This window comes from Spermophilus citellus (genome assembly GCF_964194105.1).
Source record: "Spermophilus citellus genome assembly, chromosome: 15".
NCBI classification, from domain to species: Eukaryota; Metazoa; Chordata; class Mammalia; order Rodentia; family Sciuridae; genus Spermophilus; species Spermophilus citellus.
Genome location: NC_138195.1, coordinates 33,145,842 through 33,217,930, shown reverse-complemented (window position 1 = coordinate 33,217,930; position 72,089 = coordinate 33,145,842). Strand labels below are relative to the sequence as shown.

The window sequence follows — 72,089 nt, the reverse complement described above, 5'->3', positions numbered from 1 at the left end:
TTCATGTTGTGAAATAAAACAGACATCACGTCTTTACCCTCAGAACATAAAACATAGCTTTGAGCTTCCAGTGCTATGAAACAGATATACAATTTCAGAAAGTAGGATGAATAAGTCTCCAGTTCTGTTGAAAAATAATTATGCCTTCATTGTTGTTTTTTTTTTTTTCCAGGTTGACTTTATTGCCAGATAATTATCTCAAAGTGAATGTCTTTTCCAATTCTGTGGAAAAGAATGCTTGGTATGTTTTGATTGGTCTTGGTGTGCCATCATGCATTTTATGAGCTCTTTGCTGTATCTGATGTTAATGTTGTGTTTTCAGGCAAAGGAGAAAGACCATGCCTAGAGGTGAAATAGTGGCACCTGAGTTGTTGAATCGCTTGGTTTATACAGTCCTGTCCTATTTTTTGGTGATGTTCCTCCCTATGGCCTTCTCTGACTCATGAACTCCAGTAGTACTGTGTTGGTCAACTTTTCCTCTCTGTCACCAAAATACCTGACGGGAACAGCTTGGAGGAGGTAGCAAGCACCATGTTCTTCTCTCTCACAACTCTCATGCTCTCATTCAGTAATCATGCATTCGGCTTCCATCTTCCCTGTCATGGTGTCAACTCCAAGAGGGGAAGACCTTGTTGGTCTTATTCCCTGCCCTATTCCTAATGCCCCAAACTTTGCTGAGTCTATAGTAAGTTCTGTATAAATGTATTTCAAGTTAGGGAATTAACGAACAGGCCTTCCTTCTTGAAAGGCTAGGAAATTTAAATCCAAGGCAACTGGGTTCTTTTGAAATAGCTTTTTCTAGATAAATAAAAAGTGATAGAAACTTTCCTAATACATTATTCTTTTTTTTCTTTTATTTAAAATTGTCCTAATTAGTTACACATGAGAGTAAAATACATTTTGACACATTATACATAAATGGAGTATAATTTCTCATCCTTATGGTTGTACATGATGTAGAATCATACATTGCTGGTAGGACTGAAAATTGGTGCAATTATTATGAAAAGCAGTATGGAGATTCCTCAGAAAACTTGAAATGGAACCATCATTTGACTCATCTATCCTGCTCCTCGGTTTATACCCAAAGGACTCAAAATCAGCATACTGTAGTTATACAGCCACATCAATCTTTATAGCAGCTCAACTCACAATAGCTAAACCATGGAACCAACCTGGGTATCCTTCAACAGATGAATGGATAAAGAAAATGTGGTATAGATACACAATGGAATATTACTCAGCCTTAAAGAAGAATGAAATGATGGCATTTGCAGGTAAATGGATGAAGCTGGAAAATATCATGCTAAGTGAAATAAGCCAATCCCAAAAAAACCAAAGCCCCAAAGTTTTCTCTGATATGCAAGTGCTAATTCAAAATAAGAGGGGTTAGGGGAAAATAGAGTTACTGTGGATTAAATATATTATTCTTAAAGGAATTTTTCTTTATTTGTTCTATCACACTATGAAAAACTTCTCATTGGAAATCTCTTTAGCATGTCTACATTTAACATGCATTTAGTATTTTTTCTTTTTAACTTCTTGTTGTGCTGAACTTGGGTTGAATCATACTATGTATACGTTTATACTCTGAATGCTCTTAAACTCTGTTTCTGCCTGCTCTGAATTTTGGATGCTGCAAGTAAAGATTTTACCTGCCCCAGATTCAGGTTTCAGCATTAAGTGTTGGCATTGACACACACTAGCCCCTAGAAAGACAAAGAATAGATAGTGTTTGATTTTAGCAGAGAAATGGTATTCTAATAAAGATACTTTCAGGCATCTGACATGAACTAGCAGGGAAATGGCTGAATTTGATATTGAAGTTCAGTTTCCTCTCTGAGAGCTTTCTTTTTTATACCAATTAACTACCAAAAGATAGATCAATTTCTAAAGGACCAATTTATTGGTTTATGGTCTCAGTTTTCAAAAAACAGGGTTCCCAAGGAAAAGTGTGTGTGATGTCATCAGAGGAGCGGAGGGGGTGGGGCTAAGCAGAAAGTAATCTCTGCTCAAAGCCGATGCTCATCTTGGACTACAATTCACTTCTTTCCATTATCCCCTCCCCTAGTCTTCAAAATGTGGATTTTGCTAATTCTGTTGGCCTTGCCTCTCCTTGAAAAGTAAATTTTGCCATTTACTGACTGTTAAATAGTCCATTGTATGGATTATATTAAAAATTATTGCACAACTGGTACTGAAAGCATTGATATATAAGAGCTTACAATTTCCCCCTTTACGATGCGACATGGCTTCTACACCTTCCATGCAGCTCATCAGGACAGTGGGGAGAAAAAGCTGAGAATATAAGATAGACTGGCATTTTTCTCATCCTTAGGAAAAGTCAAAATTAATTTTCTTTCTTTCTTTATATGGGCAGGGGGAGAGGAAAGGAACTAGAACTCTTTTTTTTTTTTATAAAGAGAGAGTGAGAGAGGAGAGAGAGTGAGAGAAAGAATTTTTAATATTTATTTTTTAGTTCTCGGCGGACACAACATCTTTGTTGGTATGTGGTGCTGAGGATCCAACCAGGCCCGGACGCGTGCCAGGCGAGCGTGCTACCGCTTGAGCCACATCCCCAGCCCAGGAACTAGAACTCTTGAGTGCATTGCAAGGATGAGAAAAAGATTTGGTAACTGGGAGAGTCTAGAAAGAACATATTGGGTAAGAAATGGAAACAAAGATGAAAAAATTGTTTTTAGAACTTCAGTTTGATATTCTTTTGACATCCTTTAAGAGTCCCTGGTAAATAATTATATTCCTTGAAACGTAGTTTTGGTTGTCTGGGTTGTGTTTATTTGAATGTGACATATGAAATAGATGGGACAACAGAGGTCCCATATTTAAATGGATTCTTTCTCCCTTATTCTCTTTCTTTATCCACATATATATAAAGAAAAACTTACACTGCAAATAAGTGGAATCTGAATTCTCTTAACTAATGTAATTTTTGTCTTCCCAGAAGACTCTCAGGAGAAAAGAATAAATGAAATAGAGTTCTTATACAAGAAATTCTGTTAGAACACACACACACCATCGTTACAGTATGCATCCTAATCTTCAATAGTTCTGCATTTACAACTCTAATCAGCAAACACAAACACTCAGTTGAAGTTCAGAATGATGACCTTGAGATACTATTAAAATCTCATTTTCCGCAGATAGACAAAATACAAAAGGGATTTTTGGTAAAAGATTTAACAATCCCTTCTATCCTGGGACATTGTGGGTAATGGCAGTTTGCTGTACATTTATTGGTCACTTTAAAGACCCAGCACCAGGGACCAGTCAGTTGTGGACACGTGTGTGCAAAAGGAAACCTCCGCTTGAAACACCAGTCACTTTTGCTGTGTTCTTTTTATTTAAAAGACAGGACTTTACGAGCAATGCCTTAAAAAAAAAAGCACACAGCAAACTTTCCATACCCTGAGGAAATTCTAAAACACTAAAGGGCAAAACAACTAGATGTTTCTTTTTCCCACTGGAAACTTTTCCCCCAAATGACCCCTTCCTACCAGGCCTTTGGGACTTCGTCTCAGGTATGTTCGTATTTCTGTTTTAGAACAAAAAGGGCAGGCTCTCAACCCACAGAGGCCTTTTGCTTTCATTTGCCGCTGTTACCCAAACAATTCTTTAGACGTGACTTTCGAGTCTCTCCCTTGTTTGTTTGGGTTTTTTTCCTACTGACATATGTGTCCTGATTCTTCCCTTCTCTTCTGAGCCTTGGCTCCCAACATCTCTGCTAAAACTGATATCCACACTGTAGTCATGTTTACGTCTCCCGCCCCCCACCCCAGGGCCAGGCTCATTGATGTGGTGAGTGGAGCTCTGGGAAGTGGAGCCCAGGGTCTGAGTCATGACTCATCAAATCTTGTCTCCCTGTGTCTGACCAAAATGACAGGGGCTCCTCTCACTACAGTGTCACTGGGAGACCACAGCAGAAAGGAACCCAGGACTTCTCTCATTTGACCCTAACTACTTTAAGTAAGGTCCCATTTTCATCCTAGTGGTAGAGAGATGTGAGTGTAGAAATTTGAAGGCAGCTTCCTTTCCCTTTTGTCCTTCAGGCCACAGCTTAAATGTGACCCTTTCTAAGTGGGTAAGCCACTTTAAAAATCTACTGAAGCTTAATCTAGGCATACTCTGTGACCCAGCTTTTCTACCTCTGAATATATATGTATATCACATGTTATGTTAGGCAGCTTTTTGTCACTGCGACCAAAATACCTAACAAAAACAACTTAAGAAAAAGTTCTACTTCAGTTCATGGTTTTAGAAGTTTAGTCTGGAGTGGGTCAATTCAATTCCTGAGCCCAAGGTGAGGCAGAACATCATGGTGGAAGAGAGTGACAGAGAGAATTTGCTCCCTTCATGGCAGCCAGGAAGCAGAGAGAGGGAAGAGGAAGAGGCTGCAAGGAAGATGAACCCTTCTGAGCACACCCCCCAGTGATCCATCCTCTATAGCTATGCCCCACCTGCCTACCATAACCACCCAGCTGTGCCTTACAAATGAGGATGGACTGATTTGGTTTCAACTCTCACTTCATCATTTTTCTTCCAAACATTCCTACATTAACACAGGAGCTTTTGAGGGACACCTCATATCCAAACCATTACATTCTGTCCCAGTCCCCAAACATTCATGTCTATTTCACAATCAAATTACACAGTTTATCTCCAAAAGTCCCGTCATTGCCCCAAAAGTCCAAGTCAAAAAAAAAAAAAAAAAAAAAGTCTTACCTGGAACTCAAGGTAATTTCTTGACTGAGTCCTTTTAAAAGTCAAAAGCAAGTTACATAGATCCAATGTATAATGGCACAGAGTAGGCATTCTTGTTCCAAAACAGAGGAGTACAGGCAGAGAAAGAAGGAATGGAACCAAAACAAGACCAAAACCCAGTCAGATGAATAGGCCTTGTTACTCCATGTATAGATACATGGCAACAAGATGTGCTCTCTAAACAGCTTGGGCAGCCCTAACCCTTTGGCCTGGCTTGTTGCAGTGCACATGGACTCTCTTTTATTTTGGCTCCCTCCACAGCTAGCTGTCTTACTCAGCAGACAGTACACGTTACTGGCAACTGTTAATTCCTAGGGTCTTCATTCAGCTTTAACTTCACTTTCACAGTTTCATGTATCATTATCTCAAGGGCAGCCTGCAGGTACTCTTAACCTGCTACATTTTGCCTGGTCTTTCAGACCTTCCTCTGAATTTAGAGGCAGCCTCCATAACCCCCTAACTCCAGTATCCTATATTCCTGTAGAACTAACACCAAGTGAACAATGTCAAGTTCTGCCATCAGCTCAAGTGGTAACTGAGCCTCGTGGTATCACATCTGTAGGGGCCTCTGAGTGCTTGTTTGACTAAGCATGATAAAACAACTTCCTAGGCACCCCTGTATGAGTAGGGCACCCCCATTGTCTCTTTTTAAGGAACTTTTTTACTTTTCCACTCTTGAGCTTGCCAGAGGCCTGAGATGGCTTGAGGGCATCTCGGGAATTGGCAAGAAGTCTTTGGTGCTGGTTTGCAGATAGAATTTGGAAAAGTTTGGAGGTGCAAGCTAGAGAAGCCTTGTTATGGTCTTGTCAATTCCTGAGATGCCCTCAAGCCATCTTTCCTATTGGCTCTGTGTAAAGTATTTAGCATCCCCTTAGGGATTATAATCTCTTCAACAAGCTCTGTCTTCCTTGGCCCAGTTTTACATTCACTTCTCTGGTCAAGACTACAAGCTTTTAAAATTGTTTTGCTCTGTTTTCTGTTTAAAGTTCTAACAGTAAACCTGGCTAAAAGCTGCCAGCAATATTCATGCCAATGACTGAATGCTGTGCAGTCTTGAAATTTTCTCTACCAGATTAGTCTGTCACCTTTAAATTCAGCCTCACACAAAGTCTTAGCATGGAATAAATGTAGACAGGTTCTTTGCCAGAACGAATGACCCCTAGCCCAATTTCCAATAGAATCCTGATTTCCCTCTGAAACCTCCTAAGCACAGTCCTCCTTCCTGTCAGCAATCTGGATTTCTGAACTCCAACCAAAATTTCTAATTGAGCTCTGCTTACAAAATTCTAAGACTTCTCTAGCTTGCATATCCAAACCTTTGTAAATTCCTTTCACAAACCAGCTCCAAAGGATTTTTTTTCCCTTGGTACCAGGGATTGAACCTAGGGACACTTAACCACTGAGCCACATCCCCAGCCCTTTTTTATATTTTATCTAGAGACAGGGTCTCGCTGAGTTGCTTAGGGCCTCACTAAATTGTTGAGGCTAGATTTGAACTCAGATCCTCCTGCCTCACCGTCCCCAGCTGCCGGGATTACAGACATGTACCACTGCACTGGGGTCCAAAATCTTCTGAATCACATGATCAGGTTAGTCACATCAATGACCCACTTCCTAGTACCAATTTCTGTGTTAGTCAGTTTTGCTTTGCTGTGAACAAAATACTAAACAAGAGCAACTTAGTGGAGGAAAAGCTTATTTTGGCTCAGGGTATCAGAGGTTCAGTCCACGCAAGACCAAGTTCTTTGCTCTGGGGCCAAGGTGAGGCAGAACATCATGGAAAAAAAACTTGATTGAAGGAAGCTGCTCCATTCATGGCAGCCAGGAAGCCAAATGCAGGAAGGTCCACAAGGAATACAAACTCTTCAATGGCACACCCCCAGTGACCCACCTTCTCCAGCTACATCCCACCTACCTATAGTTACCACCCAGTCACTTCACTCAAACTAGCTAATACTGATTAAGTTATAGCTGTCATAATCCATTCATTTTAACTCTGAACATTCCTGCATTCATAGAGGAACTATACCATAACACTGTGGTATCTATGGTGATACTGGTATAAACAAACCTATGGTGTTGCCAGCTGTATAAAAGTATAGCACATACCATTATGTACAGTACAGAATACTAGATAATGATAATAAATGAATGCTATTCATTTAAATATTTACCATACACTACTTTTATCATTATACTGCCTCTATTTATATGAAAAAGAAAGTTTATATTTGAACAGTATGCCGTGTTATACTAGCAGCTGCTTCATACAGCTCATGTTTGCTGGGTACCTGATGGTATCAAGAGACCATATTGAGCAACTGATCTATATATACTATCTAGGAAGGTGTAAATACACTCTGATGATCACACAATGGTAAAAAATTACCTAATGATGCATTTCTCAGAACACCTCCCTGTTGTTAAGCAACATATAACTGAATATAAAATATCCATATTTTATCATATTCATATATTGCACATATGTGCATATAAATAAATATACTATATAATAGAAATCCATTCGTATCTTCACCTAGAGTCATGTATGACAATGTTCATGGCAGCAGTATTCATAATGACAAAAAGTATCCATCTGTAAGATAATGGATAAACGCATTGTAGTATATTCATGTGATACAACATTTTATAGCAAAGAAAATGAAGACTCTAACTATATACAACAATACAGATGAATATCCCAGATATAAAAAAAGAAAGCTGATAGAAAAATACTGTCACGTTTCATTTATATAAAGTTAAAAACTAGGCAAAATTAATCTATGCTGTTCAACATTAAGATAGAGGACACCACTGGGGTTCAACACAGGAAGAGAGAGAGAAAAATGTGGTGCTAGTCTTTCCATCCTTATCTAGGTGCTGCTTACTCTGATATGTTCAGGTTGTGAACAAGTCGTGCCCTTTTCTCTTGGTGTGTTATTCTTCAATTAACAGGATTTTTAAAAGTCCTCTCACACATGCTACACATGGATGGACATTAAAGACATTATGCTGAGTGAAATAAACCATACACAAAATGGTAAATATTGCATGTTTCCACCTCTGAAGTTCCTAGAGTAGTTAATTCAGAGAGACGGAAAGCAATATGGTGGTTGACAGGGTTGCAGGGAGAAGGAAATGGCAAATTTTTGTTAATGGGTTCAGAGCTCCACTTTGTGATGATGTAAAAGTTCTAGATATGAATAGTAGTGATAGTTGTGCAATTGCAATGTCATTAACTGTAAATTTAAATTTAACACCACCAACCTGTCATTTAAAATGGTTAAACTGATAAATTTTATGGTAAGTATATTTTGCCACAATAAAAAAAATGTTATGTCATTGAGACCTTCCTGATTATGTACATTAAAGGTATTTAGCATAATAGGTTCTCAATAAATGCTTGATAAACCAACACATTTTCTAGAAGATCTGAAGCAAGTTATGAAACATTCCTGCACATCTTTTATTTATTACTTACTTATTGAATGATTTGTTCATTCTATAGATCTTTATTTTTTTCTAAATATGTACATATTGTGATGGATTCAAAAGTGAAATGAAGTAGCTTGTTCTTCCACAAATGAAACTAGCTCTTGCAAGTAGCAATGCATTCCCAGTCTTTGTCTAGCTCTCCAAACAAAACATAAATTTCAACTCAGTGTGACAAATCAGATTGTTTAGTATTAGTTGCATACATACTTCATTGAACAATGTTTCATCTGGGCTTAAGTGAGAAAGGAAATATCACAAAAACTTAGTGATATCCATCATTAGACCTTGGAAGGAGACTGATGGCATGGGTATCATGGATATTGCCATCCTTGAGCTTGTTGATCTATCATCAACGTTATTGTAGATGTAAATCAGATCAGATAGAACTTGATCTAACTGATAGGACTTCTGAGTCTTTTTCAAAGTGGGAGTCTATGAGAATAACAATGAGCTCCAGTGCTTAATAGTTCTATGAAGCTGGATAATAGACTGAGTTTCTCTTTCTATACAATGAGAGGAATTGTTACCACTATTTTATTGCTGAGGTCACAAACATATCAGGAGATAAAATCCTTAAGATAAAGTCTGCAATTGAAACATATTTGGACATCATTCTTAACGTTGATGAGAGAAAACAAAATAAGTGAAACATAATTATTATTATTACAACTGACATTTCTTAAGAATTTATTATGTCCCATGCAATATGTTAAGTATCTAAAATATATAATAGTTTATCTTAACCAACTGATAAGGTAGGTATTTGTTTTTGTGGATAAAAACAGTAAGTCACAGAAAAACTTATAGACTTGCCATAAATCACACTGTCAGTAAAAAAATCAATCTGATGTTGAACCCACATCTTATTTCTGCAGTAAAGAGATGCTCTAGGGACTTTGCACTGCTTCTCAAACATTGTAATCTCTCACATAGGTAAAATCAGATTTACTGGTAAGTACAAATGCTTTAAGCATCTGTTCCACTGCTAGCTGTTGATGCTCTCTTCCGTTCTGTCAACTCCTATCTCACAGGTTACCAAGACCCTCACACCGTCCTCAGCCACCATTCACCCATACATCCTGCGAGTTCGAAGCTCCCACACCTGCCTTCCTATACATGGCTCTGCTAGACATCACCCTCAAGCACTTCTCTGAGGTCCTCTCTTCATTCCTGCTCCACCACCAAGCAAAGCAGCTGTGCTTTTTCTCTGCTTCACAGATTGGGTTATAAGGTTGAACTACATGAAAGTACTAATATCCAACCATTTTATTCCTCCAAAAATAGCAAGTTCATATAATTCAACATTATATGGAATCTTTCCTTTAAACAGAGCATACTTTAAGTAAATAACTTGAAAATTATTGCTCTAGGATTGTAATAAATCTGATATTATACTTATCCTGTTAAAAATGAACTCTTTCCCTTCTTGGACATCACTGGTGGGAGTGTAAATGAGTACAAGCTCTCCTTGGGGCAATTTGTCAATATATGTATTTTAAAAGCTTTTCAGTACTTCTTGTCCATTGAAGCAGCAGGGATTTATTATGAGGAAGTAGTCAAAGAACTAAAGATCATTTAGCTGCAAATATATTAAGAATGGAAAATGTAACACACACACACACACACACACACACACACTGAATTGGTTAATTAACTTACAGTATTTTTATATAAAGCAATACTATACATTCATGAAAATGATATATTTCCAACAAGAGAAAAAATTCAGTAAACCAACAAAATATAAATTTAATATGAAAACAAATAATGAATAGATTTCCTGTTCACAAATGTGAGCTAGTTAGAATATATCATGAAAAAGAAGATCCTGTTTATAATAACTACCAAAAACCATAAGATGCCTAGGGAAAAAAGTGTAATAAGACATGTACAAAAAAAGAAATGTACAAAAATCCATATAAAAGAAGGTTTAACACACTTAAATCAAAAAGTTAAGCCTGAACAATTGAAACTCACTCTATGTTCTTGGATAAAGAACTTAATCATTATAAAGATATCTGCTCTTTGTATCTGGATGCTCTCTTCCTACAGGTGTAGGACTTTTACCCATTTACCTGTAATCACAGCTACTTGGGAGGCTGAGGCATGAGGATTGCAAGTTCAAGGTCAGTCTGGGCAACTTAGTGAGAACTTGTCTCAAAATTAAAAAATAAAAAGTTCTGAGAATTGGCTCAGTGGTAGAACATCCCTGGGACCAGTCTCCAGTACTGAAAGAAATATATATCTGTATTCCTAAAGTGTGTGTGTGTGTGTGTGTGTGTGTGTGTGTGTGTGTGTATATATATATATATATATATATATATATATATATATATATATATATATAAAATAGATAGTATATAGATTATATATAATACTAATGATAAATTACATATTGTGGGGAGCCATTCTGACACGTGATTGGGTGACTCCCGTTAAGGGCCTGAGGCGCTCTGGCTGTGTCGGAGCTTTCCCGACCCTTTCCTGATGAGAGAGCCCATCCGTGTGGGGTGTGCCTGACCACTGACCCCGGAGACCCAATCACTGACCCTGACCTTGGAGTGCAGCCCCCCCTCAACCTTCATTGGATGGAATTCTCCCCTGAATCTCTTGTTCCCCAAATAAAAGGCTACTCCCAGGCGTGTTCGCTCTCTCTCTCTCTCCTGCTAGCCCAGAGTAATCCTCGCTGCCCTGCTGGGCGGCTGGAGGCGGGAACCAGGGAGGTGAGCCGTCTCGGACCTAGCAATGTAAAATAAGGTAATGGTTTGTGTGTTTTATTTCGATCTCTTCTAACTAACTTTATGCCTAGAACCTCATTAATGAAACCACTGCGCAGGCCGCGTGGTAGAACATATTATATTTAAATATTATATATAAAAATATAATCTGTGTATTATATGTAATTTAGAGAAAACAAAATTATTCTAAAGTTACATGGGAAAAAGTACAGACAAAAAGAGCCAAGAGATAAGAAAAGAAAGCAAAGGTGGGAAGGGTCACATGCTCATATCAGATATAAAAATATTATGAAGTCCTTATAGAATAGTATTAGTGCATGATTGGACAGACAGTTCAATAGAAACTTAAATATATTTTTAAGTCCTAAATTAGGTCCAAATATACACATAGATGAAATATATAGTAAAAGTAACACCTCAAATCACTAGTTTTTTTGTTTTGTTTTTGTTTTTGTTTTGGTGGGGGGACATGGGGACTTTTAAATATACTGTTTTGGATCAAACTGGCAAGTGTGGCACTCAGGAGATTGAGGCAGGAGGACAAAAAATGTTGAGGCCAGCCTAGGCAATATATCAAGGTCCTGTCTCAAGTTTTTTTTAAAAAATTAACAAAAAGTAAAAAAAATAAAAATAGAGTTGGGAATGTAGTTCAGTAGTAGAACACTTGCCTAATAGGTGCAGGCCATGGATTCAATCCTGAGTACTATAAAAAATAAAAATTAAAATCCATGCCTCAAGCTATGAACCAGTATATATTCTACTTTAGACAAGTACACTGTAAGAAAGAAACCATACAAGCACTAGTAGAAGAAATAGGTAAATTCTTTTATAATCTAAGACTAGGAAAAAACTTTCAAACCATGGTTCATAATACAGAAACAATACAAAATTGGGGAATTTTATTACTTAAAAAAATGTGGGGGCTGGAGCTATAACTCAGTGGCAGAGCACTTGTCTATCATTTGTGAAATACAGGGTTTGATCCTTAGCACCACATTAAAAAAATAATAAAATAAATACATTCTGTCCATCTATAACTACAAAAAACAAATTTTTTAAGTATAAAGTACTTTTGCAAGGCAACAATTACCCCCAAAAAAGTCAAAATGCAAATGCCCTATTAGCAGGAAAAAAAAATCACAACTGAAAATATAGAGGGCTCTTCTCCCTAACCTATAAAGATTTCTTCAAAGCTGAAAGGAAAAACAAAACTATTAGAAAAAGGCAAAAGAAGAAATGATTTATAGAAAAAAGAAATCAAATGATCCTTGAACATATATGAAAAGATAGTTACTCTTTTTCATAATATGAAAACTACAAAGGAAAAATCATGCTGAAATTAATACTCTTCACTCTTCCTATGTCCAAGTTTGATATAGGAATTTAGAATCTTTTGAATAAAATAATATCAGAAAATTTTCCAAACCTTAAGAATGAAATGGAAAATCAAATACAGGAGGCTTTATTTCATATACAAAATAAAAAATTACAACAGACCCACACCATTATTATGAAAAATCCTAACATGCAGAATAAGGGTAGAATTTTAAAGGTTGTCATAGAAAAGCAACAGTCATATTTAAAGGGAAACCAATCCATATTTCAGCTGATTTCTCAACCCAGACCCTAAACCTAGGTTATAGAATAAAATATACCAACCTCTAAAAGAAAATGGATTCTAGCCAAGAATACTATATCCAGTAAAATTAAGCTTCATGATTGACCATAAAACAAAAATCTTCCATGACAAACAAAAGCTAAAAGAATTCACATCTAAAAAGCTTGTACTATATAACACACTCAATAACATATTTCATGAGGAAGAAGTGAAAAATAAAAATGAAAACCATCAAAGGGAGGAACTACACAAAAAGAATAGTGAATCAAGGAAAAACTAATTCAAATTAAAAACCAAAAATAAATAAAAATGGCAGGAAATAAAATCATTTCTTAATAATAACATTAAATGTAAATGGCCTAAACTCATCAAAGACATAAACTGGAAGATTGGATTAAAAAACAAAATCCAACAAAAAGAAAATATCATGATGAACACCATTGAAATACAGACTATAATTAGAAACTATTTTGAAAATTTATACTCTAATAAAATAGGAAATCTTGAAGACATCAACAAATTTCTTGAGACATATGACCTATCCAAATTGAATCAGGAGGACATAGAAAATTTAATAGATCAAATTCAAGCAATGAAACTGATGATGCCATCAAAGACTACAAACAAAGAAAAGGCCAGGATAAGACAGATTCTCAGACCCGTTCTAGCAGACCTTCAAAAAAGAACTAATACCAATCCTCCTCAAATTATTCCATGAAATAGAAAAGCAGGAAACCCTTTCAAACTCATTCTATGAAGCTTCAAACCAATATCCCTGATGAATATAGATGCAAAAATTCTTAAGATTGTTTAGCAGTTCTTTTGTTTTTGTTTTTGTTTGTTTGTTTGGTGCTTGGGGATTTGAGGGCAAAAATTCTTAATAAAATACTGGTAAATTGCATACAGAAATGTATTAAAAAGGGCTGGGATTGTGGCTCAGCATTAGAATGCTCGCCTAGCATGGGCAGGACCCAGGTTTGATCCTCAGCACCACATAAAAATAAAGGCATTGTGTTGTGTCCATCTACACCTAAAAAATAAATATTTTTTAAAAAGAAATATATTAAAAATATAGAGCATATGATAAAGTGGGCTTCATCCCAGGGACGCAAGTTTAGTTCAACATACTTCCATATTAAATTAATATAATTCATCACATCAATGGACATAAAGACAATAATCTCATGATTTTCTCAATAGATGCAGAAAAAGTATTTGACAAAATGCAGCAGTCCTTCATGTTCAAAACACTAGAATAACTAGAGATTGTAGGAACATACCTCAACATTGTAAAAGTTATACATGTTAAAGCTGAGTCCAACATTATTCTAAATGGAGAAAAATTGAAAGCATTGCCTCTAAAAACTGGAACATGACAGAATTGCCATCTTTTACAACTTCTATTCAACATAGTCCTTGAAACTTTAGCCAGAGCAATTAGGCAAAATAAAGAAATTTAATATATACAAGTAGGAAAAGAAGAGTTCAAACTATCCCTATTTGACAACATGATTCTATATTTAGAAGACCCAAAAAGCTACTCTAGAAAAATTCTAGAACTTATAAACAAATTCAGTAAAGTGGCAGGATATAATATTAACACCCATAAATCAATTATGTTCCTATACATCAATGATAAATCAAATGAAAGAGAAATGAGGAAAACTATACCATTTATAATAGCCTCACAAAAATAAAATACTTGGGAATCAATCTAGCAAAAGAGGTGAAGCACCTCTACAATGAAAACTACCAAACACCAAAGAAAGAAATTGAAGACAACCTTACAAGACGGAAAAATCTCCCATGTTCTTGGATAATCAGAATTAATATTGTCAAAATGGCCATACTACCAAAAGTGCTCTTCAGATTCAATGCAATTCCCATCAAAATTCTAATGATATCCTTCATAGAAATAGAAAAATCAGTCCTGAAATTCATTTAGAAAATAAGAGGCCCAGAATAGCCAAAGCAACCTTAGCAAGAAAAGTTACGCAGGAGGCACCACAAAACCAGAATTTAAATTATACTCAGAGCTATAGTAACAAAAACAGTATGATATTGGCACCACAACAGACATGAAGACCAATGGAACAGAATAGAATACACAGAAACAAACCCACATAATGACACCATCAACATACATTGGAAAAATGATAGTCTCTTGAACAAGTTGTGCTGGGAAAACTAGAAATCCATATGTAGCAGAATGAAATTAAACCCCTATGTACCCTGCACAAAACTCATCTCAAAGTGGATCAAGGACCTAGGCATTAGAACAGAGACACTGCACCAACTAGTAGAAAATGTAGGCCCAACTCTCCATCATGTCAGCTTAGGAATCAAATTCCTCAACATGACTCCTAAAGCGCAAGAAATAAAATGAAGAATCAATAAATCAATAAAGCTAAAAATCTTCTTCACAACAAAGGAAACAATCAAGAACATAAAGAGAGAACATATAGAATGGGAGAAATAAATTTTAAAAAGGTAATAAAAAATGAGAGAGGTAGGAGATAAGCGGGAACAAGAAGAACCGCAGAGAACTAGTCATGATAGTGCACACATAATCCCAGCAGCTCGAAAGGCTGAGGCAGGAGAATAGCCAAGTTCAGAGCCAGCCTCAGCAATTTAGTGAGGCCCTAAGAAACTTAGTGAGACTCTGTCTCAAAATAAATAAAGAGGGTTAGAGATGTTGTTCAGTGGTTAAGTGTCTCTGGGTTCAATCCCTGCATGAAAAAAAAAAAAAAAAAGAGAGAGAGAGAGAGAGAATAGAAACAGAAATAAGACTTCTATGACTATCAATTTTGAGTTTAGAGCCATGTAAACATTTTATTTATTTTAACAATAGATTATGTCCAAGAAGAAAAGAAACAAAATTCAAATTTGAAAAAAAATTGAATTAATTTAATCTGATATCTCTCATTTTTGAAGTGTATATTGAAGTCTCTTGCCCACTTTTTAAAAATTGGGTTACCTTTTTCTTATTTGTAAGAGATTTTTTATATAAATGAGTATGAGTGTTTTCTTGAGCATGTGCCATTTCAAATATTTTCTCCCAGACTCTAACTTGTTTTTTTATATTCCATGTTTTTCCTATTTTTTGATAAATGTAAGTTCTGAATTTCAGTAAAGTCTAATTTATAAGTATTTGCCTTTTTTGGTATGTACTGTAATCTTTCTGAGAAATCTTTTTTTTTCTTTTTTTTTTTAATTTAATTTTTTTTATTGGTTGTTCACAACATTACAAAGCTCTTGACATATCATATTTCATACATTAGATTGAAGTGGGTTATGAACCCCCAATTTTACCCCAAATGCAGATTGCAGAATCACGTCGGTTACACATCCACAATTTTACATAATGCCCTATTAGTAATTGTTGTATTCTGCTACCTTTCCTATCCCCTACTATCCCCCCTCCCCTCCCCTCCCATCTTCTCTCTCTACCCCATCTACTGTAATTCATTTCTCTCCTTGTTTATTTTCCCATTCCCCTCACAACCTCTTATATGTAATTTTGTATAGCAATGAGGGTCTCCCTTCATTTCCATGCAATTTCCCTTTTCTCTCCCTTTCCCTCCCATCTCATGTCTCTGTTTAAAGATAATCTTTTCTTCCTGCTCTTCTTCCCTGCTATGTTCATAGTTGCTCGCATTATATCAAAGAAGACATTTGGTATTTGTTTTTTAGGGATTGGCTAGCTTCACTAAGCATAATCTGCTCTAGTGCCATCCATTTCCCTGCAAATTCTATGATTTGGTCATTTTTTATTGCTGCATAGTACTCCATTGTGTATAGATGCCATATTTTTTTTATCCATTCATCTATTGAAGGGCATCTGGTTTGGTTCCACAGTCTAGCTATTGTGAATTGTGCTGCTATGAACATCAATGTGGCAGTACCCCTGTAGCATGCTCTTTTAACGTCTTCAGGGACTAGTCCGAGAAGGGCAATAGCAGGGTCAAATGGTGGTTCCATTCCCATCTTTCCCAGGAATCTCCAAACTGCTTTCCAAATTGGAACTTGAGGAGAGTTTGTTTTATGAACGTTGCCGCACCATTGTTTGGTGCACACAAATTGATAATTGTTATATCTTGTTGGTGGATGGTTCCTTTTAACAGTATATAATGTCCTTCCTTATCCCTTTTGATTAACTTAGTCTTGAAGTCGATTTTATTCGATATGAGGATGGCCACCCCTGCTTGCTTACGAGGACCATGTGCATGGTATATTTTTTCCCATCCTTTCACCTTCAGCCTGTGTATGTCTTTTCCAATCAGATGTGTCTCCTGGAGGCAGCATATTGTTGGATTTGTTTTTTTAATCCATGATACCAGCCTATGTCGCTTTATTGGAGAGTTTAAGCCATTAACATTCAGAGTTACTATTGATATATGGTTTGTACTTCCATCCATGTTTGATTATTTATCCTTTTTTAAAAAAATTTAATTTGTTTCTCCATGATTATCTTTCCCCTCGCCCTCTGTCTTTACCAAGGCACTTCCCACTGATGGTTTTGGTTATTGTTTTTCATTTCTTCCTCGTGTAGTGTTTTGCTCAAAATGCTTTGCAATGCTGGTTTTCTGGCTGCAAATTCTTTTAACTTTTGTTTATCATGAAAGATTTTTATTTCGTTGTCATACCTGAAGCTTAATTTTGCTGGATACAGAATTCTTGGTTGGCATCCATTGTCTTTCAGTGTTTGAAATACATTGTTCCATGACCTTCTTGCTTTCAGTGTCTGTGATGAAAAATCCGTTGTTAACCTTATTGGTTTACCCCTGAATGTAATCTGTCTCCTTTCTCTTGTAGCTTTTAATATTTTCTCTTTGTTCTGTATATTGGATATCTTCATAACAATGTGTCTTGGCATTGGTCTACTGTGATTTTGTGTGCTCGGTGTCCTGTATGCATCTTCAATTTGTATATCTGTTTCCTTTTTTATTTCTGGAAAGTTTTCTGTAATTATTTCATTCAGCAGGTTACTCATTCCCTTGGTTTGAATCTCTGTACCTTCTTCTATCCCGATGACTTGTAAGTTTGGTTTTTTTATGTTATCCCATAACTCTTGGATGTTTTTCTCGTGATTTTTTACCAGCCTTTCTGAGTTGGCTAGACTCTTTTCAAGATGATATATTTTGTCTTCATTTTCTGACGTTCTGGCTTCTACTTGCTCCACTCTGTTAGTGATACTCTCAATTGAGTTTTTAATTTGGTTTAACGTTTCCTTCATTTCTAGAATTATTGTTTGATTATTTTTTATAATCTCTATCTCCTGCTAAAGATGCTTAACTTCTTCTTTTATCTGTTTATGTAATTCATTCGCAATGTGTTCTTTCGCTGCTTGAATTTGCTGTCTTGTATCCTCTTTAAGGTTCCATTCCATCTGTCTAAGGTGTTCCTTGAGTTCTTTATATGACCATTTTTCTGATGATTCTAGGTCCTCCTGAATATTTAGGATGTCCTGCATTGTTTGTACTCCTTTTCTTCCTTGCTTTTTCAAGTTGCTCATGTTACTTCTTGTTCTGTTTGACTGCTGAGTTACTGTTTACTCCTATAAATTTATTTGATGCTTGGGAGGAAAGATATTAGAAGGGAAGGGAAGAAGTCACTGTAGCCGCAGGTTTCAATGAAGTTATCTCCTCCGCCGCAGTCTGATCTCTGAGAAATCTTCATATACTCCAATGTATGAAAAAAAAATCTCTTATGCTTCCCCCTAAAGGTTTACTGTTTTGCCATTCCACATTTAAAGCAACAATCTGTCTGAATTTACACTTAATATAGTGTAAGGAAGGACTAAGGTATATTTTTCACATACAGATGTCAAATTGACTAGAATCATTTATTAATAGGTTTATCTATAAAACCCCCACTCTATTACAGTGTCACCTGTTTGTATATGTTTGTGACTGTCTTCGTACTGATCACATTTAAGTTGAATTTTTACAAGATCTACATGAATAAAATTAGTTGACTTTTTACTGCATCATTGGAAGATCACTAGATGGGATTTTGATCAGATTTAGAGGGTATAGCTATGGAGCACTTGATTCATAGTTACAGAATCCTGCACAAGACAGATATTCCTTGATTTACAATGAAGTTAGGACCTGATAAAGTCATCTTGAGTGGAAAATATCACAAATTGAAAAGGCACTTAACACAACAAATATTGTAGCTTAGCAACACAGTATGCTGCAGAGTATTGGTTGTTTGCCCTCTTGACTGAGTGGCTGGCTGTGAGCAGCACCTCACTAATACTGGCCAACATCTCAAGAGAATATTGCCAGCCCAGAAAAAGATCAAAATTCATATCTACTAAATGCATATTTCTGCCATAGCATTAGAAAATTGAAAAATAATATCAACCAAAGTTAGACTACAGCATCTGATCAGGGGATCCACTGAAGGCATTTTACAATATTCCCCTAATTTGTAAGTGATACTTTGCAAAGATGGATGCCATCCAATAGGATGCAGTACACACAGTGAATAAGACCAGAGTTTATATAGCACTGTCTCCAGTAGGATCAGTGTGTCCAGAAACCAAGGTATAGAAGTAGGAGTGGTCCTACTTTAAATTGTTTGCAATAACCCACTTAGGGACTTTGTCCTTTTTATGGATTCCTTATATCCAGGAACAGAAGCAAGAACAGGATTCCTTGCCTTGTCAGGGGTCATTGAACCTGGCCAGTAGCAGGAAACTTGGCTGCTATTTTGTGGGACAAGGAGGAATGCCTATAGAACTCAGGGGATCCCTGAGGCACTTCCTATTACTCCTTTTTCTACTCTGTCTACTCAAGACTGTAAATGAACAAGTGCCGCTCTCCTGACCTGAGCAGAGTGTGGTTACCAGGGCCTCAGCTCCTCAAGATTGAGAGTTTGGGTGAAACCAATATGTAAGCTCTAGACCAGAGAGATGGTAGATGAGGAAGCAGAGAATTCAGAACCAATGTTTGGACTGGTGGAGCAGAAGACAATGAATACCAACTGGAGCCCCTAGCCTTTTTGACACCCTCAGCTATTAATGATTTCAGGATCTGTCTTAACTTTCAAGCTCAAATCATGCCCTTCTAAGGGATCCCCCAGACAACAAATGAGTAGAGCAAAGACAGGAGGGCCTGGCCATTTCTATAGATTCCTTTAATAAGTATTCTTTGCTCTGGAGCTCCCTGTTGAGAAGGCTGAGATTTTGTTTAATCTGCTTTGTGGTCTGAGGCTTTCTGCCCAATCCTGCTCCATCTACTTTTTATCTTCAACAGCAGCAGTTCTCCTCAATCAATCCCTTGCCCTCCTGGCTTTGTCAGAGGGTTGGCTTTCCCTAGAGATCAACTGACACAAGTGAGTTCAAATACAAACTCCAAATTTAACATTAGAAAGGCAAACACTGCAAATCACAAACTTTCATTGGAAAACAACTTATTTATTACATCAACACCTCTTAGTGGTGGTCTCCAGGGTGAGGGCAGCAGGGATTTATTTATTTAATGATTGTTAGCAATTCTTTTGAAAAATTCAGGGAAGGCCAACTAGAAATAACATCATAGCTGAAAGCTATTGGATAGTTGGTGACTATGTGCCTGGCATCTGTTTATTCCCACTTATACTGAAAGGGTAAAGTTTCTAAGCTGCAAAGCCTGAGTTAAAATGGAAAGGACTAGGTATTGTAAAGTTTCTGAACTGCACACAGAACCTGAAATTCCTGAGGCAGTTAAGACAATGCCGGGTACTGACCATTTAGTTGTTAAATAACCTAGGACCCTGTGCAGCTTGGCACATAGGCATTCAGGGCCCAAACCAATCAGTTTGAATGTACCCCCCTCCTTAGGACTGACCTATCACCCCCGCCCGACCTGTTCCCACCAATGAATGGACTAATCATGTTTGAGAGTTGTTGTTCAATTTTCCCACGCCTCATGATGATTTGTTCTGATGTATGCAAAGTCCCTGCCCTCCCTAAAAAAAGTGTACTTAAGCACTGCTCAACCCCTGCTCAGGGCTCTTGGCCGCTCTCCCGTCTTGAGTGAGCCTGGAGCCCCAGCGCGCTGGATTGGATCCTCAATAAACCCCCTTTTGCTGTTGCATGAGTCAGTCTCTTGGTGGTCTCTTCCTCCGACGTTCGCCGGACCCTTACAATACCTCACGAAGCCATATGATGAGTGTAGTATTTTTATTATTCCCTTTTATAGATGAATAAATGGAGATTGCCCCAGATGACACAATTAAGTTAAAGAGTTAGAATCTGTTTCCAGGAAAGCCTAAGCTATTAACCATTACCACATACCAGTTATCCAGAGTTGATTGACCAAAGAATTCTAATGAATTTGAAAATTGGTTCCAGAGAGCAATTTTCAGGGAATGTGTACCTATAGAAACAAATTTGACTCCTGGCCAAGTAGTCTCAAAATTCCTTCCTAAAAATATTGCTTTTTTCTTCCTCCTTATTTCCATTATAAATTAACAAATTCCCATAATACTTTTATAACATAATTTTTTTCTTAAAATGCTGTTTTATTGGGGTTTTTTTGCATATGACCCCAAGGGGGTGATGGGTAGGGATATGCTCTTGTCCTGTTCCCCGGCCTGCTCACAGCAGATATCAGGCATGAGAGGATTATTAGCTTACTCCTGAAAGAGAGTTTTCAGAGAAGAAAAAAACAAAACAAAACATTTTTACTAGACAAGGGAGACAGAACTGCTTCCTATGCATTAAAATTTCAATGGTGGGTTTTAAAGAGGATTTGAATACTTAGAAATCTCTGATTCCTTTTCCAATTCTCCTGTCTGTCTCAGGGCCACAACTACAAGTTAGGATTCTTATAGCAAGCTAGAATATCAAAGAGTTTCTGTTGTGACTTCTGGAAAACAAAATTCTAGGTTAATTTTATAGGTTGTAGTCTGAGCTTGCAGGCTTGACAAACACCTTATATAAAAATCTGTATATTTATCAGAAAAGAGAAACTCGTGGTGCTGGTATAACAGGATGTCATTCTATGAATGGTTGGTACCCTGGAGAGCCATGTGAAGGATCCTTGAACTTCAAATACCTTCAAGAGAAGCTGTTGAAGGGCATAAAGTACAATACATCTTGTTTAAGATCTGTCCTGTGAGGTCGAACTGGTTTTGACATTTCTTATGCTGGTGTGAGAACACTGTCAGGGAGCATATATCAGCTGTGCCTTACACACAAGGAAGGTGTGCAGAGTGGTTGAGGAAGTTGACAGACATCCTTGGATCTATAGGTTCCTCAAGTCACAAATATCAACATCCATCAGCTAGAGTGTCTCTGTGGGACCAGGGAAGCCACTAGTGTTATATAGTTAGTTCCTGATGAGCCTTCCTAAGCTGTCTTAAAGTCACCTATTAAGAAATACTTGTTGAATGTATTGGGGCTGTGAGCTTGACCTCCATCTAGCACATATTCATTACACTAGCAGCAGTGGTAGGTTGATAGTTACTTACTTTGAAAATAGGACATGTCACAGTTTTTACTCCTGAGGTTACATGAAAGTACTTCTCTTCAACTCACCTGCTAGCTAGCAAGGTCAGAGTTGTGGATCATGGTGCTGTATATGGGCTGCACTTTTACCTACCTTCAGCCAGTGTATCATTCAAGGCTCAGTTTTAGAAAACAGAAACCACTTTATTTTAACCTACAAGGGGCTTAAGAAATTCAGAGGATCCAGTCCATATAAAATACTGGAAAGGCTGGAGAAGCAAATTTGAGGCTGAGCCTTCAGGAGTTTCTCCCAGAACCGTATCATAGAACTGGCCTCTAAAGGACCAGCTACCCTTCCCATAACCAAGAAGGTGGAGAATCAGGAAACTGTCACTGAAATGAAAGGTCCAGAAACTCACAGCCTAAACAACAATTCGAAGATCATGCTGCCCTACTATTGCAGATATGGCCTTCAAAGTCACACCGACCCTGCTACAGCTGCATCAGCAAAAACTGCATGCCCAGCACCCTGTGCCTTGACTCCAATGGACTAGTGACTGGATGTTGTGATGCCACTATGGAAAGGCCAACCCCTACATACCAAGCTTGTCCAAGGAGCAAAAGGAACAGCAGAGATCCTCTGTGCAAACATCTGCCTTTGGCATGTCTCATGGGCCCCTCTGATTGTCCAAGCTTAACTATAAGGACTGGGAGATAGAGTTTTTTACATTTCAGCTGTGATGTACAGAGAAGCATCTTAAGGGAAGCGGAAGGGATGCTGAGCACTGATGCATCATGTACCTCAGCCAGTCCCCTGTGTCCCTGGAGGAAGAAGGGGACAGTGGGTTGTGGAAAACCATGGGTGAAAGCATTTCCTAGCTTGAAAACAAAAATAGAATCAGGAGAGAGAAGAGCATAACCCAACAGAACGTTCCGGCAAGTCAGGCGTGGAGCAGCTGTTCTTTTTTGGAATCCCTATCAAATGCTGCCCTCTGATGTTTGTGGAATAAATTACTTTTGAGAAATGCTGAAACACAGCCTGATAAGAGAACCCATCTAGCTGTAGTTTTCTGGAATAAACAACTATGGTTGCCTGAACCACATGGAAACCAGGGAAGAAAATCCTGGACTACACTGGATATCAAAACTATTTCAAAATAATTTGGTCAGTTGACATCCAGATTAAGTTTTCCAAGGTGTTTTTGACTCATAACTCCTAGTATAGAATATTTTCCCCTCCATAATCAGAATAAGAAAGTTGTGTAAGCATTACTTGTAGTTTGTGAAATTATCAGAAACCAGATGATCACTTAAATTATGGTTCGCACAAACTACGGGTCCAAGTGAAGACTTCCAAAAAAGTGTTCAGGGCCGGTAGTTCTTAACTTTCCTTTGTGATGCCTTGATAAGGTACCCCCTCAAACAGGCTACCATTCTGAATGGTGATTTATAAGAGAAACATCGCCAATTTTCAAAATTTTATGTACCAGTAGGAAGTAAGTGTATATCAACAAAACAAAGTTTTTCAATAACATATCCCTCAATGCAACCAAGAAATGAAAGTCAATGTTATAAAAATTTAAATCTATAGCTACCAGTTGAAATTTAGACACCTGCCATGATTATGGACTAAATAGTAAGATCTAGGGAACGTTCTGTGCACATGCCAAGCATGCTCCGGCCTCAGTGTCCTTACCTTTCCTCCTGCTTGGAACACACAGTTCTTGACTATCATATTCCCAGAAGCCTGTGCTATCTTGTCTTCATTCCGAGCTGCTAACGGGACAAGGCTCAGGTCCATGCTCACAAGAGGTAAGCCATAGTCATAGCCCTCTCTTCCCTCATATTTCGTGATAAACTGGAACTGTGGTTTAAGGTCATTGATGGATGAAGACGAGCTTGAGTACATCTCACTTTGAACAACTTTATCTGAGTTGTCTATATTGGGATCAGGTCCAAACATATATTATGATAGTTTGTTTTCCTCTGCGAATCTTCCTTCACTCAGTGCTTTCCTTTGCTCTTCTTCAGCAGGATTTAAATACACTTGGGTCTCTGCCCAGCAATTTCCAATGATACCTCAATCTTGCTCTGATTTCTAATGGGATCCTGGCTTGAATGTCAAGTAAATGAGTGAGCAAAAGTCAACATGGATGGAGTTGGAACACTCTTTTCTGAGATCTGTCTCCACCCCAAGACCACCATCTCTGAGAACCTCTAAATATTTGCAAACTCTGACAAACAATATCAAACCATTCAAGTTTGAGGCTAGAGCAGTAATTAAAATACTTCAAGCTAGAGACACTCAGCAGAAACCACTTCTTGTATTCTGCTTATACAGCTAAACTATCAGCTTCCAGGTGCCAGGCCTATCCCTACTTCTCTCTTCAGTCCTCTAGTACTAGGGAAAGGCATTTACAAACAAGACTAAGCAGAGATCAGAGTGTCCCCCCTCTGCATAGCCTGGGGGACAAGCATCTTGCTCTGCCCACTCCACTGTTTGCTTTCCCCCTGGGGAAGAGATGGACTCAACTTCAAGATGCAGGGATGAAAGGCTGCAGAAAACAACAAACTTGGAGCTGTGTGTGTGGGGTCAGGGCTGTGTGTAATCAGTCATTAGGGGGCCCTGATCTGCTGATCTGCTTCAAGGCTTAGGAATTTGACTGAAGGGATGTCCTCCTGCTGGGTTCACAGAAGAAAATTCCCAGGGGTGAGAGGTGAGATCTAGCCACAAAAGTGAGATCATAGATGGAGAAACACTTAGAAAAAGAGTTTGCAGTGCTGTTGTTATGATAATGAGAACAATAATAGTGAAACACAAGGATCCTCCCAAGATTGTCAAATCTCCTATGTTAAGTCATTTAGTCATAGGACAACAAAAAGTGGGGAAAAGAATCACCATGCTCCCAAACAAGAGATAGATTAAACAAATTCTGATAATCTCTAAAACAGCGTAATATGCAATCACTAAAAAATTATGCAGTACACCCATTGCTAGTGTCTTTAATTGGTACTACCTTTGTGGGCACTACGGATCAAAATTACAGAGCAGGGCTGAGGTTGTGGCTGAGTGGCAGAGCACTTGCCTCATGCATGTGAGGCACTGGGTTTGATCCTCAGCACCACTTAAAAGATAAATAAACAAAATAAAGATATTGTGTCCATGTATACCTAAAATAAAGATTTTTTAATTATAGATGCCTATATCTCTAACCTAGCATTCTGTTTTTAAGAATTTGTCTTCCAGATACAGTCAGACAGGTGCCAAATAACTTATATAAGATTATTTGTTGCAGAATTTGATTGTAATACCAAAAGTTTAAAAACCATTGTTTGGAAACTTTTTAAAAAGTTATAGTGTATCCATACAATGGAATACAATGCAGTCTAGGAGCAAGAAGTTCTCTGTGTCTTTATATATAAAACAACAAAACAACAACATACAGAAGTGTAGAACAGTCTGTATATTTTACTACTATTTGAGGCTAATAAAGATGAGGATCCAGAAAGAAAATTTAGATGAAAGATGAACAGAGTCCAGTTCAGCTTGCTGTCAGCCTCTGCTGCCTCCAACCTCCCTCTGATAGCCAGAACTCTTCCTACGCTGGCAGCCTTAGCTGAAGAAGAATCTATATGTGTATGTATTCTGGTGCAGTAGAGTTTATATTTTATAAGCACAAGAATTATAGGGGTTGCTTGCTGAAAATGAATATTTGAGGGATCTGTGTTTAGTGATTTGGGGGTTGAGTCCTGAAATGGAGTGAGGGGAGAAGTCCACCTGCTGATTCTGATGTAGCTAATCTTTATACAAAGCTAAGAAACAATGCTATATAGCCACACAAGTAGCATCCGAGTTGAACTAAAATTTTCTGAGTAGAAGTCTGTTCTAGGATCTGAGAGAGGGAAGTCTAGTCAGGCCATTGGGCTTCAAGTTCCAGAACAAGGGCGCTCCCAAATGTGGCTACTGGCCTTTCCACAAATACATATAATTTAGCCCTTTTTTTGTAAGAATAGCTACACCATTTTCTAATAATTGTAATTAAGCCACAACAAGGGTAATTTTTGGTCATCCAGTTATTCACAGATAAGCTAAAATTATCAGCACAATGTAATTGGTTGTACTGTTTATGGCCTAATGCTGGTTTATTTCCATTTTGGTGTTATTGTTCTTCTCAAAGAGTGACAGGAGCTAGACATTCCCTTAAGTGGCTATTCAAGATAATTCTATAATATATACTATATAATATACACTATAGTTCACATAAAAAAATATGTGAGTATTGTAACTTCATTGTTTTGTCAATTATCTTTATTTCTGTGCTTATAATTTATTTCAGTATTGTCTTTTGCCATTTCTACATTTTTAGTTCACGTCTTTGTTATTTAGTTCACTTCTTTTGTTATTTTTGGATGTGGTTCAAATAAAATATAAGTACACATAAAGCACATTTTTCCTATTACAGTATTTTTCATCCTTTTCAGGAGTTCTGAATTTTTTTTCAAATCTATCAATATTCCAGTTTCATTTATGATTTTAAAAGTTGTGATTACTCACTGAATTTCCTATACTTATATTTTATTCTAGAAAGCACAATGTAATTTTTTTTATACCAGGAATTGTTTCCAGGGGTGTTTAACCATGGAGCCACATCCCCAGCCCTTTATTTATATTTTATTTACAGACAGAGTCTCACTGAGTTGCTTAGGGCCTAAGTTGCTAAGGTTAGCTTTGAACTTATGATCCTCCTGTCTCAGCCACCACACCCAGCAATGTAATATTTTTTTTGGAGGGAAGAATTAGGAATGCAGAATCACAAAATATCGTTCTTTTATAAGATAGATGTTTCCTGATATTTTGTGCTTATTATGTAAGGTACTTTTCTAAATGTTGGTAAATATTGACTGATCTTTAAAATAAGACTATGAAGATAGGTGCGGTAATTATTACACCAATGTTAACTCTCAATGTTGCTTCAAAGTTGAACTTCTGTCCCTAATGGAAATTCATCTTGAATTGAAATCGCCCCATACTAATTTCTCCATACCCCCCTAAATCCAAGAGTAAGGGAGTGTCAAAATCTGAGTGATCCACGCCCTCAGTGCTCTCAGCAGGGAGTTTTCCTGACACATCTTACTGTTTCCTGTCGGTCCCTGCAGCTGCAGATTGTCTTCAAAGTTCATGCTGCAAATGGGGCCCTTGCTTGAACCTGGCTTCTTGACACTCTGCCGAGCCTTTGTCCTAGAAACCCTCCCTTGGGGGTTTGTCCACTGCTATTGTTTGAAAATGATTTTCATATCATAAGAAAGCCATCACCAGGGATGGGGGCTATAGCTTAGTGGCGGAGCACTTGCCTGGCATGCGTGAGGCACTGGATTCAATCCTCAGCACCACATAAAAATAAACAAAATGAAAGCATCGTGTCCATCTACAACTACAAAACAACAACAACAACAAAACAGATGTAGTCACTAGACCTAGGACAAGAACCAAAATAAAGTTCTTTTCTTTATGATTTAGCCTATTATGTACTGTTATTAGCCACAAAAAGAATGGAATAAGCTATCTGTCCCAGCCTTAGTGAATATTTACTATTGCTTATACTTTCTTATACTGTTTCTGTGCCACTGCCTTCTCTCTGAATTCTCCCTCAACATTGCACATTTCCATATCATTCTACCTCTTAAGTGGGCCACTGAATTGGACCTAAATTTTTATCATTCTAGAGCTCAGTATGCCCTTTAAATACTTATAATTAATTAATAAATAAAATCTTTAAAATAAGCAGATAAATAAATTCCAATAATAACTAGATGCAGTGGTGAATAACTGCAATCCCAGCTACTTGGCAGGCTGAAGCAGAAGGACCACAAATTCAAGGCCAGCCTCGACAACTTAGTGAGACCCTGTGCAAACTAAGAAAGGAAATGGGGTTTGATGTAGCTCTGTGGCAGAGCTCTTTTAGGTTCAAGCCATAGTACATGAATAAATAACTAGATAAACAAATAAATACTGACAATAAATCCACAATTAAACCACTTTCTTCTGACCCGGTTCTGACTTTCTACCTCTGTTTGTTGGGTTTGGGTTAATCCTACATTGTGACACTTTTGAAAGTGGACATTCTTCTGATTTGGAAATAAAGGCACTGACAAACCAGGTTTCTGTGATGTGAATGGAAGAACAAAGTTCTCAGAGGAGGAATTGAAATATGATAGAACCCTGTGGGAAGAAGAAGGTTAAGAGCTGCCTCCCACCCCTCCACTTCAGGGTTGTTACCTATTCTGCTTCACACCGGGTCTATTCTAAGTATACCTAAAAATAATCTATTTAGAAGCTGTAAAAATTGTGTTCCTGAGACAGTGGTACTATACTTAAAGTTGGGTAACTCAACACATCTGCACAACCAACCTAAATTTACTTTTCCTCAAATTTGCTTTTCCTGACGTATGGCATTCCCATTGTAAGGAAGAGCAAGTATTCAGCTGTCCTGTTCAGGACCCCACATGATCACTGAAGTTCATTCATCAAATGATTATATATTAAAATATATATATATGAAATTCAGTGCTCCTGAATTTCAAGGTGCTTCTCCTTGCAGTCTGTTACATCTTACATTAGAAGACCCAAGCTGCTTTTGGCACCACAGATTGGTTTGAATTTTCTAGTATTTTAATATAAATGGAATTATATAATATATACTCTTTTATGTCTGGTTTCTTTCATTAAGCATTATGCTTTGGAGATTCTTCCATGCTGATGTATGGCTAATGAAATATAGGTTATGGTGTTTTATTGCAGAACATTCCATATTTAGTTTATTCTTTCACCTCTGGGTGGAAATTTGGTTTTTGTTTCCCCTACATTTGTAATATATCAACGTTGTTTTTATTAATTGCATTCTAATGGCAATTACAATGATCACACAATGCAGTAATTTTAAGTGCTTAAGCCTATGGATATGGGAAAACTTTAAAAGTCCAATCTAAATCAAATCTATATTTTTTTTTATTGGTTGTTCACAACGTTACAAAGCTCTTGACATATCATACTTCATACACTAGACTGAAGTGGGTTATGAACTCCCAATTTTACCCCAAATGCAGATTGCAGAGTCACATCGGTTACACATCCACAATTTTACATAATGCCCTATTGGTAATTGTTGTACTCTGCTCCCTTTCCTATCCCCCACTATCCCCCCTCCCCTCCCCTCCCTTTTACTCTCTCTACCCCATCTCCTGTAATCCATCTCCCTCCTTATTTATTTTCCCATTCCCCACCCAGCCTCTTATATGTAATTTTGTATAACAATGAGGGTCTCCCTTCATTTCCATGCAATTTTCCTCATCTCTCCCTTTCCCTCCCATCTCATGTCACTGATTAATGTTACTCTTTTCTTCCTACTCTTCCTCCCTGCTCTGTTCATTTGTTTTTACTTTTCAAGTGGTGGATTTTTTAATTTTTTTTTTGCATTACAATTCTTAATACACCTTTATACCATAATTTATCATGTTTCTCATTATATATAAGGTATGTTGATACCAAATTCACATCTTCATACATGTAATTTGTATTAGATATTAAGTTTTTCATACTGGGGGTTGAGCCCAGGAACACTTTACCACTGAGCTGTATCCCCACCCAGTCCTTTCTATATTTTAGAGACAGGGTCTTGCTAAATTGCTGAGGCTGGGCTCAAACTTGTGATCCTTCTGCTTTAGCCTACTGAGTAGCTGGAATTACAAATGTACACCACCACTCCTGGTTTATGTATCAATTTTAAAATGTGAATTTGAAAAATAATAAACAAAAATAAGCCTTTTTTAAATAGTAATATCTCCTTTGCTTACTTTTTGCCATCTAAAATCTGAAGTCTGAATTTTAGTTCTGCTTTTCACTCCTATATTTTTAAACTTTTATTATTAATTTTATGGTATCAAGGACTGAACACAGAGGTGCTTTAGCACTGAGCTAAAACTCCAGCCCTTTTTTTTTTTTTAATCTTGAAACAAGATCTTGCTAAATTAATTGCCCTGGCTGGCCTCAAATTTGTAATCCTCTTGCCTCAGGCTCCCAGGTCTCTCCTGAGTCACTGGGATTTCAGGTGTGGGCACCCAGTTCTTGTTTTTTCTCTATTCTCCTTTTATGCCTTACCTATTTTTTTCTCATTTCTTGTTGATTTATGGTATAATGGTGAAAGATAAGACTAGGACTTGGATTCAATACCAAATTTGATAATTAATTAGTCATGTGATCTAATAAAATAATTTGCAAAATGGGGGGGTTATCATTGCTTTGTGTAGTAGGCTAAATGATAATTCCTAGAACAAAACGTCCACACCCTAATCCCTGAGGCCAGTGAATATAACCTCAAATGGTAAAATATGTGGTAAATTTGAGAGGAAGTATTTATCTTGACTTATTTGCAAAGGCCCTAAATGCAGTCATTTAGTACCCTCATGAGAGAATGGCAGAAAGAAATTGGGAACATACACAGAAGAGAAGGCATTATGAAGACAGAATAGAGGAAGAGACAGTCACCACAAACAAGGACAGCCGCCAGAAGCTGGAAGAAATGAACAGATTCACTCTTAGAGCCTCTGGAGGGATTATGGTCCTAGTGACCTCAATTTTGGACTTCTGGCCTCCAAGACTGTTAGAGAACACCTATCTGTTGTTTTAAGCCACTAGGTTTGTGGTAGATAGTTACAGTAGCCGCAGTAACCCTGGTTGTCTCCCAAGACAAAGTTAAGGAATGTATAAATGCTTTGTAAATTAGTGTGCTATGCAAACACAAGCCCTACTTACTGGTCACTTTCCGTAGGATTCCAATACTATGCAAAGGGCTGTTATCATGGACCTTCTTGAAAAAGACTTATGGGGAAATTCTTAGGACTCTGCTTGTGTGCATCACACCTCCCCTTTATCCTCCTCCTCTTCAGATAAAGTTTATTTTAGGTAGTGGTGTGGATATCGCTAATGGTAGCAATGCCAAAAGAAATGAGTTATAACTACCTTGAATAAGTCTCTTGAATCTTGCTAGCAGTTCTCTTTCCTCTTTACTTTAAAATGTTAATCCAGGATTTAGAATGGGTTTTCTCAATAAGATTGATATTTGGGACTAGGTAATTCTTTATTGTGGGGATTATTCTGCATATTATATGTTTAGTAGCATCACTGTCCTCTACCCACTAAGATATTACCTATATCTTCCCTTTCTAAGCATACAGCTCTGCATAGCATGTAGAATGCTTGTGTAGCATGTGTGAGGTATTTTGATCCCCAGTCCCACCAAGGGGGATGATCTGTTTTAGACCTAAACAGAGGATACATCTCCAACTAGCCTGCTGATTCATAACTAACGGAGCTTCTAGCTGTCTCAGTGTTTCTCAGCCTATATTAAACAGTCCATTGGTGGCGGAATCCCAAGCTTCCGAACCTAATGGGATTGAGACCCAGGACCATTTTACACGTTTTGCAGATGATTCTTATTTAACTGATAAAAACTGGTTTTGATGAAATTCAGATCCATGTGAATGAAGTACTTTACCCTATTCTCCTTTATTGGTGGAACTGGGAATCTGATCCCAGTTCCAACAAAGTCATTCACACTTGCTGCCAACTAAGCAAATGGATGTTCCAGCTTAACCTCTGGCTGTGTTGACATTTCAGGTCTTGTATCTTCACTTACAGTACTGCTGTATCTCCTTCTAGGCCCCAAGAAGGAGACCGTGCACATACTCTCAGATTTCCTTAGATGTACACTCAGAACTCTCATGTTTGTCTCTATGCAGATGGACACTTGCTCTAATACAGTAGCTCTATTAATTTTCCCAACTTCCTCATATTTTTGTGTACATGCCTGCATTCTGGAACGCATTTTGTAACTGCCCTCAACCATGTATAAGATGGAGGGGAGGAGAGTACATGGTTTCAACAGTGATCTTTTATTATATAGGCTGCCAACTATTAGGTTACACTTTTTTTTTTTTTTTTGGTACCAGGGATTGAACCCAGGGCCACTTTATCACTGAACCATATCCCCAGCCCTTTTCTTTCTTTTTCTTTTCTTTTCTTTTCTTTTTCTTTTTTTCTTTTTTTTTTTTTTTGAGATTGGGTCTAAATTGCTTAGGGCCTCATTAAGTTGCAGAGGCTGGCCTTGAATTTGCAATCCTCCTACCTCAGCTTCCCAAACTGCCAGGATTACAGGAGTGTACCACTGCATCCAGATCAGTTTTCACATTTTAAAAAGGGCAAATTTGACTATACCCATCTCTGAAATTCTATTTAAATTACTGGGAATTTTGTGTATTGAATGTGGGTAGGATTAAGTGATAAGAGGAGGGATCCAAATTAGTTTATGAATCACTGAGAAATTTTTGACATATTAGAGGCAGCCTTTTATTCATTTCAGATTTTTTCCCTGTTGTGTCAACAGTAGTTAAATAACTAAGGTGCAGGAATTTAACTGGCAGTGGATACTGAGATGCCAGTAGTTTTTCTAAGCTGGAATTTAAACCCTGATTATAAGGCAATATTTATTTTTTTTTCCATTTTCTTTTTTTATTGGTTGTTCACAACATTACAAAGCTCTTGACATATTATATTTCATACATTAGATTGAAGTGGGTTATGAACCCCCAATTTTACCCCAAATGCAGATTGCAGAATCACATCGGTTACACATCCACAATTTTACATAATGTCCTAATAGTAATTGTTGTATTCTGCTACCTTTCCTATCCCCTACTATCCCCCCTGCCCTCCCCTCCCAACTTCTCTCTCTATCCCATCTACTGTAATTCATTTCTCTCTTTGTTTATTTTCCCATTCCCCTCACAACCTCTTATATGTAATTTTGTTTAACAATGAGGGTCTCCCTTCATTTCCATGCAATTTCCCTTTTCTCTCCCTTTCCCTCCCATCTCAAGTCTCTGTTTAATGTTAATCTTTTCTTCCTACTCTTCCTCCCTGCTCTGTTCATAGTTGCTCTCATTATATCAAAGAAGACATTTGGTATTTATTTTTTAGGGTTTGGCTAGCTTCACTAAGCATAATCTGCTCTAGTGCCATCCATTTCCCTGAAAATTCTATGATTTTGTCATTTTTTATTGCTGCATAGTACTCCATTGTGTATAGATGCCACATTTTTTTTATCCATTCATCTATTGAAGGGCATCTGGGTTGGTTCCACAGTCTAGCTATTGTGAATTGTGCTGCTATGAACATCGATGTGGCAGTATCCCTGTAGCATGCTCTTTTAAGGTCTTCAGGGACTAGTCCGAGAAGGGCAATAGCAGGGTCAAATGGTGGTTCCATTCCCAGCTTTCCCAGGAATCTCCAAACTGCTTTCCAAATTGGCCGCACCAATTTGCAGTCCCACCAGCAATGTACAAGTGTACCCTTTTCTCCACATCCTCGCCAGCACTTGTTGTTGTTTGACTTCATATTGGCTGCCAATCTTACTGGAGTGAGATGGTATCTTAGGGTGGTTTTGATTTGCATTTCTCTGACTGCTAGAGATGGAGAACATTTTTTCATGTACTTGTTGATTGATTGTATATCCTCCTCTGAGAAGTGTCTGTTCAGGTCTATAAGGCAATATTTAGATAGGGGTAATGGAGAACTAAAAGTATAGAAATTTTCTGTTAATTTTGATGTTAATATCTGAAATTATGGCAGCTTAACATCAATTATTAATTGAACTAAATAATTTAGGTCGTTTCCCCAAAGCTATCCTCTCACGTTCCATTTGTACTTTTGCAGAGCTCTTATTTGATACTTAAAATAAGAGCCTGAATAACAATTTGAATGGAAGACAAGAATGATAATCTTAACCAATATTATGATTGACAGTGTTATCTTGGGTTCATAAAGAAAGTGTTCCTCTTTTATGGGAAATGGGAATGATTGTTGATTCTATTTTATTGCTGAGAGGTAAAAGTACAAGAAAATATACATGAATACAATAATTAGAGCTAGCCCTTGCTCTCTTAAAAAAAAAAGTAGTAAGAAAAAGGTTTGAAGAGTGAAATTGAGCCCTACTTCCTCTTCTCCTTCCAAAATCTAATTAAAGTGAAAAAAAACAAGCAAAGTATAGCCGCACTAGAAAACAACAGTACCATCAATACAAAAGCAATTTCTAGGCATTTTAGGATATCAAGTAGGTAGGATTTCAGGTACCAGTCCCTAAGGTAAATGAAACAGAAACATGGAGGTCTCACCAATTCTGAGCAGTGCAGGTTGGTAACATAGATAAACCTTGAGGTACCTGGAGAAATATTGGAGGGTGCCTGGGACAGGAAAGGGATTGGTACCAATGTACATAGTTTGCTTTTCCCCAGTTAGCATTTTCTTTTAAACTGAGGAAAATGGTGATACGCTATTGCAGGATGGGATTTTTTTTTTTTTTTTTTGAGCTAGGTGCTTAGATTCTCAGCCCTTGCCCAACAGAAACAACCCTGCAGATGCCTAGGCCAGAACTTGGAGGTTAGAACTAAAGCAGATCTTTTTTTTTTAAAGTTCTCTGCATTAAATAATGTGCACACATGGCTCAAAATTGCTTGGTGGCCACCAAGTGCTGTTATCTCAGAGCTTCCCAACCTGGTAGTGGTGGCCGGTATTAAATTGGTAGGTAATGCAGAGGGCAAGGCTCTAAAAACCTGTAGGGACAACTATTAATAATTGTCCCTGGACAACAGGCAACCTGGGACATAAAATCACTCTAGTTATATAGGTGGGCTTATTTATTCCTTTTAGCTCTGTGTGTAAATAGGCAGTTGCCCAGAGAGCCGAAGCTCCCATTAGGAGTCTTTTCTGTTTATTCTAGTAAGCTTTGTGACTATTAGCATTTTTACATGTGCCATGATATATAAAAGTTTGACAAGTACTGTTTTTAGCTAAAATCTCAACTATTAATAATATATGATATACATATACATTTTGGAAAGAGATGTCACCTTTGTTGAATCCCTGATTTAAAATACTTATCAGTAGACTGCATATTGATATGAAGCATGGACTCAAGCTAAGGATGGTCTCCCCTTTATCCCATGTGTAGCCACACATGCATACTTTCTTTTCATAATCCCATGAAATATACATCAAGAGACTCTACATTAGACCCTAAAACAAGCCTACATGAATGCAAAATAATCACAAGAAAATTAAGAAATTCACAAATATGTGGAATTTAAACACTACATTCCTAAATAACCAATATGTCAAATAAGACACAAGAGAAACATAAAATACATTAAAATGAATGAAAATGAAGACAACATACCAAAATATGAGATACAGTTAAGCAATGCTTACCAGATATATATTTCTGCTAATTCCTACAATATAAAAGATGACAAAATATATAACCCTAACCTTATACCTTACACAGCAAAAAGAGCAAACTAAGCCCAAAGCAATTGAATGGAATTAACATTTAGAAAAGTGAATAAAATGAATAAGAGAAAAACCATGAAATTGGCACACTAAGCTAAAAAAATTTCAAATTAACCGAATCAGAAACAAAAGAGGAAACATGACTACTGGATGTACAGAAGTTAAAAAGGATTATAAAGAAGTACTATGAACATCTTTATGCCAATAAATCAGATAACATATGAAACGGGGAAATTTTAATGATACAATCTGCTGAAGTAATGGTATAGCTGTTAGGAAGGTGGACAAGGAAGCAAGGTGGAAGAACAGAGACATTACCTTTTTGAAAGTTGAAAATATTTTCTAAAGTGAATAGAATAAGAAAATGAAATCTAAATGTTAAAGTTATACAGGCTATGAAAAAATCTAAAAATAAAGCTAAAAAAATTTAGGAAAGTAATGTTTCAGTGATGAAAATTTTCAATACCTTTGAAGATAGTATACGTAAATAATAAAGGTACATCACAACAAAGAAGACCCGAAGTCAGAAGTGGCTAGATTGTAAGGTTGGAAATGGGAATGGGAGAGCAGGAAATGAGATTTGCCTTTCTTCTGTGACCTTTGTGACCTGTCTTTATAGATTTATTTTTAAAGTTTTTAAGTAGAGAATTTAAATGTCTCCACGTTTAGAGGAAAAGAAAAGCATCATGAACAGAAGTTCCTGATCTCAGAACAGAATGCAAACTCCATTTGATGGGGCTTTAACCAGTATGCATTCTTGGCAAGAGCTCTACCTCTAAGTACAACTCTAGCCCTTGAGTGTAATGTAGAAGTTCTTCAGATTTGTTTTTTACAGATTTTGGAATGTGTGTGAATGTATGTGTGTATGTGTGTATGCGTGAAGTGGGACCCAATTCTACAAAAATTCATTTTTATTTCATACATACCTTTGTACATATAGCCTGAAGGTAATTTTATACAGTATTTTAGTTCGCTTGTTTCAACTATCACACAGTACTAGGTAGACTATTTTTCATTTGTGGTATCATGTCAGTGCTGTTTCAGATTTTAGAGCATACTGGATTAGAGGATATTTGGGGTTCCCAAAATTCATTTCTAATATTGTATTCCCAGAAGGAATTTACAACTTCATCTCAAAAAAATCCATATATATTCATATATTTCTTTTTCTTAGACATCACATATATAAATCAGAAACCATTATACAAGGCTGACTTATATGATATTTAGGGTGATTTTAAATCTCTCTGGAATCCTTTTTGGGGGTTAATTTAAATATTTAGCTCCTTAGCCAACAAACATTCTGAAACATAACAAAAGAATGGTTGTTTTACATCAAATATATAACCAGGGCTTTAACTATCAAAAGTACCTCACTTGTGAACAATGTGAGAGACTGATGATCCTTGCTTTGTGAAGTTTTACTTTCAGTTTGGAAAGTTTTACAAATTTAAAGTAATATATTCATTTCCTTATTCTTTCTAGAAGCTTAATTTAAAAAAAAAAAAGGTTGGTGCTGGATACTATGAAGGAAGGAAAGTGGCTGGGAGAACAGGAAAAGTAAATTCTTATAGTAAATATCGGTACAACCAAGAGAAATGATGAATGTTATCACTTAATGATATAAAAACAATATTTTAATATAAACTGGTGGTGATAAATTTTAGGTATAGCAAATGTGAGGAAAAAAATCAAAATTTTCTTGTTTCATTAAATCCACTCATAGTATAGTAATACCAGTTTTTAAATTCAGAAATCTAAATACAAACATTCAGAGTTAACTATAAAAAATAATATACACCTTGTTTTTTTAAAAAAAGGGGCATTTCCCCTAAAGTAGTTAGCCAAAAGCAAGAGCAAAATTACATGATTAAAACTGGCTGAAATTGCATACATTATTCAATAAACATCAGGGAAAAAAACCCAACAAACTTCTCTCCCCTCATAAAAATTATTCAAAACACACTGCCACTCCAATGAACAAATGTATAAAAATCCGATTTATACAGGGGCTGGGGAAGTGGCTCAAGAGGTAGTGCGCTCGCCTGGCATGCGTGCAGCCCAGGGTTCGATCCTCAGCACCACATACAAACAAAGATGTTGTGTCCACCAAAAACTAAAAAATAAATATTTTTAAAGAAAAAAAATCTGATTTATACAAAAGCATAAACATTGCTTCACTTTATTCTTCATCATTTTCCTTTCTAGCACTCATTAGCTCCTACAGCATCTACTTTGTTGGGCCAAATTAAGAAGTCTAAAAAGTGCTGGGCGCAGTGGTACACACCTGTAATCCCAGTGGCTTGGAAGGCTGAGACAGGAGGATCTCAAGTTCAAACCCAGCCTCAGCAACTTAGTGAGACTTTGTCTCAAAATAAAAAGGGCTCAGAATGTGGCTCACTGTTTAAGCACCCCTGGGTTCACTACTTTGTACCAAAAAAAGAAAAGTGGAAAAAAGTAAGACTTTGTATGAATAGTCACTGGTTATTGATGTTGAGTTATTGTTTATAAAAACTTATATATGGACGCCATGTGGTATATGGCATCCAGTCTTCCATATGTACTTATATTTGTGACTGTACTATACCCATTTCTCCTCTGCAAACTAAGAGCAGCTTATTGATGGTTCAGTGAGCTGATGTCCAGTTTCCCTCCCTGCTGATACTGGAGCACTCCCACACTATGCAGCAGACCTTCCATTTAAAAGGCGTGGTGATCTTTCTGTTGTTTTCACATGGAAGAGAGAGACTGCTAACCCAGCCCTGGGACCTTTGAAAGATTGCCTGCTGATCTAAATTTATACTGCTGGAACTGCTAGCAGTTATTTTATTTACAGCATTTTAGATCTCAGTCTCCTTAGTTACATTACTCCCAATTAAACTCATGTATGCTCACAAAGCATGATTACATGATTTAATGACAGAGCATTTTGAATTAATTATATGCCAAAGTTTTATAAGATATTCTAGGTGCCTCACTAAAATTGGTGCTGCTTTTTATAGATGCACAAATGGGGGTGACAATGTTATTGAAGTTCTGTTTCCAAGAATTATCCCCTAATGAAGGTGAAATCTATGTGCTTCCATATGTATGTTCCTAAGATTTCATGATTTAACATTTACCTACTTGATCTCAGTAAGCATGTAACTTAAAAGAGAACCTTGCCTGTCTCTACCTCATGAAGTTAAATAGGCTGAATAAATTAAAGCACAAACATTTACTAATTACTTTCCCTTTGCTGGTTATTTGTGATGGATGGGATTAAAGGTATGTCCTCATTCCATAATAACCACAACTACTATATTTGAGTCAGGGGTGTTGTTAAGGCTTCCAAAAAAATAGAAGAATTTATATTTTAGCTGGAGTTAACTCCATGGTGTAGTCAAGTGAGAATAGTGCTCAGCTCTACCTGAGGCAAATGAGGTTACCATGACTTCTAAAGCTCCAAGTGGATCCTGGAAGTATAATTTTATGCCCACATTTTATTACATTTTACTCCCAAATTGTGTTTCTCTCCTAAGGCTGGAAAGACAGCCCTACTTCTTTTATTCTCTCCCCTCCAGCCCATTTCTGGAGTTTAAACCTGTGACTCAGTCTCTTTGACCCTCATGTTGCCAAGCCCTACTCCCCTACTCAACCTTCCCAGTCTCCATCCTCCACCTGTCCTCTATTTCCCCCCCCACACACACACACACAAAAAACAACACTGCATTTGACCTTCCTGTGTCATAGCCCCACCATAAAAACTCATCTGTCCTATATCCCATTCTTTCAGGCTTCTTCTCACAAACAGAAAATCTATTCAATAAGTTAATACTAGGTATAGATGGTTGATACCTAGATCAATGTGTTACATTTAAGCAAAATCTTTTTTTTAAATCCATGGATTGACTATGTACAAAGCCCAATGCTTGTGGCTAAAAGAAAGCAAAGATGAATGATAAGTGATCTTGCCCTTCTCTTTTATTTCTAGTTGGGAGTAACAAAAATGACATCATACAATGTGATCATCCACTCAGACTTGACTTCAAATGAATTTAATATTTTAAACAAATTTACATTGAAAGAAAAACTCTCAAATACTAGTGGGTTATTTGGAAAAAATATGCTGATGATTCTGAACATAAATTCCAAAAGAGGTAGCTGCTTTAGTTCAAAAAACACAGACTTTGGCACATCTGGATAGAAATGAACTCAAATCTTAATTTTCTTGGATGATTAGTACTAGGTGACTCAGAAAACATTCCTAATTCTCAGATTTCTCATTCCATAAAAGGAATAAAATTACTAACTCATAGATTAAATATTCAAAATTAAATTGCAGATAGAAGCTTCTAGCAAGGCTGCATCTTAAATAAGTATAAAGTTTCCCAAGAGAAGACCCTCTATTCCATAATTACTGCTTCATAAGTTTGTCTGAACAATTTCTAAAAAGCCACATGTCTTTGTAGTAATGATTCCTACAACTGGCCAAAGACATGTGTGTTGACAAAATGCCACTTAACTGTACATACAAAAAAAAATCATTGATTGATCTGAAAGTTCCCCAAGGAGAAGACAGCTGAAATTCTTTAAGCCCCTGAATATCAGGATTGGATAGTAGAAATAGAAAACCAAGCCCACATTCTAACTGTCCCCTGGTTGCACCTGGGTATGGGAAGTCCTCTGTTTTCAAACAAGAACCAAACTCTCATGATCAGATGGGTGTAGTCCATGCTTCTGCTAAGTGAAGACTTGAGAGTTTTTGGATACACTCTCAATGACTATATAAGGACTAATAGCTTTTAGAAATTGAAAGAGGGAGGGAAGAGCAGGGGAACTGCTTTTCCAAGGCGTTATAGGGCACAGTCCTCTTGTGTTGTAGTGCTGTTTGGAGAGTTTGTCAGTGATGGATGGAATCTCTTTGAATTCTGTTTCAGTCCCTTGGAATTCTGGAGCAAGTGGCTGAAAATTCTCCAGTCTCAGTGTCTGCCTTGTGAGAATAATAACTTCATAGAACTGATAGGAGAAATGACAGCATGATTAGGTGTTTCATTAGCAGGCATAATGAACCTGTTTAAAGTGGGAAGTACAGCACATAATAAGTGCTCAGAAAACTCTTTCCTGTTTTCATTTCGCCCTAGTCACAGATTCAAGATCAAAACTTCTAGGTAACAGGAAATTGACCAGAAAATAAACAATTCAACAAAATATGGCTGATTTCCTGATTCCTTCTCATAGAGCCTAACCTGACTTACTCCCTGTTTTATTTAAACTCTGTGCATATGTCCACTCCCTAGAGACATCTTACCTGTCCATTAAGATAGTTCTACTCCAATATTACCTGCCCACTATCTAAATTAGCTCTACTCCAATCCACTCCTTATCTCATTACTCTGTTTTTTTTTTATCCATGGCAGTTATAACTACCCAAAATTAATTTGGGCATGCATTTGTCTGTTTCCTGTTTTCCTTCACAAATATGTGGGCTCCATAATGGAAAATGCTTTGCAGATCTTGTTCTCTACTGTTCGCCCAGCACAGCATTTGGAACAGTATATGGATACATTTGGCAGATGCTCAGTGGGAATATAACTAAAGGAAATTAAACCACTGTCTACCATTATTGATAGTGAACTGATCAATATTGTCAAGCTAAAATATACCTATCTCATATCCAGAGTATACAAAGAACTCAAAAAATTAGACAATAAGATAACAAATAACCCAATCAACAAATGGGCCAAGGACCTGAACAGACACTTCTCAGAGGAGGATATACAATCAATCAACAAGTACATGAAAAAATGCTCTCCATCTCCAGCAGTCAGAGAAATGCAAATCAAAACCACCCTAAGATACCATCTCACTCCAGTAAGAATGGCAGCCACTATGAAGTCAAACAACAACAAGTGCTGGCGAGGATGTGGAGAAAAGGGTACACTTGTACATTGCTGGTGGGACTGCAAATTGGTGCGGCCAATTTGGAAAGCAGTTTGGAGATTCCTGGGAAAGCTGGGAATGGAACCACCATTTGACCCTGCTATTGCCCTTCTCGGACTAGTCCCTGAAGACCTTAAAAGAGCATGCTACAGGGACACTGCCACATCGATGTTCATGGCAGCACAATTCACAATAGCTAGACTGTGGAACCAACCCAGATGCCCTTCAATAGATGAATGGATAAAAAAAATGTGGCATCTATACACAATGGAGTACTATGCAGCAATAAAAAATGACAAAATCATAGAATTTTCAGGGAAATGGATGGCACTAGAGCAGATTATGCTTAGTGAAGCTAGCCAAACCCAAAAAACAAATACCAAATGTCTTCTTTGATATAATGAGAGCAACTATGAACAGAGCAGGGAGGAAGAGTAGGAAGAAAAGATTAACATTAAACAGAGACTGGAGATGAGAGGGAAAGGGAGAGAAAAGGGAAATTGCAGGGAAATGAAGGGATACCCTCATTGCTAAACAAAATTACATATAAGAGGTTGTGAGGGGAATGGGAAAATCAACAAAGAGAGAAATGAATTACAGTAGATGGGGTAGAGAGAGAAGTTGGGAGGGGAGGGGAGGGGGGATAGTAGGGGATAGGAAAGGTAGCAGAATACAACAATTACTATTAGGGTATTATGTAAAATTGTGGATGTGTAACTGACGTGATTCTGCAATCTGCATTTGGGGTAAAATTGGGGGTTCATAACCCACTTCAATCTAATGTATGAAATATGATATGTCAAGAGCTTTGTAATGTTGTGAACAACCAATAAAAAAAATTAAAAAAAAATAAAGAACCCAAAAAGTTAAACAACAAAAATTAAATGACCCAATCAACAAATGGGCCAAGGACTTGAACAGAAACTTCTCAGAATAGGATATACAATCAATCAACAAATACATGAAAAAATGCTCACCATCTCTAGCAATCAGAGAAATTAAAATTGAAACTAGTCTAAGATACCATCTCACTCCAATAAGAATGGCAGCCATTATGAAGTCAAACAACAATAAGTACTGGTGAGGTTGTGGGGAAAAAGATACACTCATACATTGCTGGTGGGACTGCAAATTGGTGCAGCCAATTTGGAAAGCAGTATGGAGATTACTTAGAAAGCTGGGAATGGAACCACCATTTGACCCAGCTATTCCCCTTCTCGGACTATAGCAAAAAGACCTAAAAAGAACATACTACAGGGACACAGCCACATCAATGTTTATAGCAGCACAATTCATAATAGCTAGAATGTGGAACCAACCTAGATGCCCTTCAATAGATGAATGGATTAAAAAAGGTGGCATTTATACACAATGGAATATTACTCAGCACTAAAAAATAACACGATCATGGCATTTGCAGGCAAATGGATGGCATTAGAGCAGATTATGCTAAGTGAAGTGAGCCAATCCCTAAAAAACAAATGCTGAATGTCTTCTCTGATATAAGGGGGGTAACTCAAAATGGGATAGGGAATAAGAGCATGAGAAGAAGACTACCACTAATAGGGAAGAAAGGTGGGAGGGAAAAAGAGGGAGAAGGGGAGTTGCACGGAAAATGGAAGGAGAAGCTCATTGTTATACAGAATACATATATGATGTTGTAATGAGAAAAAGAAAAAAAAAGTGTGTCACATTAGATTGGATAGAGAGAAAGGATGGGAGAAGAGGGGAGGAGTAAGGAGGACAGGAAGGGCAACAGAATAGAATAGACAATATGAATGATGTATGTACATTCCATGTATGTATTATATGTCAAAATACATTCTGCTGTCATGTATAACTAAAAAAAATAAAAAAATAAAGTTAAAAAAATGACAGTACAATGATCTAAAATAACAGTTCTTATTTAACCAGTTGTTTAATTTTTATGGTTGCTTGCTCTATAAAAATAAAACTTAATAAACACAATATTAAGGGTAAACTTAAAAAAAAGAAACATAAGTCATTAACCCAGCTAAAAAATTAAAAAGAAAAAAGAAAGAAAGAAAGTAGTGTATCATGAGAGTTTTTTTCTGTTAGAAATAATTCAAATGACCATCCTAGAAAGAGTCAGCAGGTCTGGGGAGGTAGCTCAGTGGTAGTGAGCTGGCCAAGCATGCAGAAGGCCTTGGAATTTAAAGCCCAATACTGCAAGAAAAGAAAAGGGAGGGAAGGGAGAAAAAAAGAAGGGAGGGAGGGAGGAAGGGAGGAAGGATGAAAGGAAGAAAACAAGGAAAAAATGAAGAAAGGGAGGGAGGAAGGAAGGAAGGAAGAAAAAAGGGAGAGGACAAAAGCAGGGAAAGGAATGGGTCATTAAAACAAAAGGGCAAGCAGTACACATATAAGAATATGACCTAAAATCTGTTGAGACAGTTTAGAAAGCTTTAGAATTTGCATGACATCAAACTGAGTGGTATTATGACTGTATGGAAATTTCATAAGAAGCTCCATCTTGGCCTAGCCTAAACCAAACTCAGGGGTGAGTGGCATGGAGAGGACTCCTCTCTGGCTGGAGTGGAAGGGACCTGAACCCCTGGCACTTCAGGATGCACTGGGTAGGGAAGGAAGGGGCCAAGACACCCCTGATGGGCACTTGAGCACCACAAGGCTCCTGGGAGTCCTTCACCCCGGCTCCCCACATCACAACCCCCCCCCCTTGCAGGGGTTCTCAGTGGTCTGCTCCGTTGCCTGGTGCAGGTTGGAATTCCTGAGCAAACACCTGAGTCTCCACAGCCATATTAGAGGGTGGTCCTGGAAGAAGTAGGAAGGGTTGTGGCAGCACTGTCTGAAGACATGAAACCAGGCCCTAATCCTTATGGCGTTCCTTGGGATTTGGTGATGTGTAGAGCTATTGGATGTTTTTCTCTTCTCTTGTTTTTGTTAAGAAGTTTTCAGTGTGTTAAAAGCAGGCTTTATGTGGGAAGAGAAAAACAGCTGGCTCTAAAACTTTCTAGAAGAATTGAAGAAAAATGTGAACTACTTGAAAAAGTGAGCCTTATTCAAAAAGAGCATGAAGGCATAGAGTCAACTTTAAAGGGTGGCAGTTTTGAGAAGGGTCCAAGAGAAGCCCCAAATTTAAAGGCAACCTATGAAAAGCTGCATAGGTCCAAACCTAGCCATGGGGATGAAAGACTCTTTCTAGAAAAAGAGCTAGAAGAGCAAAAGGCCAAACATTGTAAACAGGATGAAATCATGGCAGATATATCGAGAAGGATAAAGTCCCTCGAAGGTGAATTAGGATCCCTGGGATCACAAATAACTGAAAGTAAAACAAACCTGAGACTGCTTCAAATGAGTGAGGAAGGACTTCAGCTGGCAATGAAAGAAGCTTTGGATGTAAGTTCCCAGCTTCAGCAATGTCAGAAACCAATCATAAAAGGAGAAGCTGAAGCATGGAGGGAACAAGGATGTGTCCAATGTAAAGAGAGCACCACATTGGAAGACTCTCAAGTCCATGCAGGAAAAGTTCAAAGTGATAAAGAAAATCACGAGGAGTCTCTGACTGAAGGCTTGCTGAAGATGAAAGATAGGTCTTCTCCAAGCGCGGGAGCCCAAACAGATGTTGGCAACTTGGAATGGGGAATGAGGAGTGAATCAAGAATTGGTGCTCACTTGGATGATGAGCCAAAAGGAGCTTTAAAGAAACTGATTGATGGTGCTAAGCTAAAGGCCTCCTTAGAAAACTTAGAAGGACAAAGATATCAAACTTGTGCTTTCTTATCTGAAGTAGAGAAAACAAAGGAAGACCTTAGAGAACAGATTAGAAGTCTGAAGACTGAACAGGCAACCTTACTGTCAGAGAATACATGGCTTGAAGGTGAGAATGAGAACCTTCAGCAGAAATTTAAAGTCATAATGGAACACTATCAAGAAAATATGATGAAACTCTATGGGAAACTCAGAGTAGAGGAAAATTACCGGGTGGAGCAAGAGAAGAAACTTTCCAAGGTCAAAGAAGAGATGGGCCATATGAAGAAAGAGCTGGAGACCTACAGAAAACGAGCCAAATATCTTGAAGAAGAATTGGAGAGAACCATTCAGTCCTGTCAGGAGAAGATTATTTACTCTGAGAAAAAAGCACATGAGAGTGAATTGGCGGCTTGGATTGCTGAAAGAAACCTCCATTATTTCATGAAACAAAAGGCTCGCAATGGACAAAAGTTAACTGAAAGGGAGCTTCAATTTGAACTTGTAGAGAAAGATCCCTGTGCACTTGGTGTTTCAAAGGCAGCATTGGGCAGAAAGAATTCCCCCAATGGTCCCTCATCATTGGGTCCTCCTTGGCAAGGTGGATGTTATTCGAATTATGGTAGACCATCGCGACCAGAGGAACTCAGAAGTTCTAATATGCCTTCTTTGGATAAAGAGGATTGGCCTATGTCTTCAGAAAGTCAATCCAGTAGAAAGGAGACCAAATTTGATCCTGGTGATACCAATGTGCCTGATTCATCTCTCTCTGCTGAAAACCAAGCAACTGGCTCTGGCTCATTGTTGGCACCTTTCCCTCCAGTCAGAGGTGAATTGTTTCCTGTGGACCCAAGGAGTCAGTTCACGAGAAGAGGACCATTTTCCCCTCTGCCTCCTCCAGGAAACAGGTATGGAGCACCTCAAGATTATTTTCCACCAGGCCCACCACCCCCTCCATTTTTTCCAATGCCAGATGTCTATGCATGGAAGTGTTTTTCTCAAGACCTTCCCCCAAGAGCTGGATTTCCTCCACCCACCCCCGCATTCTGAAAGGAGAAGTGAGTTCCCTTCAGGATTCATTCCATCTTCAAATGAGCCTGCTACTGAACATCCAGAACCACAACAAATTCCTACTGGTATTTTGGGGCCAATCCCTAGAGAAAGTATAGGTTTAATTTTGGGAAGTAACAATTTAAAAGGGGCCATCATGGTGATACCTGGAGTAGTAGATTCTTATTTTGAAGGAGAACTAAATGTTACTGTAAAGTCAAATTTTGCCCTTCGGTTTACTCCAAAAAATACAATTACTCAATTACTTTTATTATCCTGTAATTTGGATGGACATCCACAATTAAATTTGGTTTCCAACCTCCCAAAAAAAAAAAAAAAAAAAGAATTCTATATTTTGCTATGAATTCTTCATTTTCCAATTTTTCTATTGATTTTTTAAAAATTTTCCTCATATTTTATTATATTTAATAAATTAGAAAAATTAGTCTGATATGTAAATACTTTTTCTCAGATTTCCATTGGAACTTATTTGTGGTTTTTCTTGCAGATTTAAACATTAATTTCAATAAATATATTGATATAGTTTTTATGATTTGTAGATTTTGTGTCTCAACTAGCAATGTCAAGAACTTTGTAATGTTGTGAACAACCAATAAAAAAAAAAAAAAGAACATATAATTTATAAATGAGTTCAAATACTAATGGACAGGTTGTTAATTAAGTCCAATAGTTAGTTTCATTAATACCTTCTTCCTGCTTCTGTGTCTAATATTCCATCAATTACTGAGAATGTCAAGATCTCCTACTTAGATTGCAACTTTCTTTTTTAAATATTTACTATTATTATTATGTTACTTCATGTGTTTCCATGCAGTTAGTAGTAGTTACATACAGATTCACAATTGTTGAAAGCCTGTTTTGTTTATAGCAAAATAATTATTTTAATGTATTTTATGATTAACAAATTAAATTTTTTCATCCTTTTACTTTCAAATATTTGTCTTTTTAATTTAAAGTATGTTTCTTATAGAAATATCAGCAATTCCTTACTTTACATAAATTTTAGAGTGTTTAGGTTGAAATATTTAGTTTGCTTTTATTTAATGTTTTTATCAACAATTTGTTTACATTAGGTATTTTTATTTAATGGCTACCTGTCTTATTGTTCATTTGTTTGTTCTTGTATTGTTGCTCTTTTATTTCAACTTTTTAATTCAACTTGCCTAATTTTCTAATAATAAAACATATTTTGTTATTCTGTGTTGATTTGTCTATTGTTTTTTACCTAGTCTCTTCTCAAAATTTTAAAATGTTTTCCCAGGAGATGAAATATGTATCTCTAATTTTTCACCACATTAGATTTAATAAAATAGTACTTCATGTAAAATATAAAAATAGTATAATTGTATTTATTTCCTGATATATATATATATAAAATATTTGATTGGAAACTAATAAGACCTAAGCTTCAAGCCTCCTTTTTTGTATGGTTTCCTTCCAAGACCATGGAACATGCTGTAGATATTTTCTATACAGTTATATATTTTTGTATAATGAAAATTTGAATAACCTTTCCTGTATCTTACCAGGTTTGATTTAGCCAAAAGAAAACAATTTACTCATGGTTTGGAAGGGAGAATTGAAGTAGCAGTCATCACTCTTTTAAGGTGTCAAGTTAGAAACAGAGAATTACCCTACAAATAGAAACTAAGTATTGCTCTCCTCCATTCCACCTCCTACAATTTTCCCACAAGCTGGCTTTGTTGACCAAATTGACCCCAGGCCAAAATCAAATGCAAAATCAACAGACTTCAATAAAGTTCTCCCTAAGCATTCCCTCAGAGTCACCCTTTGCAGCTGGATCTGCCTGACTACAAGAAAGATGGTTGGGAATCATTTTAACCTTCAACTCTTGAGTCTGAACATTATTTTCCCCCACTTTTTTTTCACAAGTTTGAGAATGTTTTTTTCTTCTATAAATTACTATATAATAATATCCATACTAGTTTTTTTTTTTTTTTTGTCTTCTTGAACCCCAACTGCTATTGTAACTGGGATCTGGTAGTGTGATGATGTCATTACAATAAATAAATTAATAAAATGTGTGACATTGACTTGGAATTGGATGATGACAAAAAGATACAAGGGTACTGAGGAGATTGAGAGGGAAGGCTAAAAAGGAAAAATAGAAATCCTTGTTGAAAACTAGACAAAAAGGTAAACATGAAAGAAGTTGTGTCAATATCCATCTGTAATAGTGTGAAAAATAAATCACCCTCCTGGGAAGCTAGTGAATTTGGTCAAGGTTATATCTAGGTAGAATGTTGAAAGGGGCAACCGGTTTCTATATGATGAGGTAAGTTGGTAAGAACTGAATGATCTGCTCAGTTTGTTTGCAAGCATAATGTAGAAGAAATGTTACTAACCCAGTACAGGTAGGGTGAGAGAATAAAAACTGTTTCTCATTTCCAGCTTCTCCTGGCTTCAGTAGACATGTAAAGGAAGGAACCATTTCAGGAAAAAAGATAAAATAAAATTTTGTTCATGTGTCAAGACATCAGTTATACAGGTGTAAGACCCCTTTCGGCCCTCAGAAATTAGCAAGGATGTTCCTTTACAACTTTTAATCTAGACAGAGTAGCTTATAATAATCGGAAGGCTATGCCTCTCAGAATCTCTTGGCTAAATAAAAGAACTTCCAGAAATCTAAAAGCATTTTGACTCTTAGGTCAAATGAAAGAGAAGCTTATCTCAAGGAGATTCTTTTATGGCCTAGAAAAAGTATGTAATATTCTACTTATCAAGATCCCTAGAAAAGAACATATAATTTAAGAAACAATAAGAGAGGTAAATAGGGAGCCTACATCCTGGGAACAAATTTTTACGCCTCACACTTCAGATAGAGCCCTAATATCCAGAGTATACAAAGAACTCAAAAAATTAGACAATAAGATAACAAATAACCCAATCAACAAATGGGCCAAGGACCTGAACAGACACTTCTCAGAGGAGGATATACAATCAATCAACAAGTACATGAAAAAATGCTCTCCATCTCCAGCAGTCAGAGAAATCAAAAACCACCCTAAGATACCATCTCACTCCAGTAAGATTGGCACCCACTATGAAGTCAAACAACAACAAGTGCTGGCGAGGATGTGGAGAAAAGGGTACACTTGTACATTGCTGGTGGGACTGCAAATTGGTGCGGCCAATTTGGAAAGCAGTTTGGAGATTCCTGGGAAAGCTGGGAATGGAACCACCATTTGACCCTGCTATTGCCCTTCTCGGACTAGTCCCTGAAGACCTTAAAAGAGGATGCTACAGGGATACTGCCACATTGATGTTCATAGCAGCACAATTCACAATAGCTTGACTGTGGAACCAACCCAGATGCCCTTCAATAGATGAATGGATAAAAAAAATGTGGCATCTATACACAATGGAGTACTATGCAGCAATAAAAAAATGACAAAATCATAGAATTTGCAGGGAAATGGATGGCACTAGAGCAGATTATGCTTAGTGAAGCTAGCCAATCCCTAAAAAACAAATACCAAATGTCTTCTTTGATATAATGAGAGCAACTATGAACAGAGCAGGGAGGAAGAGCAGGAAGAAAAGATTAACATTAAACAGAGACATGAGATGGGAGGGAAAGGGAGAGAAAAGGGAAATTGCATGGAAATGAAGGGAGACCCTCATTACTATACAAAATTACATATAAGAGGTTGTGAGGGGAATGGGAAAATAAACAAGGAGAGAAATGAATTACAGTAGATGGGGTAGAGAGAGAAGATGGGAGGGGAGGGGAGGGGGGATATTAGGGGATAGGAAATGTAGCAGAATACAACAATTACTAATAGGGCATTATATAAAATTGTGGATGTATAACCCACGTGAGTCTGCAATATGCATTTGGGGTAAAATTGGGGGTTCATAACCCACTTGAATCTAATGTATGAAATATGATATGTCAAGAGCTTTGTAATGTTGTGAACAACCAATAAAAAAAATAAAATTAAAAAAAAGAAGTTAGAAAAAAGAAGAGTAAATTAAATCACTCAAAAGATAGAAGAAAGGCATAGGAGAAAAGAAGGTATAGAAATAACTGAAAGGCAGGTGAAAATGTGGTTGACATTATTCATCATCAGGGAAATGCAAATTAAAACCATAATGATACCTTAAAATTCAAGAAAATGGCCAAAATTAAGTTATGGACACCAAATATTGATGAGAAGGAAGAATAAACAGTCACATAGTGCTGTTGAGACTTTAAAATTGTATGACCACTTTGAAAAACTATTTGACAATTGCTTATGATATTATATATATACTACCTTGTAATTCAGCAATTTCGGTCCTAAGAATTTATCCTAAAAAATTATAAAATATGTTCATTAAAAAAGAAATATGCAGGAATATTCATAACTACTTTAATTATAATAAACCCAAACTGGAAACAATCTGCATTTGGGGTAAAATTGGGGGTTCATAACCCACTTCAATCTAATGTATGAAATATGATATGTCAAGAGCTTTGTAATGTTGTGAACAACCAATAAAAAGAAATAAAAAAAAAATAAAGAACCCAAAAAGTTAAACAACAAAAATTAAATGACCCAATCAACAAATGGGCCAAGGACTTGAACAGAAACTTCTCAGAATAGGATATACAATCAATCAACAAATACATGAAAAAATGCTCACCATCTCTAGCAATCAGAGAAATTAAAATTGAAACTAGTCTAAGATACCATCTCACTCCAATAAGAATGGCAGCCATTATGAAGTCAAACAACAATAAGTACTGGTGAGGTTGTGGGGAAAAAGATACACTCATACATTGCTGGTGGGACTGCAAATTGGTGCAGCCAATTTGGAAAGCAGTATGGAGATTACTTAGAAAGCTGGGAATGGAACCACCATTTGACCCAGCTATTCCCCTTCTCGGACTATAGCAAAAAGACCTAAAAAGAACATACTACAGGGACACAGCCACATCAATGTTTATAGCAGCACAATTCATAATAGCTAGAATGTGGAACCAACCTAGATGCCCTTCAATAGATGAATGGATTAAAAAAGGTGGCATTTATACACAATGGAATATTACTCAGCACTAAAAAATAACACGATCATGGCATTTGCAGGCAAATGGATGGCATTAGAGCAGATTATGCTAAGTGAAGTGAGCCAATCCCTAAAAAACAAATGCTGAATGTCTTCTCTGATATAAGGGGGGTAACTCAAAATGGGATAGGGAATAAGAGCATGAGAAGAAGACTACCACTAATAGGGAAGAAAGGTGGGAGGGAAAAAGAGGGAGAAGGGGAGTTGCACGGAAAATGGAAGGAGAAGCTCATTGTTATACAGAATACATATATGATGTTGTAATGAGAAAAAGAAAAAAAAAGTGTGTCACATTAGATTGGATAGAGAGAAAGGATGGGAGAAGAGGGGAGGAGTAAGGAGGACAGGAAGGGCAACAGAATAGAATAGACAATATGAATGATGTATGTACATTCCATGTATGTATTATATGTCAAAATACATTCTGCTGTCATGTATAACTAAAAAAAATAAAAAAATAAAGTTAAAAAAATGACAGTACAATGATCTAAAATAACAGTTCTTATTTAACCAGTTGTTTAATTTTTATGGTTGCTTGCTCTATAAAAATAAAACTTAATAAACACAATATTAAGGGTAAACTTAAAAAAAAGAAACATAAGTCATTAACCCAGCTAAAAAATTAAAAAGAAAAAAGAAAGAAAGAAAGTAGTGTATCATGAGAGTTTTTTTCTGTTAGAAATAATTCAAATGACCATCCTAGAAAGAGTCAGCAGGTCTGGGGAGGTAGCTCAGTGGTAGTGAGCTGGCCAAGCATGCAGAAGGCCTTGGAATTTAAAGCCCAATACTGCAAGAAAAGAAAAGGGAGGGAAGGGAGAAAAAAAGAAGGGAGGGAGGGAGGAAGGGAGGAAGGATGAAAGGAAGAAAACAAGGAAAAAATGAAGAAAGGGAGGGAGGAAGGAAGGAAGGAAGAAAAAAGGGAGAGGACAAAAGCAGGGAAAGGAATGGGTCATTAAAACAAAAGGGCAAGCAGTACACATATAAGAATATGACCTAAAATCTGTTGAGACAGTTTAGAAAGCTTTAGAATTTGCATGACATCAAACTGAGTGGTATTATGACTGTATGGAAATTTCATAAGAAGCTCCATCTTGGCCTAGCCTAAACCAAACTCAGGGGTGAGTGGCATGGAGAGGACTCCTCTCTGGCTGGAGTGGAAGGGACCTGAACCCCTGGCACTTCAGGATGCACTGGGTAGGGAAGGAAGGGGCCAAGACACCCCTGATGGGCACTTGAGCACCACAAGGCTCCTGGGAGTCCTTCACCCCGGCTCCCCACATCACAACCCCCCCCCCTTGCAGGGGTTCTCAGTGGTCTGCTCCGTTGCCTGGTGCAGGTTGGAATTCCTGAGCAAACACCTGAGTCTCCACAGCCATATTAGAGGGTGGTCCTGGAAGAAGTAGGAAGGGTTGTGGCAGCACTGTCTGAAGACATGAAACCAGGCCCTAATCCTTATGGCGTTCCTTGGGATTTGGTGATGTGTAGAGCTATTGGATGTTTTTCTCTTCTCTTGTTTTTGTTAAGAAGTTTTCAGTGTGTTAAAAGCAGGCTTTATGTGGGAAGAGAAAAACAGCTGGCTCTAAAACTTTCTAGAAGAATTGAAGAAAAATGTGAACTACTTGAAAAAGTGAGCCTTATTCAAAAAGAGCATGAAGGCATAGAGTCAACTTTAAAGGGTGGCAGTTTTGAGAAGGGTCCAAGAGAAGCCCCAAATTTAAAGGCAACCTATGAAAAGCTGCATAGGTCCAAACCTAGCCATGGGGATGAAAGACTCTTTCTAGAAAAAGAGCTAGAAGAGCAAAAGGCCAAACATTGTAAACAGGATGAAATCATGGCAGATATATCGAGAAGGATAAAGTCCCTCGAAGGTGAATTAGGATCCCTGGGATCACAAATAACTGAAAGTAAAACAAACCTGAGACTGCTTCAAATGAGTGAGGAAGGACTTCAGCTGGCAATGAAAGAAGCTTTGGATGTAAGTTCCCAGCTTCAGCAATGTCAGAAACCAATCATAAAAGGAGAAGCTGAAGCATGGAGGGAACAAGGATGTGTCCAATGTAAAGAGAGCACCACATTGGAAGACTCTCAAGTCCATGCAGGAAAAGTTCAAAGTGATAAAGAAAATCACGAGGAGTCTCTGACTGAAGGCTTGCTGAAGATGAAAGATAGGTCTTCTCCAAGCGCGGGAGCCCAAACAGATGTTGGCAACTTGGAATGGGGAATGAGGAGTGAATCAAGAATTGGTGCTCACTTGGATGATGAGCCAAAAGGAGCTTTAAAGAAACTGATTGATGGTGCTAAGCTAAAGGCCTCCTTAGAAAACTTAGAAGGACAAAGATATCAAACTTGTGCTTTCTTATCTGAAGTAGAGAAAACAAAGGAAGACCTTAGAGAACAGATTAGAAGTCTGAAGACTGAACAGGCAACCTTACTGTCAGAGAATACATGGCTTGAAGGTGAGAATGAGAACCTTCAGCAGAAATTTAAAGTCATAATGGAACACTATCAAGAAAATATGATGAAACTCTATGGGAAACTCAGAGTAGAGGAAAATTACCGGGTGGAGCAAGAGAAGAAACTTTCCAAGGTCAAAGAAGAGATGGGCCATATGAAGAAAGAGCTGGAGACCTACAGAAAACGAGCCAAATATCTTGAAGAAGAATTGGAGAGAACCATTCAGTCCTGTCAGGAGAAGATTATTTACTCTGAGAAAAAAGCACATGAGAGTGAATTGGCGGCTTGGATTGCTGAAAGAAACCTCCATTATTTCATGAAACAAAAGGCTCGCAATGGACAAAAGTTAACTGAAAGGGAGCTTCAATTTGAACTTGTAGAGAAAGATCCCTGTGCACTTGGTGTTTCAAAGGCAGCATTGGGCAGAAAGAATTCCCCCAATGGTCCCTCATCATTGGGTCCTCCTTGGCAAGGTGGATGTTATTCGAATTATGGTAGACCATCGCGACCAGCAGAACTCAGAAGTTCTAATATGCCTTCTTTGGATAAAGAGGATTGGCCTATGTCTTCAGAAAGTCAATCCAGTAGAAAGGAGACCAAATTTGATCCTGGTGATACCAATGTGCCTGATTCATCTCTCTCTGCTGAAAACCAAGCAACTGGCTCTGGCTCATTGTTGGCACCTTTCCCTCCAGTCAGAGGTGAATTGTTTCCTGTGGACCCAAGGAGTCAGTTCACGAGAAGAGGACCATTTTCCCCTCTGCCTCCTCCAGGAAACAGGTATGGAGCACCTCAAGATTATTTTCCACCAGGCCCACCACCCCCTCCATTTTTTCCAATGCCAGATGTCTATGCATGGAAGTGTTTTTCTCAAGACCTTCCCCCAAGAGCTGGATTTCCTCCACCCACCCCCGCATTCTGAAAGGAGAAGTGAGTTCCCTTCAGGATTCATTCCATCTTCAAATGAGCCTGCTACTGAACATCCAGAACCACAACAAATTCCTACTGGTATTTTGGGGCCAATCCCTAGAGAAAGTATAGGTTTAATTTTGGGAAGTAACAATTTAAAAGGGGCCATCATGGTGATACCTGGAGTAGTAGATTCTTATTTTGAAGGAGAACTAAATGTTACTGTAAAGTCAAATTTTGCCCTTCGGTTTACTCCAAAAAATACAATTACTCAATTACTTTTATTATCCTGTAATTTGGATGGACATCCACAATTAAATTTGGTTTCCAACCTCCCAAAAAAAAAAAAAAAAAAGAATTCTATATTTTGCTATGAATTCTTCATTTTCCAATTTTTCTATTGATTTTTTAAAAATTTTCCTCATATTTTATTATATTTAATAAATTAGAAAAATTAGTCTGATATGTAAATACTTTTTCTCAGATTTCCATTGGAACTTATTTGTGGTTTTTCTTGCAGATTTAAACATTAATTTCAATAAATATATTGATATAGTTTTTATGATTTGTAGATTTTGTGTCTCAACTAGCAATGTCAAGAACTTTGTAATGTTGTGAACAACCAATAAAAAAAAAAAAAAAAGAACATATAATTTATAAATGAGTTCAAATACTAATGGACAGGTTGTTAATTAAGTCCAATAGTTAGTTTCATTAATACCTTCTTCCTGCTTCTGTGTCTAATATTCCATCAATTACTGAGAATGTCAAGATCTCCTACTTAGATTGCAACTTTCTTTTTTAAATATTTACTATTATTATTATGTTACTTCATGTGTTTCCATGCAGTTAGTAGTAGTTACATACAGATTCACAATTGTTGAAAGCCTGTTTTGTTTATAGCAAAATAATTATTTTAATGTATTTTATGATTAACAAATTAAATTTTTTCATCCTTTTACTTTCAAATATTTGTCTTTTTAATTTAAAGTATGTTTCTTATAGAAATATCAGCAATTCCTTACTTTACATAAATTTTAGAGTGTTTAGGTTGAAATATTTAGTTTGCTTTTATTTAATGTTTTTATCAACAATTTGTTTACATTAGGTATTTTTATTTAATGGCTACCTGTCTTATTGTTCATTTGTTTGTTCTTGTATTGTTGCTCTTTTATTTCAACTTTTTAATTCAACTTGCCTAATTTTCTAATAATAAAACATATTTTGTTATTCTGTGTTGATTTGTCTATTGTTTTTTACCTAGTCTCTTCTCAAAATTTTAAAATGTTTTCCCAGGAGATGAAATATGTATCTCTAATTTTTCACCACATTAGATTTAATAAAATAGTACTTCATGTAAAATATAAAAATAGTATAATTGTATTTATTTCCTGATATATATATATATAAAATATTTGATTGGAAACTAATAAGACCTAAGCTTCAAGCCTCCTTTTTTGTATGGTTTCCTTCCAAGACCATGGAACATGCTGTAGATATTTTCTATACAGTTATATATTTTTGTATAATGAAAATTTGAATAACCTTTCCTGTATCTTACCAGGTTTGATTTAGCCAAAAGAAAACAATTTACTCATGGTTTGGAAGGGAGAATTGAAGTAGCAGTCATCACTCTTTTAAGGTGTCAAGTTAGAAACAGAGAATTACCCTACAAATAGAAACTAAGTATTGCTCTCCTCCATTCCACCTCCTACAATTTTCCCACAAGCTGGCTTTGTTGACCAAATTGACCCCAGGCCAAAATCAAATGCAAAATCAACAGACTTCAATAAAGTTCTCCCTAAGCATTCCCTCAGAGTCACCCTTTGCAGCTGGATCTGCCTGACTACAAGAAAGATGGTTGGGAATCATTTTAACCTTCAACTCTTGAGTCTGAACATTATTTTCCCCCACTTTTTTTTCACAAGTTTGAGAATGTTTTTTTCTTCTATAAATTACTATATAATAATATCCATACTAGTTTTTTTTTTTTTTTTTTGTCTTCTTGAACCCCAACTGCTATTGTAACTGGGATCTGGTAGTGTGATGATGTCATTACAATAAATAAATTAATAAAATGTGTGACATTGACTTGGAATTGGATGATGACAAAAAGATACAAGGGTACTGAGGAGATTGAGAGGGAAGGCTAAAAAGGAAAAATAGAAATCCTTGTTGAAAACTAGACAAAAAGGTAAACATGAAAGAAGTTGTGTCAATATCCATCTGTAATAGTGTGAAAAATAAATCACCCTCCTGGGAAGCTAGTGAATTTGGTCAAGGTTATATCTAGGTAGAATGTTGAAAGGGGCAACCGGTTTCTATATGATGAGGTAAGTTGGTAAGAACTGAATGATCTGCTCAGTTTGTTTGCAAGCATAATGTAGAAGAAATGTTACTAACCCAGTACAGGTAGGGTGAGAGAATAAAAACTGTTTCTCATTTCCAGCTTCTCCTGGCTTCAGTAGACATGTAAAGGAAGGAACCATTTCAGGAAAAAAGATAAAATAAAATTTTGTTCATGTGTCAAGACATCAGTTATACAGGTGTAAGACCCCTTTCGGCCCTCAGAAATTAGCAAGGATGTTCCTTTACAACTTTTAATCTAGACAGAGTAGCTTATAATAATCGGAAGGCTATGCCTCTCAGAATCTCTTGGCTAAATAAAAGAACTTCCAGAAATCTAAAAGCATTTTGACTCTTAGGTCAAATGAAAGAGAAGCTTATCTCAAGGAGATTCTTTTATGGCCTAGAAAAAGTATGTAATATTCTACTTATCAAGATCCCTAGAAAAGAACATATAATTTAAGAAACAATAAGAGAGGTAAATAGGGAGCCTACATCCTGGGAACAAATTTTTACGCCTCACACTTCAGATAGAGCCCTAATATCCAGAGTATACAAAGAACTCAAAAAATTAGACAATAAGATAACAAATAACCCAATCAACAAATGGGCCAAGGACCTGAACAGACACTTCTCAGAGGAGGATATACAATCAATCAACAAGTACATGAAAAAATGCTCTCCATCTCCAGCAGTCAGAGAAATCAAAAACCACCCTAAGATACCATCTCACTCCAGTAAGATTGGCACCCACTATGAAGTCAAACAACAACAAGTGCTGGCGAGGATGTGGAGAAAAGGGTACACTTGTACATTGCTGGTGGGACTGCAAATTGGTGCGGCCAATTTGGAAAGCAGTTTGGAGATTCCTGGGAAAGCTGGGAATGGAACCACCATTTGACCCTGCTATTGCCCTTCTCGGACTAGTCCCTGAAGACCTTAAAAGAGCATGCTACAGGGACACTGCCACATCGATGTTCATAGCAGCACAATTCACAATAGCTAGACTGTGGAACCAACCCAGATGCCCTTCAATAGATGAATGGATAAAAAAAAATGTGGCATCTATACACAATGGAGTAGTATGCAGCAATAAAAAATGACAAAATCATAGAATTTTCAGGGAAATGGATGGCACTAGAGCAGATTATGCTTAGTGAAGCTAGCCAAACCCTAAAAAATAAATACCAAATGTCTTCTTTGATATAATGAGAGCAACTATGAACAGAGCAGGGAGGAAGAGTAGGAAGAAAAGATTAACATTAAACAGAGACTGATCTTGAAAGATGAATTATTCTGCCCAAAGAGGTGGTGATTTTGAAATTGTTTGCATGACCTACCTAATAGAATAAAGAAGTATTAAGTAACAATAATTCCCAACTACAGTGAGGTTTCTGTGATATTGCTTGCTAGAAACTTTCAAGGTACATTTTATTGAGCCATAGCAAATAATTTAAGAAACTCTTATTTCACATAAAATGGATCTTTTTCATTATACTGCAACATAATTTGAGACTGAAGATTACTTTCCTTGCTAACACAGAGGAGCAATTGTTTAGCTTCTATAGTTTATGTAGCTTTTTCTCTTAAGATAAGTGACAATTCTAAAACAAGAACATCTGAAGCAGCTGAAAAAAAAAAACATCCTAAAGTAATAATACATGTGAACTTTAGTCACACCGCACTATGCTATAAACCATGAGTTGGCAAATTTTATCCATAAAGGGCCAGACAGTACATTGGGTTTCCACGATACAGTCTTGGCAGCAACCATTAACTTTGTCATGGTAGCACAAAAGTAGTCATACATAATAAGGAGATGAACATGGCTGTGTTGCAATAAAACTGTGGACACTAAATTTCATATTAATTCATATTCATAGTCTTCTTTTTTTAAAACCATTTAAAATATAAATAAAATTCTTAATTCACAGACCATGAAAAGCAGGTAGGGGACTAGATTTGACTCATATACCATAGTTGGCTATCTTTTATAAAAATCTTTATATTTATGCAAAATGCTTCAAATTCTTGACATTGGAGCCTTGCATTTTTTAGATTTCTCATTTAAAAATCTGACCACCGACAAGTTTGTGTGTATGTGTGAATAAATATATTAACATGAAAGAGAAAAAATAATTCAGAAAAAATTAAATTCCCTACTTACAGAAACAAAAACTGTAAAATCAATGTTTCATTTTAAAATACATAATCCACAAACATATAAAATGAAAAATTATAATTTTTATTCTATGCGATATAAAATAATATGCATAGATTTGAGACATAATTTCTTAGTTTTTACTTTAGGTAAAAGAAACACAATGAAAAAAAAGGTTTATAAATCTCTCAGTCCCTTTATAAAAATTTGCTGTTGAAACCAACTGTTACTTACATGTACAACCACCAACTCTGAATAAAATATGAATTATAGCTAGGAATTGGAATTTACCTAGATGAGCTCTAGCTGCTTTTTAAAAAATGCATAATTACTTCATAGAACACTGTGTCATCTATAATATGTCCCAAATTTGAAAAGAAACTCCTGCTTCCATATAAGGAAACAATACTCTTTCCATAATTGTCTTCCAGTATTAAAAAACTTCACAGACTGATTTACCTTTATTAAAGGTAAAATGATCCACTGCTACATTTGTATGGATTATCTTGATTCTCAGTAGTTCTTAAACACAAAATAAAATTTTACGTGAACTTTCATCTGTTTAGGTTTTCAAAATACTAATACAAAATGTATTCAACTAGCAGAAGTCCATGGGCTAAAGAAAAAGGAATTGAATATAAAATGTTCACCAACTTTATCCTTTTTAGTTTTACACAGCTTCAGGTTATTGAGACCTAATTGGTTGGTTGTGCCTAATCACCACGAGCATAGCCCCATCTTTTATCTTAATACTCCCCAATGCCATCTTTTGTTTGGTTCTTCATTTTTCGACGTATAAGATCACTTCGTCCAACTTCAATCATTTGTTCTTCCCAAGATTTCATTTCGTTATCATAACGAATTTTATCATCTTTAGCAAGTTGAATATATACCTGAAAAAAAGGAAAATTGTTAAAATAATTTATTTAAAAATGAGCTATTAATTTCTGGACTATTTCCATATATACATAGAAATTGAACTGGGCACAGAGCCTATAATCCCAGAGACTTGGGAGTCTGAGGCAGGAGGACTGCAAATTCAAGCCCAGCATCAGCAACTTAGCAAGGCCCGAAGCAACTTAATGAGACTCAATCCCCAGCTACACCCGTTCCACCCGACCCCCGAAAAGAAAGAAATTCTTTCACTATTCTATATGTAAAAAGGGGAAATGCAGAAGGAATGTTTTCATGAGATGTTAGATGAGAAAAAGGTTAAGAAAACTTTTACAAGTGTTAATGAAGTTTCTAAAATTTGGGGGATTGAGGTATGAAAGGTGGTAAAAGCAGGGTAGGACAACCATTGACTAATAGTGGATAATCTTAAGATTACAAGTAACCCTGTTTCAAATACCAGTTGTATTTGTAGTCAAAAACTACCAAGAAAAAAAGCTAAATTTGGTTTAATAATATGAAAATAAGTTTAAAATACTATTATTAGCAATATTGGGCTGCTTTTATGTGAATGAAGTCTTGACCTAATACATGCTCTCACAGATATTCTAATTAGACCCTGGAGACTAAAAACCATAATACTTACTTGCTTTTGAGAACTAGGCAGGTTTTTCCAAGTTTCATTTACATATTTCAGCTTTGCCTAAAAAACAATATATATTTAAGTAGCATACATATGGAGAAACTTCAGTGACGAAAGAAAAATCTATTCATTCCAACAACAAAAACTCAGGTATCAATAATTATAGACAAAGCTATACCAGTTAACTTTTGTTTCTAAACAAAAACTAACAACTATTAAAATTTTCAAAAATGAACGGAATGAGGGTACTGTCTTTTTTTATTCAAAAATATTAATATCCAGGTATAACCTATATCTGTCATGGGCTAACTTCAAAGACTTGTTTTTATTTCTTCCCAGTAGATTTATGTTTTATTCTAAAATTTGTGCCTATATGGTTAAGTATAGTCACAGGAAGAATACAAGTCCCTAATTCTACTTAGCTGAACTTAATTATGTGATCTAGAAAAAGTCATTTTACTTCCCTTAGCCTTGGTTCTCCATCTATAAAAATTAAAGGAATAGAAAGACACTTTTGTTCCCTCCTGCAACCCATTAAACTAAATTTTTAAACATAAATCTATATGAACAAAATTTACAAAAGTTGACAAATGCAAAATTTTGGAAACTGAAAAGCAGATGGAGAAGTGCTAACTGGCTTAACTGACCCAAGAAACTTGGCTGCTAAGGGCAATGGGAAAAACCTACACCCAACCTGATTTATAATGCAGAATTCCAAACAATTTGACAATTTGAGGACTGGTTGAAACACTGTTTAAAAAGAGGCTAAATCCTCACATCATGGCAGAATCTAGGGTATTCATTATCGAGAGTAAAATAGAGTTACTCTGTGAAAACAAGGTATAGTTAAAAACAATAGCACCATGCAAAAACCAGAGATTGAGCAGGTGATGTAGCTCAGTAGAACAGTGCTTTTCTAGCATGTGAGATCCTAGGTTTAATACCCTGCACCCATAAAACACACAAATACACATTTAAAAAGAGAAAGATAGATTAAGTGAGAATGTATACAGTATCCCAAGGGAGACAAAAAGACAAAAAAAAAGGCTAAAGGAAAACACAGTATAGAAAAGATAAGAAAACAGAGAATCAATTCAGAAGAAATTCAAAAAACAAATGTTAGGGAGAGTCAGAACAAAGAAAAAGGGAGAAAAAAGAAGGCAGATCATACTACAAGGACCAACAATCAAAAATGGTTTTACATTTCTTAAAAGCAATACAACAAAATAGAAAAGAAAGGAGCAATACTTCTGAAAAATTTGAAGGATTGTGATTCACAAACAGAAATCCATGCCCAATCTAACATACATATATGAGGACAATGACATTTTTTACACATGTAAAACTTGAAAAATTAATCTCTCATGCACCCTTACTGGGGAAAATGTTATACTTGAAGCAGAATAAATTAAGAAGACAACAATAGAAACAAATGCACCACAAGGATGATGATGATAATAAAGGAAGAGCCCAGGATGTTAGCTGTATGAGTCATAGAAAACAACATTTGAACTGAAATAAACCAGAGGCTTCAGACTGAAACTGACTAAGTGTACTGAAAGCTAGTGAACACTGAAGTGTTTGGGGGCTGAATTATTGACAATTATCCCTCAAAATATGCAAACAAAACTGAAAGAGAGGAAAAGAAAAGATATAATCAAGTAACTTAAGGGGAAATAAGTTTTGCAAGAAAGAAGAAATAATTTTAGCATATGGTACAGCTGAGCTGTGACTAGGACTCACATAATGATATAAATACACTTAATACTTGACTATATTACTATATTGGGAGGTGGAGAAAATGGAAATATGTGAAGAGTGGAATCAGATTTAAGTGTTTATCTGAGATAATGGAAGTAATGCTTAAAGTATAAGATAATGTTTATAACTGAAAAAATTCAAGAACCTATGATAGATATTAAGGATGTATTTTTTTTTTTAAATTCACATGACCAGGATCATCCCTGGACTGTTAAGATTGAATAGACCAATCCTTCTGTTTTTATTAAGTATTCCACATATTTTTTTTTAAAGAGAGAAAGAGAGAGAGAGAATTTTTTTAATATTTAGTTTTCAGCGGACACAACATCTTTGTATGTGGTGCTGAGGATCGAACCCGGACCGCACGCATGCCAGGCGAGCGTGCTACCGCTTAAGCCACATCCCCAGCCCAATATTAAGGGTGTTATTGAGAGATATGGAGTTAAGGATCAGCTAAAACAGTGGAATGTTCTTCTGGAGTAAAGAATGTAACAGGACAGTGAAAACTGCTTTTTCATATCAAACCTAAAAGAATGTTTTGACTCTATGAGGATATATAACCAATATTTTTTAAATAAATAAAAATGATACAGTCAAGTTATATTCAATTTCCAGGGATAAGGCCCAGGAATTAATTTTCCTAGGTGAGACCCAAGGCATAGTCAGAATTAAGAAGCACTAATTTGGAAGGATTGTCCAGCATATAAAGCAAAACAGTATAGAAAAGATAATAAAATTACAGAACAAGTTCAGAAGATCTATATTCAAAAAAATAAGTGTTATGAAGACAGAGATATTGATAAGAAAACTATGAAGATACTGATAAGAAAACAAACCAAGGTAAGTTAATGACTGAGCCAAGTTCTACTTAAAAAAACATGGGGCTGGGGATGTGGTTCAAGCGGTAGCGCGCTCGCCTGGCATGCGTGCGGCTCGGGTTCGATCCTCAGCACCACATACAAACAAAGATGTTGTGTCCGCCAAATACTAAAAAAATAAATAAATATTAAAATTCTCTCTCTCTCCCTCTCTCTTAAAAAAAAAAAATAGATAAGCTAGTATTTCAGTCATGTAGAGCCATAGAAATTCAATTTAAAATCCCAAAGGAAATAATTAAGTCAAAGTATACAGCCAGGAAAGACTGAGCAACATATATACATTATTTAAGCATATGATAAACATAGGTAGAGTACCAAAACTTTCATTTCCAATGGACAAGGATTATGGATCTTAACATTAACTTTTTATAATGCCATATTATATAAGGAAAAATACAATTGCCCCTTTGGAGCTCCTAAGAAGGAAAAAAATGAAAAGACTAAGCCCCAGCAGTGACGGACAAGCTGTTTTTGTTTTTTTTTTGACACATTCATATGATGACATTCACATGTATAACACATTCCCATGGGCATAACCAAAATTTTATTAAAGGATGTAACATGAAGCAATAGGTTATACTTAATTCCAAGAATAAAACATTATAGCTCTACTCTCATTCTTTCCAGTGTTCATAAAACAGTTGAGAACCATTGGGCTAGAAAAGTCTCCACAAGAACATTAACAACTCTATAAATATGAAAATTCTGCTTTTTAAATTTAAAAAGTTGGCAAGGTGTGAATGTATTGGCAACTACATTTTCAGGTTAACTATATGTGGTAAGAAAAAAGATTTTTCTTTTCTTTCTCCCTGTTCCCTATTCCCAAGCACTGGGACTGAACTCAGGGCAATGCATAACAGACAAGCACTCTATTACCACTGAGCTACCCACGGCTTCAAAGATTTTTCTTTAAGAGATCCAGTAAAGAGGACCTTTTCAAAAGAGCTTAACTGAGGGGCTGGAGTTGTACCTCAGTGGTAGAACGCTTGCCTAGCAAGAGTGAGGCACTGGGTTAGATCCTCAGCACCACATAAAAATAATAAATAAAATAATATTTTATATATATAATATATAAATATATATAATATTATATATATTTTTATATATAATATAAAAATATATATAATATTATATATAATATCATATATATTATATATATATATATAATAGCTTAATTGTGCCAGTGTGGTGGCACATGGGAAAAAAAAAAAGTCCTGGGTATGTGGCTCATTGGTAAAGCTCCCCTTGGTTCAATCCCTAGTATGGAAAAAAAGTAAAAATAAGAAAAGCTTAATTTCTGTAACTTACTAATTAATTCCCTTTACCACCTGATATGATACCCTTGAATTTCCTAAGTAATTTTTAAATTAAAATAAAAATCTAAGAAAAAAATGCAGTTCAGTTTACCTGTGATGAACCATCCTTAACTTCTTGGAAGCTTTCAGATACAAAAATGTTATAAGCTGAGCGAGGTCTTTTTGGTTTTCCAAGCATTGTTAACTCCTGAATAAAAAATAGAGGGGAGGGTCAGGTATAAGTTTTAACCTCTATAAGACTTAATTTTACTTATAGAAACCATTCATTACTACATATTATAATTAAAATGTCATAGTTTTATATAAAGTATGTGATTATTACATCTTGCCAGAATTTGTTGATGGCACTACATTTTAAAAATTGTAATAGATTTTATGAATTATTTTCCAAAGATATTTCCTTTACATTTTATTTTCATGGTCTCTACAGACTGAATAACTGAGCATATAAATACAAAACCTTTTTAAAGGATATAACAATCCCAGTTACATGCATTTCAACTCTTTTTTTCAAAAGAAGAGTATTTCAGTGATACTCACTCTTTTTTTTATTAAAGCTTTCTTTTTTAAACGTTTTTGCATGATTTCTTTTTCCAAAGATATCATTTGACTTGGAGTTAGCTGTTCCTGAATTCTGTTTATCTCTTCTTTGTATGCTTGCCAGTCTGCCTTATAAGCATCTTCATACATCTATAAGTTAAAAAAAAAAAAAGTCAACAAACTATTGTTGGCAAATTCAACATAGCACATCTGCCAGAGAAAGAAAATCACATGACTTCAGATGAAGACAGACTGAATAGTGGGAGAATAAGGTGTTCTGAGATGTCTTTTTCATATACTTGCTAAACAAGGTAAGAGCATATTGCCAATCATTTACCTTCATTCCTATACATCGATACTCTCATCGTTTATGTATATCAGAAGGTATAAAGTGCCTTTGTTGACAGTGTTTAAAAAAATGTGGGCCATCTGATCCTCTAAATAACATGACAATTGTTCCCAGTTGTAGAATAAACGGCCAACAATGTTGAAAACCTATGTGCTTACTTTTTTCTGTGATTCAGGAAGTTCCCTCCAAAGCTCAGCAATTCTTCTAATTAGTTCTGATATTTTCGCATCTATGAATTGGAATAAAATGAAATAAGATGTCACAGTTTTATATCTCAGGATTTCTTTCTTTCTTTTGGTATTGGAGATTGAACCCAGGACCTCACAAGCTACTACTGAGCTATACCTTCAGTCCTTTTGTTTTTGTAATTTTATTTTGAGACAGGGTCTCATTAAAATATCCAAACTGGCCTCAAACTTGCATTCCTCCTCCCTTAGCCTCCCTAGCACTTGGGATTACAGGCATGAGCCCCCATAGCTGGTTCTTGGGATAAATTTCTAGACTTTTAGGAAAATAGACTCTTTTAGCACTAAAAATCAACTTATATTTCAGACACAGTTATACCATACTTAATAACAAGATTTAACTTTTCTTATCCAACGAATTTAATGTAAATAATCTAAAACTTTATATGACATTAATGTCTATTCTTTAAAACTAAATAGATTTGGGCTGAGGCTATAGCTCAGTGACAGAGAGCTTGCCTAGCATGTGTGAAGCACTGGGTTCGATTCTTAGCACCACATAAAAATAAACAAATAAAGGCATTCTGTCCATCTACATTACAAAAAATAAAACAAAAAACAAAAACCTAAATAAGACTTTAAAAATAAAGAACAGATCACCAAAAACAGTCCTTAAAAACTGACTATTTTCAAGTAGCTGGGTAATCAACTGCTTCAAGTGTTTTACTTTCATTATATTTCAATCAAATCTTTCAGGAATTACTAAGTTCATAAAACCTGATCAAAACACAAAATATAGTCTTAATTCATATAACACATCTTGTACTTCAATTACAGAAATATAATTTGAAAGAAAAGTATTCTAAAATTAATACATGATTCTTCATTTCCATCCTTGTCTTAACTGGAATGATGGGGAGCAACTGCATTAACAACTACCTGTTAGTCTCAAGTCTATAATGTGTTATTATTGTTCTTCTGATTTTCACAGGTGACCTTGTGAGGTACTAAATGTAAAAGGGCTTTAAAAATCATAAGCAAAAATTAGTTATTATTAATTTAGCCTATAGCTTTATAAAACCCCAAATGATAGACACTATAGCTTTTCTAAGGAGTTAACAGGTCTCCTATTTGGGTATCTTTTTTCAGGAACTCAGAATTGAAAATGTTTTTGAAATTTGCAATAATTTGCATACAGCTTTACAAATTACAGAACAGTTCTATATAAATTATTTCATTGCAACTGTATGAATACCCTAAAGAAGAATAAGCAGACAACTAAGCAAGAGATAACCTGATTTGTCTGTGACCATGTAAGCCAACCACAACAGTCCCCAAACTGAGTTTTTGCATCCTCTTGTTTGGGTGTTTTCCACACTACAGGTTATTTTAAAAACATTTTTCATTAGTTCCCTTTTATATTTAAAGCATTTCTATTTGATATAAAATTACATTTCCTATTTTACAGATCCAATAAAATAATTGTTCCAGTAGTCACTAAATGCTTTGGTAGTACAAATCAGGTTTGCAATTTAACTCTTAGTGGCCTTTTTATTACATAATAAGAATACAAGCCCCCAAATTCCTTACCTGGGTTCTGAGCTTTAAATATGGGTAGCTGCTCTTTAGAAAATCGAAGGTATGAACTCATAGGTTTCTTAGGATAACTACCCAAGGTGGATGAAAACCACTTCGGAAAATACACGAAACTACACATAAGTAAAAGAAAATAAATAACCATGTCAGGTATTTAATTGCCAATATTCATAGGTACATGAGCACAGATTCCAAATAAGATGTCAGCGAGATGCTATATATCAGACACCTTCAAGAACAATGCTACTGACTTCTTTATCTTTTGGGGTTGTTTGTGGTATTCAAGATTAAATCCAGGGCCTTGTGCAGACGGGGCGAGAGGTGCACTACCAAACTACACCCCTATCCCTAAGAAATGATTAGAAACCCTGCTCTAGACAAGGGGAAGGGCCCGAGGGCTTAAGTCTGAAAGCTGCTACCTTGTAGAATGGAGAGAGCATCTATACTCCAGCTCCTGGACTCACCTTCCCCCTGCCTAGATGCTGGCGAGAGATTCTGGGAGACAGGTGCTCTATCAGAGGACAGGTGCTCTAAGGTTGGCCGACAGGTCGGAGTGGGAGGAGTGGGGGAAGGGGCAGGGAGGGGAGCAGGAAGCAAGGTACGAGGTACTAAAGATATAAGGCTTACTCGCAAAGCCACAGTAGATTTGGCAAGGTCGAGACTGAATCACAGGGCCAGCTTGGCTCTGGCCTCCAAAGAGGCAGAAAGTGTTTAACTTCCAGCCCCGAGACGTTCTGGGCCCCGCCAAGTGCGGGAGCGCGGTCCTACCTGAAGGGTGAGCGCAGACGATTTCCACAGCCGGAGCACAACTCCATTCCAGACTTTCCCAGGTCCCTCAGCACGCCCCACACTCCCCGGAGCAGCGCCATGGCGGCGGTGATGGCCGACAAGGCAGCGGCCGGGCCCAAATCCCGGAGGACCCTCCTCACAAAAATCTAACGGCCTCAACAATGACAACTCGCTGCGAGTGGCCCGACTGGATTTGTTATCATGCCCGCCACTCGCGAGGCACTATGGGAAGTCAGTGAACATCCGGTCGGGACTTAGGGGGCGGGACGGGGCTGATCTGGCGCCGGCGCCGGAGGGAGTCCCCCCGGTAGGCGTGGCCAAGGGAAGGAGGTGGAGCGTCGGGGCAGTGAAGAGAAACTGCGGACCTCTAGCCTGCGGAGGGCCGGGGCCTCGAGGGGGCGCTGCTGAGCCGCCGCTGCCCCGGGCCGCCCCCCGCAGTTGGTTGCAATGCGGGGCCTGGGAGTTGGCGGAGGGACAGCGGTGGCCTCGCCCCGAACAAGCAACAGCAAGCGTCGGACAGTGACGGCCTAGGGGCTGGCTGTACGTAACAGACAGTCTTACAGCGAGGGTACCCGACAGCTGTGCAACCCGTTGCTCTGGCTGCTGTGCCCCTCGGTTCAAGCCCAGAAACGGTTCCAGGAGACTAGGGGATCAGTAAACCTATAAATGCAGGTTCCCGAGACTTGCTGCAAAGCTTAAGTCAGTCTGTCTTTGTGGGGGCTCTAGAATCTGCGTTTTAAGCGAATTCCGCTAAGTCTAACAAGTTCTAATGTCAGTGGTCTTGGGACTACATTTAATGCAAAGTGGATTTCGGCTTCCATCTGCTGCACAGTCTTGACTTCTAGCCCTGCTTAATTTGAGCAGAGGAGACTTTTTCACAGATGTCATTTCTAGTTTCAGCATTAACATTAATGCATCAACGTCTTGTCCTGGGAAAGTCGTATTCCCTTGCCAAGATTTATTTTCTGCCTCTGCAAATGAAGATGGGCTCTAGGTGAGTTTTCCCAACGAAAGCCCCGAGAACGTGTGACAATTACACCTTGAGATAGTGATTGATGTCATGTACAATTTTTGGTTTGTGTTGTAGAAATACCATTTCCTGTATACGAAATGACCTGAGAAAGATAAGGAAGATCTAGATATCTAAGAGCCCTTCCACCATTTAAATGCCGTTATTTAAAAGATAAAACACTTCTTGAGACAGCTTGTGTTCTATTGAATAGTTGTTTTGTAAAAAAAAAAAAAAAAAAAAAAATTCTTACGGTAATATTGAGTGGAGTATTGACTTCCTGTTGCTTCAAAACATTGGCACTTTGGAGCTACAGAAGACTAAGCCCACTTCTTCTTTTAAGTGGTAAACAATTATCACCACTTCCCTTTTCATAAACTCTCAGGGTTGAAAGGGATCTTCCAGGTCATCTATTCAAACCTCCCCTTCTGTCATAGAAGCAACAAGTTTTGTTTTGATTTTGGTCCGTTTGTTGTTGTTGTTGTTGTTGTTGTTTTCTTCTTCTGAGTACATAGTATGCATAAGGTCCCAAAAAGTCAAAAGACACAAAACTTCCCCAAAAAGTTTAGTTGCAAAGGCAAAGAAGTAGACAGCACAGTGTTCTAAGAAGAAAGTGAGATAGAATTCCTTATACTTACATTCAAAATGATTGCTTAAATGATATTTCCTTTCTATTTTTCTAGAATGTTTTCATTCTATCAGCTGTTTGATATAAAGTTAAACTTCTCTTGGATAATTAAAAAATATTTTTGTTTTCAAGTGTTACTTTGAAAAATTTGCTGCAAAGTTCTTATAAATCAAATTGATCACCTTTGTTTTCATCAGACACCAATCATTACAATGCAGTGATAATTTTAAGTGCAATATTTACAAAGAAACTTAACTGTACCTACTTAAACTGCCCTCCAACAAAAGGACACATGGTTTTGTTTACATTTGCTTTATAAAACAAAGACTTATGGCAGCCCTTTTACAGAGTTCTGTCCTTTACTTTGTTCTTTGTGCATGGTGGTGCACACCTGTAATCCCAGTGGCTCCAGAGCCTGAGGCAGGAAGATTGCAACTGTCAGTTATATCCATTGGTCTCCCCATATTTTATATTGAATCCAGACCTTGCCTTTCAGTTTCATATCTGTATGTCCACTGTCTTCTGGACATCTTCACCATTGCTTCTGAAAGGTACCCATTTCAACATTCCCTGAACAAAATTCACTCTTCCTGTCTTGAACTCTTTCTCTTAGTAAGAGGTGCCAGTTTCCTATTCAATCATCCAAGTCAATAACTTGATAAAACATTTAAAAATCTCCCCATTGACACTCTTCTCCCATTAATCGAGTATGAGTATTGCTCCATCTACATTATTCATCCTTTTAGTCACCATGGGTGACTTAAAACTATCAACTAGAAGTCACTGAATCTAAAGTCGAGAAGAAATTAGAATAATTAGGTCTTCAAGCCAATACAGTTGCCTCCTGTCAATGGTTCATACTCTGACATCTTTTCTCAAACTTCGACAGTAATCTTCCAACCTTCAGTTTTACATGCCTCCAAACCATATACCACAGTTATAGGGGCAGTCTTTGTAAAAGGCAAACACATTCATTTATTCATTTCATATGTATTGAGCACCAACTAGATGTCAGGCAGGCTACGATCCTATTTCTGATCTTGAAACCTTCTGTGGCACCTGACTGCCGACAGAATCAAGTTCAATTCTCATATGCAGCATACAGGTCCTCTATGAACTAGCCTTTCTGTTTCCTCCATAGCTTTATCCCCACTTTGCCTTTTCTTGAAATAATTTATGATTTAAACACTTATTTCTTCTATTTAATAGACACATCAAACCATTTCTTTTAGCTCTGAGTTTACCATTGCTTTTTGTGATATGCCAGAGTAATGGAAATCACTCAATCAAAATACAAGCTTAAAAGTAAGACAGATCTAGGTTCAAATCCTGCTCTTATACTTACTAGATGTATAACCTTGACAATAACAATCTCTCACCCAGAGATTTCCCCCTCTGTTAAATGGGAATAATAATGTTTGACTCTTAAGATTGTTGTGAAGACTAAATTATATACTGGCCAAAAATTTATTAACAGAGTCCCTAGGATGTAGCAATGGCTCAACAAATAAAGAATGGCTATTTTTATCCTCATAGTTTCAGAACAATTAAAATTACCCTCAAATTTATAGATATTGATTATCTTCCAACAAAAATCAAATCTGCATCATTGCTAAAATGGAACCCAGGGCCTTGTGGGCACTGGAGAAGCACTGTGCTCCTGAGCTATATCCTCAGCTCCTCTTCTAATAGATCCTGTAACTTTTCTTAAATCAGTAATTTATATCACAAACACTGTGGTAGATGAGAAATTGAAATAACACACCCTCAAGTTGGAATCATACTTTAATATTTTCAGAACATCCTTATATAATTTTGATTGTATGATTTATAAATCAGTGAAAAAGACAAAAAGTTATCCGATCATTGTTCCCAAGTACCAGATGAGAAAAACGAAATTCAGAAGGCCCAAGGGATATAGTTCTAATAATGAGTTGTGTAAGTGAAAAACTGGTCTTCCAATTCATTGTCTTGTGCATTTCAATTATATCAGATCATTCTTCAGACTTAGTCAACATGCCATACCACTCCAGCCCCAAGTAATCCTCAGATCTTCTAGAGTTGTGAGCTCATATCACTTATGGTGACTTAACCATATACCACTCTTGTTTCTAATCACTTCTATATTTGCATTTCTCTCCCTCAGTAAATGGCAAGCTATTTGATGGCATCCCCTCAATCTTGATAGGTAGGCAGGTAGGTAGGTAGGTAAATAGAATCTGTGAAAAAAAATGAGCATCTGCATACATTATTTTTGTACAAATTTGGCCCCACAGAAAATAATAACTTCCTGTTAGAAATATCATTTGCCAAAACAAGGGACAGTTATATGAAGATATGGGAACCATGTACAATTTTGGAATATACATAT

At 36.8% G+C, this 72,089-nt stretch overlaps 3 protein-coding genes across 3 annotated transcripts; 2 read left to right on the top strand and 1 right to left on the bottom strand.

The window, feature by feature from the left end:
* Positions 1-44,225: 44,225 nt before the first annotated feature.
* On the top strand, positions 44,226-46,169 carry LOC308634383 (melanoma inhibitory activity protein 2-like; the record flags this gene model as incomplete). The annotated part of the gene is made up of 1 exon (XM_081268221.1): positions 44,226-46,169. The coding sequence occupies one exon, from the start codon at positions 44,226-44,228 to the stop codon at positions 46,167-46,169; it is 1,944 nt and encodes a 647-aa protein (XP_081124347.1).
* Positions 46,170-52,695: 6,526 nt separating this feature from the next.
* On the top strand, positions 52,696-54,639 carry LOC308634382 (melanoma inhibitory activity protein 2-like; the record flags this gene model as incomplete). The annotated part of the gene is made up of 1 exon (XM_081268220.1): positions 52,696-54,639. One exon carries the CDS (start codon positions 52,696-52,698, stop codon positions 54,637-54,639), a length of 1,944 nt encoding a protein of 647 aa, XP_081124346.1.
* Positions 54,640-58,363: 3,724 nt separating this feature from the next.
* Positions 58,364-68,308, bottom strand: TFAM (transcription factor A, mitochondrial). Its single transcript, XM_081268620.1, has 7 exons — positions 68,061-68,308; positions 67,287-67,405; positions 65,670-65,740; positions 65,163-65,312; positions 64,714-64,809; positions 60,671-60,727; positions 58,364-60,026 (listed from the first exon to the last, which is right to left on the bottom strand). Exons 1-7 carry the CDS (start codon positions 68,159-68,161, stop codon positions 59,880-59,882), a joined length of 741 nt encoding a protein of 246 aa, XP_081124746.1. The 5' UTR covers positions 68,162-68,308; the 3' UTR covers positions 58,364-59,879.
* Positions 68,309-72,089: the final 3,781 nt, after the last annotated feature.

Coding starts and splice junctions, on each gene's coding strand:
- TFAM (XM_081268620.1), bottom strand. CDS start 68,161: ATGGCGCTGCTCCGGGGAGTGTGGGGCGTGCTGAGGGACCTGGGAAAG. Junction 67,406..68,060: donor CGTCTGCGCTCACCCTTCAG/GTAGGACCGCGC, acceptor ACTTATGTGTAG/TTTCGTGTATTTTCCGAAGT. Junction 65,313..65,669: donor TTCCTGAATCACAGAAAAAA/GTAAGCACATAG, acceptor TTTAACTTATAG/ATGTATGAAGATGCTTATAA.